The sequence below is a fragment of the Carettochelys insculpta genome, chromosome 8 (assembly GCF_033958435.1).
Source record: "Carettochelys insculpta isolate YL-2023 chromosome 8, ASM3395843v1, whole genome shotgun sequence".
NCBI lineage: Eukaryota > Metazoa > Chordata > Testudines > Carettochelyidae > Carettochelys > Carettochelys insculpta.
In genome coordinates this window covers 56,700,769-56,772,857 of record NC_134144.1, presented here as the reverse complement: position 1 = coordinate 56,772,857, position 72,089 = coordinate 56,700,769, and the positions used below count along the sequence as shown (strand labels likewise).

The 72,089-nt window shown below is 44.1% G+C and overlaps 1 protein-coding gene across 4 annotated transcripts; it reads left to right on the top strand.

The window, feature by feature from the left end:
- The first annotated feature begins 32,739 nt into the window (after positions 1-32,739).
- Positions 32,740-66,589, top strand: HNMT (histamine N-methyltransferase). 4 transcript variants are annotated; one of them, XM_075001000.1, is made up of 8 exons: positions 32,740-32,827; positions 40,133-40,261; positions 41,290-41,470; positions 44,233-44,285; positions 51,990-52,097; positions 56,104-56,234; positions 57,548-57,641; positions 64,224-66,589. In XM_075001000.1, exons 3-8 carry the CDS (start codon positions 41,334-41,336, stop codon positions 64,577-64,579), a joined length of 879 nt encoding a protein of 292 aa, XP_074857101.1. In that variant the 5' UTR covers positions 32,740-32,827; positions 40,133-40,261; positions 41,290-41,333; the 3' UTR covers positions 64,580-66,589. The 4 variants fall into 4 exon arrangements, with proteins under 4 accessions (XP_074857101.1, XP_074857104.1, XP_074857103.1 ...); XM_075001002.1 differs by lacking the exon at positions 32,740-32,827 and adding an exon at positions 38,092-38,123; XM_075001001.1 differs by lacking the exon at positions 32,740-32,827 and adding an exon at positions 39,423-39,441.
- The last annotated feature ends 5,500 nt before the right edge of the window (positions 66,590-72,089 follow it).

Below are 72,089 nucleotides of genomic sequence, written 5' to 3'. Positions count from 1 at the left end.
TGAGTAGCCCATGCATCACACACCCCAGGCCGTTGGGGGCGTGTGCAGATGGAGTGTGCTGTGAGCGTCGCTTGGCTGGCCCAGGCGGGACTATCCACTGTGGTCCCAGCAAGTGGAACCATGTGCAGTGGGAGTGTACGCCACTGGGCATGGGTGGCATCCTGCTGCCAGCCTCACAGGAGGCCAGGTGAGACTCAGGCCCTCCCAGCACTGGCCATGGCTGGAAGTGGGCTAGCCACAAGGGTGCTGGCCCGACCATGGCCAGACAAAGGAGTATGGCACCCAGCACAAGAGCATGCCCACAAGCAGGAGGCATCACGCACTCCCGTGGACAGTGCCACAAGCCACAGGGGCATGTGTGAGGTCTGGGGAGGGTAAAGCTGCTCCTGGATCGCCCGCCACTCGTGAGAGGACCCCTCTGTGGCTGGACATCCCCCATGGCCACTAGCCCGTCAAGTGTGACAGGGACCACAGCACAGCACAGTCCTGGAGGCATTGTGGAGCCCCAGTGCAGCAGAGCCTGCTGTGCAAGCCACACATGGCTCTGCTCCCAGGACATCCCTGTCCCTTGGCCTGGGGGGTGTTGGTGGGGGACATAGCCTCAGGGCTGCATTGCATGAATGACTCACCAACTCTCCTCCTTATCCTCCTTATAGCTCGGCCCACACGGACCAAGGGCCGAGCCACCCCCATGACGCCACTCGACCAAGCAATTATTTATGGTCTTCTGTTCAGAAGTCCCAGGATTAGTATTGTTGTGGTGTAGCCTGTGATTGCTTGTGAGACTCCTCACGAGGTTGGGAGGTTGTCTGCAGGAAAGAACAGGCCTTTCACCTAGGGCCTTCTGGAGTGTGGCCACAATAATACTAATCCTGGAACTTTTCCTTAAAACAAGCCCCGTTGCCAACTTTGTCCACATATCTATTCTGGAGATGCCATCACTGGACCTAACCAAGTTAATGACAGAATAATGGGCACTTTCTCCTGTTCCTCAACTAACATCATATGTGCCATCATGTGCCAACAATGCCCACACACCATGTATATAGGACAGACTGCAAACACCCTTCACCAAAGAATGAATGGACATAGAACAGATGTCAAAAATCCCCAAATACACAAATCTGTCAGCCAACACTTTAACGGAGTGGAACATTCTGTTAAAGACCTGAGAGTTTGTGTTGTACTGAAAAGGGACTTTAAGAACCATCTATAGCGGGAATGCTCAGAATTAACATCCCTCTGCTCTTCTGATTTGCCAACCTTGATAACAATTTTTCTGATTTGTCCACCTTGATAACATTTTTTGGACCTCTGTGCTTTATACGTTGAGTCTGTTCTGATAAGGCTGTGATCTGCAGAACTGGGTCTGTCCCACGAAAGCACATCACCTAATAAATTATTTTGTTAGTCTTTAAAGTGCTACATGACTGCTTTTTTATTTTGATAGAATACAGACTAACGTGGCTCTCTCTGTCATGAAGATACTAATACAAGGTAACAGCAGACACCAGAGGGCAGTATTGCCTTATTAAGCAGTGCAATTATTTGTTTTTTATTTTTCCATTTAACAATAATGAATAAATTTTACAGGTTATGTCTTCTGTTTCAATACATTGAAAGAGCACAGTCTGCACCTTTGAGCTACAGCATCTACTTGGGAGCTGAGTTAATGATTTGGCATATTAATCGGAACTAAAGTTAGTTTGGCCAAAATAACTGCCTCTCAGTCCCTTTGCAAGTTTTTAGATCCAGGCTTCTTAGGGGTGGTATTATTTGATTAAATGTTTCATGCACCTATTATCTCCTCTCAGGGCCTAAATAGATCTAGTGCTTTCTAGTGTTTTCCAGCCACAAAATTGTATCTTTAATGTAAAAGTGTAAATTGTACTGTTGAGCTACGTGTGTGTTAAAGGTTTATAATATAGTAGCACTTGGCATGGGTGTCTATAAGCAATCTATTCCAGTCTATAATCATTAGTCACTCATTTATGAATCCTTTATCAATATCATCTTGAAGTCAAGTATGACTGGGATCAGAGGCAGAAGTACTCAAAGTCATCCAAGGAAATCTGCACTCCAGAGAGTCCTGGCTTCCTTTATTTACAGATTCAAGCAACGCTGGCAACGTCTACACCTACCAGAAGGTTGATGGCTGCTACGAAATTTTTGGTATGCCAATTGCATACCAAAAATCGACTTTGCAGGTGTCAACTTCTGCAGCTGTCTTCACGGCAGGTCAAGGGGAGAGCACCTCCCGTTGACCTTCCTTAATCCTTGTGGCTCGTAAGGAGCTCTGGTGTCAGTGTGGTCTGACCTGAATTGGCATGTCAGAGGGAGATAGGTGTCTAACTCCAGACCAGGGAAGTCATAGAATCATAGGGATGGAAGGGACTTTAGGAGGTCGTCTAGTCCAACCCTCTGCTTCAAGCAGGATCAACCCCAACTAAGTCATCCCAGCCAGGACCTTGTCAAGCCAGGACTTAAAAACCTCCAGGGATGGAGAATCCGACACCTGTCTAGGCAATGCATTCCAGTGCTTCACCACCCTCCTGGTGAAGTAATTTTTCCTAATATCCAACCTACACCTCTCCCTCTTTAACTTCACACCATTGCTCCTTGTTCTGCTATCAGACACCATTGAGAACAATGTCTCACCATCCTCTTTAGAGCTCCCCTTCAGGAAGTTGAAGGCAGCTATTAAATCACCTCTCTTCTGTAAACTAAACAAGCCTGAATCCCTCAGCCTCTTCTCTTAGGTCATGTGCTCCAGCCCTTTAATTATTTTTGTTGCCCTCCACTGAGCCTGCTCCAGCACATCCACATCCTTTTCATACTGGGGGCCCAAAACTGGGCATAGTATTCCAGATGGGGCCTCACCAGTGCTGAACAGAGGGGAACAACCACTTCTCTAGAGCTGCTTGAAATACTCCTCCTAATGCACCCCCAATATGCCATTAGCTTTCTTGGCTACAAGGGCACACTGCTTACTTATATCCACCCTTTTCTCCACCATAAACTCAAGGTCCCCTTCCGCTGAACTGCTGCTTAGCCAATCATCACCTCCTTCCATTTAGGCCTGACCATCATATGCCCTCTCTGCCCTGGTATCAAATGCCTAAGCCAGGGCAGATCCATCTCACACAAAGACACTATAATGGTTCTCTTCCTGCCCTCTTCCCTCCCCACCTAACCCACTGATTAGAGCACTCATCTGAAATGCTTCACTGTTGCTTTAGCTGCCAACACAGTCTCTGGGGATCTTTCTAGCTGCAAGGGAGAATCTTCAAATGGGGTTGGTCCGCAAACCAACCAGAAGGGGCACCAGGACTTGGCCCATGAAAGTAATAGTTCTTTGTACATTCTGTTCACCCAAGATATTCTCCCTTGCATGGGGAAATCTGCACATAGCATAGAGCCATGACGGTGAAGGAGGCATAGCTTGGAGAAATGAGGTGTGGCTGTTATGTCCTTTATGCATTGATGAACTCCTGCATCTAGAAAGATCCCCAGAGACTGTGTTGGCAGCTAAAGCAACACTGAAGCAGCTTTAAGGCTTCTCCTTTTTATGGCAGTGTGGCCTTGCAGGAACTGGCCAGTCCTAGAACTGAGGAGAGGGTAAATGTAAAGGTGGCTTTACACCACTGTTGTCTCCATACTCCCGCAAGAAGTGCCAGGAGCAGCAGGATGGAATTAAGCATCTGGACTGAATACTTTTTTTTCTTATAGTTCTATAAGGGCTATTGTCATTATGTGACATGGCAATATTAAAAAGTCCAAGGAACACTCAGTATCTTGAAACTGGGCCATAAAGTGATAATGGCAGGAAAATGGGAGCAGATGAGGTGTTGTGATTATTTTGAATTATTATCAGAGCATGACTCCACATCTAGGCAGAACAGAGAGAGGTAGGAATTAAATTTTATAGGTTGAAATTCCCTTTGCACGTATACTATCGCTAGAATTTGTAGATTGCTGTAATATTCATCTAGGGCACCCACCACTGCAGGATGTAAGGTGCCTGCATAATCTTACTTGCAAGGCTTTTCATACGCTGGAAAACTGTCAAATGTTTGCAGTGTCTCCTGTGTTGTGTACGCTTCCCATTTCATAGAGTGGAATGGGAGAATATGGTCTCATGAAATAGATGTATTATATCAGAAATTACAAGAGTCAAACAAGCTAGACGAATGCAGGGTTACTATAGTAACTTTTTGATCTCTGGAGATTTGGAATCACATCCTTAATAAGTTTGGTAGCCTTATCTTTGTCCCCAGTGGATACTTATCCACATCATGAAACCACTACACAGTGGGGCATGATTGATAGTCTGTGTTCAGGAGAAGCCTGGAAGTAGCATGGTAGGAATGTGAACTGAGCTGCTTAGCTTGGCAAGCGAGAAGTACTTGCCAGCACTATGCTTTGCTCTAGGCAGTGAGTGCTATTAGTTCTGTATTTCTCTCAATGCCAGTTTCACCTGGCAAAATAAGATGAAACTCCCAGGAGCACACAGAACCTGCACAGACCCACGAAAGCCCTTGACACAGTTTAAGTGCTGCAGACAGCTTTACGTACCAGAGGGATTTTACCTTCTAGCAGAAAGGATGTAAGTACTTGGGCCCAATATGTTGGGGTGGATTTCACCTATGCAGCAGTTCCTGTTGTTTCATTAGCAATACAGTGCTGTAGGGCAGAGATCTGTATTCTGCAAGCTGTGTCATACACTGAGACCTTGGAGTTTGACAGCTAATAAGCTGGACACAACTTGTGTTTCTGAATCCCCCATTGACGCAAAGCCCCCCTGAAATCTGATCTTTTTTCTTCAGGTCCACGCATCCTACTATGCTCATTTTAAGTCACTCCATCATTGTAGCCCTAAAGTTACCGTTATTTCAGAAGCTTGTAGTCCCCTATTACTGATGGAAATAACTTCCATGGGAAATGCAGGATCATAAAACAGAATACAGAAAGTTGTGCAGGCCCAAGGCATGAGTCCCACAGCATTTTAGGTTTCTTGAATGATTCATTTTTGTGCTCACTCATTCTTGCTTCGCTTCAGACTGCCCCCCTTTAGACGAAGTTTAAAAGATTATGAATAGAGTATATTTTTGAAATGGATCCAGAGTTACTGTGGGTCTTGGAAGTTTGTAAGCCATTGTCTCTGGATAGCAAGTAGCACGTAGCCGGCCCTTGAGACACCTGTACTTTTCAGCTTCACTGCCTGAAAAGAAATACTATTTAGATCTCCAATGCTACAGCATTAGATTAAATCAGTCTCAGCCCATTAGTTTAAATAATCAATACCCGTAAGTGCTATGATGCTGGCTCTTACTTCACTACAAAAGCTGAATAGTTACTGGCGTCCACACATAATGATAACATTTGCAAGATTAATTTTGAGGAAAATGAAGCTTAGTGTTAATGACATTTGACGAGCTGTTCTCTCAGCCCTTCTTAGTACAAATACAGACTGGGTCAAAGATCGGAGAATAAAGTGAATTTTTACTTAAAGCTTTTCACTGCCATCTTTATGATAAACCCAGGAAGCATTAAACATATTTCACATGTCACAACTATCTCACTGTAGATGCATAGTGGTCCCTCACACACTCACCAGTGATCATCTCAGATACGGTAGATCCTCGCTTGCACGGACTCGACTTGTGCAGTTTTATATCAATGCGAGTTGCGTCCGGGGGGAGCCATACTTTCTTGTACCCCACCTTGCCCCTTATTTCCATGCTGCTGGCCAGCTCAGGAACTCCTTAGGAGGCAGCTCCTGCCTTGCAGCTGCCCAGCGCTGCAACACTGTGGGGGTGGAGAGGGACAGGCACGGCTGGACCTGCCCAGGGCTCTAGCACCCTGGCTGGAGCTGCTGCCACCCAAGCAGCCCCAGGGCCAAGCTGCACCATGAGTGGGGAGAGTCGGGGTGCCATGGCTGGTCTGCATGGCCGGCAGCTGGAGCAGAAGGCATCTTGCCCTGCCCCAACCCGGCGCCTGCCCACCTGCAGGGGGAGCCAGATCTGCCAGCTGGAGCAGAGGTTCCAGCTGCCTGCTTCCCCCAGCCAGGGGAATTCCAGGGATCTCCTCAGTCCCACCCCCATTTACACAAAATTTGATTGATGTGGAGGTTGCCCAGGGTGCAACCTCCACGTAAATTGAGGGTTTACCGTACCACCTTCTAGCAGAGAGACATGCCGCTGGGTTAGCAGAGGAACAGAAAGCTTCTATTCCTTGCTCAGGGTCGAGCAAAGTCTAAAGACAAGTTAAATACAAACCCAAACCCAGCCCTCTGCTTCTGACCTAATCTGCCTCACTCACATTCCATCATGGTGTCAGTCTGCATGTAAGAGGTCCAGATGTTTGGCTGGGGTCTCCTTAAACCTCATATGAATTAGTGTGTTAAACTAAACGTATTGGCCCAGGGTTTCGAAAATGACTAGTGATTCTGGATGTCTCCATTTGGGCTGGGGGAGGTCCAAATTGAAGTCTCGGGAAATGGGTTTGATTTTCAGTACACACTGAGCATCCATCTGATGGAAATCTTGGCTCTCCGTGTGGGTGTGGGTGTGCGCGCGTGTGTGTGTGTGCGCACATGCCCGTGCAGGTGCGCACATGTGCAACCGCCAACAAATGTTATCAAGAGATAAGAAGGATCTCTTCTAGCACTGTGCTCACTTGGAGGTAGCTCATCAATATCAGTGGATACAGACACTGCATTTAACTGGAATTGTAAAACAAGTGGGAGATGCCAGGTGGTGCAGTTGACGGCAAGGGTGTTACTTGTGAGTATCTGAATACCTAGGAGTGAGCTCCTGAAAGAATGTTTGAGCGGTCAGACCCTCCTTTTACTGTGGCGTAAACAGGAAGTGTGTGAATTGCTTCCCTGGTGCCTGTTCCTGGGATTTAACTTCCTCCTTCCAAGTGATACCCACATTCTGGGTCACAATATCCTGTGCTGTTAGCACCAGTGGGGCCGACAGCCCCTGCAGGCCCAGGGGGCCAGTCCGGCTCCACTTCCTCAGAAGGGGTGGAGCTTCAGGCCAAAGGGCAGGGCCCAGCCTGTTGACCGGGGGGCAAAGGAGGCAGTTGCCCCAGGCCTGGTGTTTCAAAAGGGCCTGGAGTTCTGGCAGTCCTTGTCACTACTTTGGCAGTGGTGGTGACCAGAACTCTGCGCCCCTTTGAAGTGCTCCGGCAGCACTGCTCCAGCTTCATGCAGCTGTGAGGCAGTGGACGGGGGGGAGGGGAGCACTGTGGTCTGGATGGGGCTGAGAGCTGGTTTCTCTTAGCCTCACCCCTTCTGGGCACAAAGCCAGGCCCCCCCTTCCACCCTGCCCCAGGGCCTGCAGTGGCTGTTGGTACCACTGGGTATGGCCAAGGGCAGTCAGCCCTTAGCACTTCCCAGGGCCTGTCACTGCCCAGCCTCAAGCTCTCAGAAGCTGTGTGGAGTGGTGGAGTGATGCTCCTGCAGCGTTTCAAAGAAGCCAAGAGCTCCCAGCTGCTACCACTGCTCCTGTGGCAGCAGCAGTGACTGGGAGCTCTGGGCCCTGTGAAAGTGATGGCTCCCTATGCAGTTGCCCCTTTTGCCCCTGTGGTCAGCCGGCCTGGCTAGCATTGACCTGCTAACAGCCTTGGTACCTATTCTAAAGAATCCAGGGACACCCCACAGCCCAAGGCTTGTCCAGTAACATGATGGATGTATAGCCTGCTGAACAGCAGCCTTAGTGCTGAAATTGTGGCTTCTGTTACCTGGGGAAAGGCCATTCACACCAGAAAAGGATTCTGGTTCTGTCCATCTGTAGGACGCCTTCACACACTGATGAAGTGCTCTTGTAATATAGGAGGTTTTGCTTCTTATCAATCCCATGGTGGAGAGAAAAAAGTTACCATTATCCGAGAGTTCCCAACAAGCCAAAGGTGGGTTTTGCAGGGCTGCAGCCAGGGATGGAATTGCTGGAATGTGCTAATCCCAATCCCCTCTTGCTAGAGCAGCATGTAACCTGGAGAGTGCAGAAGAATTTCTGCACAGTCCCAGTGCACCCTGAAAACCCTGCTGCAGCCAGGCAGGGCTTGCCTGGTACTAGCATTTCCTTCCCTGGTGCAGGCCTGCACAGCTGCCTGCCACCAGGGATTTCCACACAAACACTGTCACTAGGTGACATGCCAGTTGTCAGTAGCTGTACTAATTAATGTTATAATCCATTGTTATCAGTGCAAGAAAAAAGGTTCTATTAACCAGCATTTGTTGTTATCTGAATTGTTGTTAAATGGTACCTACTGTACTTGAAATTCAGATATCCTCTTAACTCCCAAGCATTCATGTAATTAACAACAATATTAACAGGAATAGAACATTTTCTAAAAAGATTTCAGTGGACCTTCTCTTAGCAAATCCTGCGTGGGGAATTCAGTTTTCCAGCTTCTTATGTGGGATCTGAGTATTGGGAGAGGGGAAATTATTCAATATGGATCTTATTCAGACCATAAATGCAAGAGAGGAGATTTTAGCTCCAGAAAAAAAGTTCCCCCCAGAACAAGTACTATATCTTAACAAGGTTATGAGGGGAAGAAGGGACTTAACTGAGCTCTACTCCTCAAATGTATTTAAATCCTGGTGGCCCTCATTCATTTTGTACAAGAACCAGTCATTCTGAGAAAATAAAGCACTCTTAAAGACATCTTCTGAGCCAGAGAACCCACTTGAGACACTTTTCTATGCCCATTATCAAGATGTCTCCAGGGTATGTGTAAACCAAAAACCACTTCCAGCTCGCTAACACTGAAAGGCCTTGTAGCAGAAGACAATTGTGAATGTATCTTATTGCCTGAGATCCAGATCATGTTATAGTGCTCTGTTGCCGGTTTTTTTCATTTACAAGGGAATTAAACCAAGAAATCCTGGATGTAATGATCTTCATAGTCTATGGACTTCTCTCTGTTAGAAGATACATGGGGAATATAGATTTTGCTTCCTTACTAGTCCTTGTAATTTTAATTCACTATAGCTGTAGAGGCTGGAACAATAAGTAGTGCAGCAAAAAAAAAATAGTTATTCAAAGTCCTTATTGAAACAGGTTGGAGCTCTATGCAGTGGAGATGTTCTTGAGACATTGTCCTGATGACTCTGGCAAGCGGAAACGTCGATGGCCTTCTGAGCTGTGCAATCTGTATAAAGTCATAAAGACTGGCTCTGCAAAATGTCAGTGTGCCATGGAACCCTACTGATCAAACAGCTGTGTGTATGGAAGTCATGGAACTAACCAGAAAGTGTAGAATTCATAGAGATGAACTTTCCTCTTCCTATGTGTTAAAGGAATTTAAATAGGATCTTAGATAAATATTAGAATATAGCAGCGTAAGAAGGCTGTTCCCATGCCTTAAAAATATGAGGCAAAGCCATGCAGAGATTGCCAATATACAACATTCAGTGTGCCAACAGCTCAATTCTGGTTAAGTCTATATGTGTGTAGTTAATAGGATTTCTTCAAGTCTAGACAGGACTTTTAGTATATGTAATGGATGGGAAGAACAAATGGCTTTCAAATAGCACCTCATTCATAGCCCAGCAATGCCCACACAATCCTATTGTCTTTAGTCAGCTTCAGGGTAGCTTCCTGGCAATTTTTTCCTTATCCTTTTTCCTTCTTGGTAATTGTACAGCAGTGACACATCCTGATCTTTGCTTGAAATGGCTGATTTAACTTGGAAAACCTCGACCAGATCTCCAGCCTCTTGAAAACCATAGTAATATTCTAAATGCACATTCAGAATATGGGAGCTGAAAACAAAAGGTATTTTGTTTACAATTTGGAAGGTATATACTCACCTTAGTATTTACGATAGCCAGAGACACCATGTGGAATCAGGACCCCGTTGTGCTATGCACTATATAGACATATTGTCACAGGCAGCCTGCTGTTTACTATCTAAACAGCAGACAGAAGGCAAAAGAAGGGTTATTGTTCCCATTTTAAAGATATGAAAACTGAGGCAAAGGGAAATGTAGGTAGTTTGCCTGAATGGGATACTGTGGCAGAGGCAGGAAGCAACTTCAGAGCCCTTGAATCCCAATTCTGTGCATTGACCTCCATATCTCCTTTGCTCCCTCTCCTGTGTGGTGGTGGTTGTGTGGTTACATTTGGTGACAACAGGTGGCCCTCCAATTTGGAATAATTTCCTGGTAACATTAATAGGAGAACAGGCTCCTGAATCGTGGCTGAGGGAGTTAGCTCATGGTGCTTCCTCTTTTTTGTTCTCTGCCCTGTGTTACCAAACATGTTCTTCCACCTTCTCTGAGTGCCTTTGTCTTGGACTTTTGAGCGGGAGACTTGCTCATCCTTTTGATTTTCTTAAGTGAGAGCTGTTCTGAGATGAATCTAACAAGACATTGCCAGAGCTGTTGCTCTTTAAGACATCCATCAACCATAAAGAGCCCAGGGAGAATTCTGAGTATCCTGGATTCATAAGGAGCCAATAGATGATGACAAGATGCCCAGCATGCTGAAACATATTGCATGGCATATACATCAGCTGTGGCAATACTTGCAGCAAGTTATAGAAGATAGTGAAGGTGCTCTGGGTCTGAATTTCAGCTGCCTTGTACTTTGTGTGGTCCCTGCGGAGATGACCATGCTGTCACATTGAGCTCTGCACTCAGGCTGCAGCGCTGAAACTAGCAGGGTAGACATTGCCAGTTGGGCTGGAGCCAGCTCTGAAACTGGCACAGTAGGAAAGTCTCAGAACCTGAGCTCCAGCCGAAGGGGGTATGTTTACTCTGCTATTGTTAGGGCTAGAGCCCTAGTCAAGTAACAGGGACTCTGAGACTCAGTGCAACAGGTTTTTCTTTGCAGTGCAGATATACCTTAAGCATCAATCTGGCCTAGAGTCTGATTATGTCTACAGCATGGCTTATGCCGACTTCATATATGTCACTCAGATATGCATAACCTCCCACCCAAGTGACTTTAGTTACTCTGACATAAATGCTCACCTGCACAGCACTGTGTCACCAGGAGGACTTCTCCCGCTGGCATACCTTCTGCCATTCATGGATGTGGGTGGGTTAGGCTGACAGGAGAGCTTTTCCTCCTTGGAATAGAATGTTTTCACCGACATGCTACAGCAGCATAGCTATACTGGTACAATTGTACCACTGCAGCACTGGATGCACAGACACATTCTTTGTGACCTAACTTAAGCTAATTAAATGCCAGTTAACTAACATGGATAGTGCATGCTAATCTGGACACCACAAAAACATTTGCCCCTCTGGAGTATCTACATTAGAATTGACTATTGGCTTTGTTCCCTGGAAACATGGGTGTAACGGGCCAATACCCATGTCCCCAAAGGTTATAAGTTCATCAACGAAACCCATTTGTCTCAATGGGGCTTGTACCCTTTCTAGCTCATCCTTTGAAGTATATATGCCAGTGCGTGCAACTATGAAGTACAAGTGCAGGGATGTGCCATTGTACATATTCATAGTGAGGCTGGTGTTTGAAAATGCATTCCAAGTGACTTGCCCAAGGTCACACAAGAAGTCTGTTAAGGCACAGGAGCCAGGGAAAGAATCCAGGTCTCTTGCTCCAGGGCTTTAACCCTCAGAAAAATTAGCTCTCTGGGTTTTAAAATACATTCATAATAGTAATGCACTGATTTTTAGTTGTAACTAGCTGCGATGTGGCTGAGATTCCTCTAGGGATCAGACCTTTTCATCTGTCGTATGTAACCAAACACCTACATCCCAGCTGTCCCACCCACCTTTGCCTCTGAGAGTTTGGAAGAAATAATTAGAATTCTAATCGATTTTCCACTAGAAAGGATGTCAGTGCACACAATTACAAAGGGGCCTTTTACCTACTTCAGAAAGGCTCCATTTAGTATATGAGACTGAAAAAATGAGCCTGTTCCCTTTGCAATTCCCAGTGCCTACTAGGCCCCATTTGGGTGGTGAAGGAAAGAGAATAAGCAGCTAATTAAAGATAAGGCAATATGGAGATGCTCAGGGGAAGGGGACTTATATGGCTATAAGGCTTAACCTAAATCAAGGATTATAAAGTGGCTGTTGCTACACCTTCTGGAGGACCATCAGGGCGAGCTGAGGGGGTTTGTGGGTTCTCAGAAGAAAAGGCCATGCTGGGGGGGATACACATTGTGAAGGCTCAAAGCTTTATGAATTGAGAACTTGGGCCCTTTTGCATGGGTCGAATATCTATCAACATTTTGCTTGCGTGGTTCCTAGGGCCCACTTTCATATGGCTTCTAGTGGTTGTGGCTAAAGGAAAATTACTTTTTTGGCCTTTTTTCTCCTTATTAGACAGAGGGTGTCTGATCTGAACACAGTTATCATTTGGTTGATTTGAAGGATTCAGTTGCTGTTTGAAAATGAAAGAATCTCTACTCTTGGGGCAGCTGGAGAAAACAGGAGGGATTCTCTGGTTCATTAATTCTAAAGCCAGAAGAAACCATTGTGATCTCCTGTAAAGAAGGGCACAGAACTTCCCCAAAATAATTCCTAGACCTTATATTTTAGAAAAAAGCCCATCTTGATTAAAAATGACAAGTGGTGGAGAATCATCACAATCTTTGGTAACTTTTTTCAACTGGTTAATTATTCTCCATGTTAAAAAAAATCACACCCTTGTGCCCGGTTGCATTTATTTAGCTTCACCATCCAGCCATGGGATTGTGTCATATCTTTCTCTGCTAGGCTAAAGAGTCCATTATTGAGTATTTGTCCCCCCATGGAGTTACTTATAAACTGCATTCAATTCTCTGCTTAGCCTTCTATTTGTTATGGTCATCTAAATCAATTATTAATCATTCCATTGTACTTGTGGTTCTTCTTTGAACTCTGTCTAGTTTATAAACCTGCCGTGCAAAGAACAGGAATTCTAAGAATGACTGATTGGAAAATATGGATTTCTATAGGTAGCATAGAGGCACTTTCTTATTGTATCATTCACTGGCAGCCAATGTAATAGTTTATAATATGTTCAGACATTCATTTCAGCCCTAATTTCATATGTTCGTAAGTTTCTGAAAAATTCTCCTTTTCAAAGGAAATCATCTGTGCCTGGCCTCAATCCACATCTGTGTGCTTTTAGTTTACTATTTGAGCAAACTCCATTCACACTTTTTGGGTGCTGGTTAAAAAGAAGGAAAAACCAAAATGTTTTTAGCCCCAGAAAAGCTTTTAAGACTTGTCACTGTGTTATTAAGAAATGGGTGAACTTTGCAAATGGGAGCTTTTAAGTTACAGCTAATGTAGCTTCCAGGTTCACTTCCAAATAAAAATATCGGAGTTATATTTAATTAAAAAGCTGTTGTTGTACAATACAGATAAGTTATCATACCACTGATGTATGATCTATGTACATACTAGCAATAAGTGTTAGATATGGAAGTTTGGGTGTGTGCTTATAGTTCACTATGAAATTCCATATTTGTACAGGTGGCGCCTCCCTGGCCTAGCACCCTCGCAACTCAGCAGTGTCAGACAAGGGATTTTACTGGACCTGGGGGAGGTCAATGCCCTCGGGGCTCCCTCCTGGCCACTGGCCACTTTCCAGACTTCCTGCTGGCTTCCCAACTGGCTCCCTGACTCCACAGTTCCCTGGCCATTCCTACCCCATGGCTCCCCAGCTAGCTCTCCAGTGGCTCCCTGGCTTGTGGCTTCCAAGCCCTGCGGCTCCTGGCTGGCTCCCCGGCCCCTCCTCCCTCATATCATTCCCTGTCTACTCCTAGCCCTGAGGTACCCTAGCTGATTCCACAGTGGTGCCCCCAGCCCATGGCTTTCTAACTATGCAGATCCTCTGCTGGCTCCAGGCTCGTGGTTCCCTGGCCAGCTTTCTGCCAGCTCCCTGGCTTCCCAGCCCTGCTGCTCCCTGGCCAGCTCCCCAGCCACCAGAGCCCTGGAGCTCTCCAGACAATGGGGCCTGCTGGCTTCTGCTCCCCAGCTTCTCTCTTCCTCCTCCTGTATGGGCTCAGCGGGGGCTCCGGCAAGGGCTTTGACCCTAGCCCTGAGCTTCAGCAGGGGCTGTACCCTCCTACCTCCCCATTCTGTAGCAGGGCCGGGGGGCTCCAGCTCTGGCCTGGGCCGGACCACTGACCACTGCTGTGGCCCCAGCCCCTGCCCCACTGATGCAGGTCCTGCCCCAGACCTGGGACTCTGGTTCTGCAACATCTGTGGTCATGCTGGACTGTGGATGTTGCCGAACTGGATTTAAGAAGTTGAACCTGTACACTTTTCTATGGAAATACACCATGAAATCAATTGTAAAACTAGTGCTGTAAGGAAATAATTTTACTCTGGCCTTATCAAGGGAATCAATTTAAGCTCTTTAGATGACTGGCCCTAAGTTGAAGATTTATACTTCTGTTATTGTGGAAAATTAAAATCACTGAGGATGACTTTTGCTCTTTTGACAGGAAATTTCACTTTCCGGTGTTTTAGGAGTATGACATCTGAGTTTCTATAAGAATGATCATACTGGATTTGCCAGTGGTCCGTCTAACCCAGTAAACTGTCTTTCAACAGCAACGAAGGGTCCTGTGGCACCTTATAGAGTAACAGAAAAGTTTAGAGCATGAGCTTTCGTGAGTAAACTCACTTCTTCAGATGTTAACTCATGAAAGCTCATGCTCTAAACTTTTCTGTTAGTCTATAAGGTGCCACAGGACCCTTCGTTGCTGCTACAGATCCAGACTAACACAGCTACCCCTCTGATACTTGTCTTTCAACAGTAGCCAATGCCAGGTGTTTTGGAGGGAATGAACAGGAGAGGAAGTCATCACATTTCCATTGTAATATTTGTTTAACATCTGTTCCCTAGATTTTTTTAAAAATTATTTGTGGCAATATTAGTAATGTCAGGATTTTATAGACGCTTATTTTAGTTTGACTCACTAAATATATGCATTTGTTTGCCAATTTAAACACACACATTTTGCTGTGTCCCTTTAAATTTTAATCTATTAAAGTCTGCCATTTGCTTGAGAAGCAGAGGGTTAAATAGATGGCTGCTGTAAGACACGCCAGATGGACAACAGGCTGCTGCAGAGTTTGTGCCATGTGCACCACATCTAGGAGGCGGACCCAGGGGCACTCTCAAGGGCACATTTTGGAGTTCAACTTGGTAAGTCATCTTGCAGTAACTATTATCTTTCTTTTTTCTAGCAATATTAAGTGCATTTAGCTACTCAGAAAACATGTGTAAGTTTAATTGTCTTCTGTTGCCCGTTGCTCATGAAAGATGCTGTCTATACAGCTTACAGTGGTAATTAGGAGAGAAAAGAAGACCTGTGGTATTAAATTTCATTACTATTGAGGTGAGGATATTGGTACTTATATCCAGTTGAATGCTGTGAGACATGGAGCATGAGGAGGGTATGCTACAGAATTATATACATTTTTAACAGCTGATTTGGGATCAATGGGGATTGAGTTAACTAGTTCATAAAAGACAAAGGCTCTTTAAATTTCTGTTCACTGAAAGTACTGACCTTGAATTGGAGCCATGTTTAAGCTTCGGTAGGGGTCCTCCCCATTCATAGCACATTGCCCAGCCTGGAAACAGAAATATGGGAATAGCAATGGTGATCACATGCCTATTTCCAGCCATGTCCAGAAGCAGAGAGGTGGACCTCATAGAAATCTCATAATCTATTCTTGTGGTATGTCTAGCCCAGTTTTGAGACCCTAGCAATCTGGACATATTTCCAGGTATACGCCTGGCTCAATTCTCCTGTCTCACCATTCCAATTCCACTGACGTCAAAGGGAAGAAAATAAAGCCCTTGGATGCTTATCTAAATGTAACCTGATCTCCTAGCCTCCTGGGATTCACTATCTTCAGAGCAGCTCCCCTGGAGTGACTAAAGGTTGGAAAACATGTCTGAGACAAATAAACTCAAGAAGTTCCATCTATTTAATTTATCAAAGAGAAAGCTGTGGACTCATCTGATCACAGTCTGTAAGTACCTACATGGGGAACAGAAATGTGATAACAGAGAGCTCTTCAATCTAGTAGACAAAGGTACAACGCTATCCAGTGGCTGAAAGTTAAAGCTGGCCAAAGTAGGCTAAAAGTCAGGTTCAGTTTTTTAACAGTGAGGTATTTAACCAGTGGAGCACTTTGCCTGGGGCTATCATGGCTTCTTCATCACCGAGCATTTTTATGCCAAGATTGGAAGCTTTTCTGAGTTTGGTCGATGCTAGCCAGGTAAATTGACTGCAGATATGCAATTCTAACTATGGCAATTGTGTAGCTAGAATCGATTTATCTGCAATTGACTTACCTAGCCTTCTATGCAATATCAAGGAGTACAGAGATCAGCTGCTGATCCCAGATAGTTTGATTTTGTGGTTGATCTTCCCCATAGCATAGCTATATGCTCAAAGAGATGCTCTTGTTCCACCAGGAATTAATTCTGGGGAGTCCTGCAGCCTGGGTTGTAGTGGAGGTTGGACTTTACAATCTATGTAAGAATTGAGGGATTTCCTTATCCTCCCCACCCACATGGGAGAAGGGATGGGAGAGCGTGGCAGGATTGAGAGGGCACTAGGACAGGGATCATTCGGCACTATGTTTATGTACTTAAGTTTGTGTAAGTGTGTGAAGGTCTCCAAGAACTTGGCCTTGCCATACTCAGGACTGCTGACTCCCCTCATGTTCTGTGCCTCTCCCTCCCACCACTCTTGGCATATTGCTTTCTGCAGAGGAAAGGAGACAGAATCAGCTTTGTAGGCAGCTGCTGAGGACAGTGAGGTAGACTCAAGCACTTAAAAAGGTACATGTCCTACGGTGAATTCAGTTGAGGGGAGGGGCTAATGCTCAGCAGGTTCCCAATCAATGCCAGCCCTGAAGATAGATCACAAAAGAGTTCCTTGTGTTCAGATACTCAGCAGCTACTATATTTATGGATAGGGGGTCTTTAAGCATCCGACCATAAGAGAATCTCACAGATATGCATGAATTTTCTTCACAGCACTGTCATGAGCTAGCAAAGTAGCATTATCCCCCTTTCACAGATGGGGAACAGTAAGGCAGGGTGGATTACAGGACTAGCCCAAGGTCACAGAGGAAGAGTAGATCTGCTAAGATCTAGTGCAGTGCTTAGCCATATGAATTCAGCACCTTCCTCAGCCTCTTCTAAGTAAAATGAGTGCAGTTGTTCTCTTCCACCAGTGTAAATCAAAGTAACGCCTACTGTCTAAAACCAACATGAGAAGAGATCTGGGCCAAATATTAACTTGCATTTTGCCAGTTTACACGTTATGTTATCACTGTAAAGTGACATACTTTCTAATCCCAGTAGCTTTTTGCCCTTTTTATTCCTGAAAATTTAAAAATAGTTAAGCCATTTATGTCAAGAACAAACTCTCTTCCAGGCTGAGGGAATTTTATATGTTGAGATTCAGCTCTGAGTGAATCGTTATGAATAATTGGCATGCCCTTCATCTATGGTGTTATAGTGACTTTTATGCTCTTAAGTGTACACATGAATGACAATAAGAGAGAAGCCAACACATAACTATATAAGCCACCAGCTAGACCTATAATAACTTCTCCAGTACTAAAGAAGGTACTTATAGAATAAAATACTGCATTTCCAATAAAGAGACTTCGAAGGAGTACAAAATTCCTGTATATCCATTTTAAAAGATGATTTCTAATATGATTTCTACTAATCATATAATCTAACTTGGGGTGTCCAATATTTTTGCCACATGCCACACGTGGAGAATAGGACACCACATTGTGGCAAACATGGCTCTCGGAGCCTTTAAATGTGGCTCGTCTTGAGAGCTGCATGTGAGAAATACCATCCACCTGCACCACTACTTGGTGGGAGAAGCACTTCACAGCTCTGGGGGTGGTCCTGGCAGCTCAGGTAAGTGGCCACCATTGAATTAGAGCAGGGAGAGACCGGGGATGCCTGGGTCTGGAGGGAGGGAATTCGGTTAGAGTCGGGGGTGGGGGAGGGAAATGTGGCAAATTTGAAAGATGACAACCACAAGTGTGGTGATCTTTGAATTCCCGTTGTACACTGCTGATCTAATTAGACAGTAATTAAATGAAGCAATGAAAATTAATAACACTGGCTTTATTGATTGTGAATGTGATTGTGCACATTGGAACTTCAGTGATTTTATGAACCTGAAAGATTTGTTGCAGGCAATGTCTGACACGACAACCTATGAAAGAAAAAGATTTTGACATACATGGCTTTTGGATCTCCCTGGCTTAACACCTCATGTAGTCATGTAAGCCCTGTCAAAGTGAGTGCAAAAGGATGCCATTCTAATCCAGTATACCATCACACTCACGCAGCTGCAGTGCAGCTGACTACCCACCATGCAAGGTGGTGCAGATACACACCTGAGAAGTCAAGGGAAGAGAGTATTTACTGTCTGTAAAAGAATGGAACAGATGTTACCTGCAGACCTTGAGCAAAATAATGTACTTTTGTGGAGTCTGACAATGGCTTGAGGCATCTAGCTGAGAGCTATTAGTGATATGGGCCAGGCACAGTAACAGGACTGTTAACAAATTTAAACAAAAGCATTCAGAATACACATCAAGGGAAATGTTTTAGCATAAATCTTAACACTATCTACTGCATTAAGAGAAAGTGAGTGCATGGCAATGTGGTGGTATAAATTCAGTAATTACATCAATGTGGGAAGGCTGCACAAACTATTCACAGGTGATGAAGTCATACGTGAGTTAGATATGCCAAAAAAAACCCTTGAAACAATTGGGCACTTTCAAGCATTTGGGTAAGATGTCCATTTCACTGCTAAACTGTTGGAACAAGAAAATGCTAATGGCATATTGGGATGCATTAGAAGGTGCATTTCGTGAAGATCTCGAGAAGTTATTGTTCCTCTTTATTTGGCACTGGTGAGGCCACACCTGGGGTACTGCATCCACTTCTGGGTTCCACAGTATAGAGAGGTTGTGGATGCATTAGAGAGGGTCCAGTGAAGGCCAACCAAAATAATTAGAGGGCTAGAGCACATGACCTATGATGAGAACCTGAGGGATTTAGATGTATTTAGTTTGAAAAAGAAAAGAGTGAGGGGTGATTTGACAGCAGCCTTCAACTTCCTGAAGCTCTGAAGTTACAGTGGGGGAGGTCTAGGTTGGATATTAGGAAAAACTGTTTCACCAGGACGGTGGTGAAGCACCAGAATGCATTACCTAGAGAGGTGGTGGAATCTCCATCCCTAGAGGTTTTTAAGTCCCAGCTTGACAAAGTCCTGGCTGAGATGATTTAGTTAGGGTCAGTCCTGCTTCGGGAAGTAGGCTGGATTTGATGACCTCCTGAACTCTCGTCCATCCCTAGGATTCTAGGAACAGTTCAAAAGTATTTAGTGTGCCTGTATTGGTATGCCTGAAACAGTGGCTTTAGTACCATTCAGCTATGCAGGCATCGCAAGAAGAGAATTATACTTTGTAGCAATCTCCTAAAATGAGCCGAACTATTTTTTTCTATGCATAATCTCTGTTACTTTTTTAAGTGTTAGTACTGGGCAGAAATGAAAGTCTTGTGTTACTAGAAAAGAGGGGATATTTCAACTCCAACATTGTTGGTAGAAAGGAGCAGTGTTACCTGTAAGCTGAGCACTTGGGTGGCTGCCCCGCTGATTAGCAGAGCACCCTCAGCCAGCCCCCCGCAGTGGACAGCTCGTGTTTCTATTGGTGGTGCACATCTGCTTAAGTCTTGGTGCATATAACAAAATTTATTCCACCCATGGATGGAAATAAATTGGAGGGGACACTACAAAGGAGCCATTTCTGGTCCTTATGCACCATGAAACAGGCACTGTATACTAAATCCTTTGTGCTCCCCAGTACAGGGTCTAGTTCACCAGAATAAATTAGAGCAGTCTTTAGGCTTAGAGTTGCTTCCTAAGCTGTAGTCTGTGCTCCATAGCTAAGTGAGGTTGCCTGATTCATTATGGCCATAAATTCTGTAAAACAGTAGCATTAAAACCAATCAGGTGTGTATCAATCAAATTCTTCGGAACTTTTCCATAAAGATTTCACTCAGTTCTGTGCATCCGTATACCCTTTAGTTGCCAGTCATATACATCTGTGAAATGTGAAGTTCAGGCTGGAAGCCAGAGTTCAATCGAGACAGAACTTTTGTCTTAATAGTTGTGTCTGCATAGGACGAGGCACTTTGGAAGGTGCTAATGAGGTGCTAACATGAACATGCAGAGCCTCATTAGCATCAGAGCAGACACACATGATTTGAAACTGCTGCCTTTGGAATGCCAGTGCCCGTGTAGATGGGGGCCTTTCGAAAGGACCCCCCCCCCGACTTTAAAAGTCCCTTCTTCCTATTTGGTTTTAGGAAGAAGGGACTTTCAAAGTCAATGGATCCTTTTGAAAGGCCCCTGTCTACGTGGGTGGTGTGGCATTCCAAAAGCAGCACTTTTGAATTGCATGCGGCTGCCATTATGCTAATGAGGCAATGCATAGTTATATTTGGGATCAACGCTTAGTTACAGGTGAAAAAGGAGAGTAATTACAGGCAGACAGAGGCATAATATTGAAGTTCTCTTAGAATTACTCAGTCTTGGACCAGCTCATTGGCCATATTCATCAAGTTAGTGATCCATTCATGGGTAACACACAACGGGATAGAGTGACACATTTATTGAATAAATTGTTCACTATGAAAAAATTAATCAGCTCTGAGTCTGGCCACTTGTCTTTCAGTATATCAGAGTTGGGCTGTCAGAATTGGCAGATTGGAATTCTCTGAAGATAAGCGATATAACTGATCAACTTAAATTTCCCATGACGCAGCATGCTTTTTCACTGCCTATCAAAGCTGCTGGTTGGGAAGCTCGGTGAGCTGTTAAGCAGTTGCTCCTGTTTTTCCTGGAGGTGGCTTTGTTAGAATGGCAGGTGAAATGATGATTTGAGGGTGTGGGAGAGAGACATGTAAAAGATGAGACTATTGCTGTATATTTATTTCACTATTTCAGTGGATCGGAAATCTGCTGAAGTAAATTGAAATCGGAATTCTTTTTTTTTTTACTCCTGTGCTGAGGCCAGCAGCGCTGCCTCCTGATGTCCTCACACTGAGGGAGGCCTCAGCATGTTGCTCAGCAACGTGCTTACTGAGCAACTGCAACAGCAGTGGCAGCTGGGAGGAGTGCAGGAGAGCCTGCTGGTCAACAAGAAGTTGGGGCCCTCCCTCCGTGCTGAGCAGTATAAAAATTAAGAAGCACAAGCCAAGTGCCCCAAATATCCCATATGTTGCTTGGGGAGGGGAGGTGGTACAGTGCATTCTGTAACATTCTGGAAGCCTCCCAAATGAAAGGCATTGCGTAAATGCAAAAGATATATCAGTGGCATTGAAGAGTTGCATAGGAGGTCTGTACTCGGACCAGTCCTGTTCAACATATTCATATATGATCTGGAAAAAGGGGTCAAAGGTGAGATGGCAAAATTTGCAAATTATACAAAAATACACAATATAGTTAAATCCAAAGCAAACTGCAAAGAGTTACAAAGAGATCTCACAAACCTGGGTGACTGGGCAACAATATGGCAGATCAAATTCAAAGTTGATAAATGCAACGTACTGCACAATGGAGAACAGAATCACAACTATACATACAAAATGGTGGGGACTAAATTACTTGTTAAGACGGGGATAGATAGTAAGTCAGAAAACATCATGTTGCCTATATAAATCCATGATGTGCCCATGTCTTGAATACTGAATGCAGGCATGGTTACCGCATCTCAGAAAAAGATATATTGGAATTGGAAAAGTTCAGAAAATGGCAATAAATTATTAGGGGACTAGAACAGCTTCCCTATGAGGAGAGGTTGATAAGATTGAGACATTTCAACTTGGAAGAGCAACAACTAAGGGGGATATGATAGACCTAATATATTATTTTGTTAGTCTTTACAGTGCTACTGATAGATGATATGATGATAGATGATAGAGGTATAGAAATCATGACTATACATGATGGTATAGAAAAAGTAAATAAGGAAAAGTTATTTACTCCTTCTCATAACACAAGAAGTAAGGATCTCCAAGTGCAATTAATAGGCTGCATGTTTAAAACAAAAACAAAAAAAGGAAGTATTTCTTCATGCAGATCACAGTCAGTCTGTGGAACTGTGGAAGACGAGGACTTTTAACAGGATTCAAAAAAGAATGAGATGAAATTCTTGGAGGATAGGTCCATCAATGACTATTTGCCAGGATGGGCAGGGATGGTGTTCCCAACCTCTGTCTGTCAGAAGGTGGAAATGGGCAACAAGGGATGGATCACATTATGGTTGCCTGTTCTGTTCGTTCCCTTTGGGGCACCTGGCATTGGCATACAGGCTAAGTGGACCTTCAGTCTGAGACAGAAAGGCCATTCTCATTTTGTTGTATATCAAACAACACAGTTAAAGATTAATGTGAAACTGTATGGGAATGATTATTTGTGGGTACAACTGAGGCATGTATTTGCACCTACAAAGAACTGTGTCTGCAAAACCACACACAAAATTATTTGTGGGTACCAAAACAATGATACTGAGATTTTTAAAAATTAGCACAGATATCTTTCACGCATAGACTAGAATTGAATACAAGACCACTGCTGACTTGCTCGAGGCCTAACTGTACTAGTCTAAGCAGGGTCTGAATGAGCTCTCCCTGACATCTTATGAGCTGGAGGGGGGAACACTTCAGTAGCAGACCATGCTTGTCTGGACACACCTGGCTCTCTCTAAGTGCACAGCAACTGGGGCTGCATTGCCAAAATGACAAATTTTGGCTGGTTTGCGTTATGCAGCGGACTCTTTGAATGCATGGGTAATAAAAGGTTGTTATCCATATTGAACATGTAAAGGTCAGTGGCAGATTGTGCCTAGGGTGCCCTGACTGAGAGGAGGGTTACAATCAGCTGAACTTCACTTGCTAAGCAAAGCATAGGGATGACGAATCTTAGTGAAGCTGAGAGTGGATGGGGACTGGGGTTCATACCTGGTGACATGGACTCTTCTCAAAGCATCCTAGACACTTTTAGACCTGCCTGCTTCTAGTGTTCAGTGACAGCTGCTTAAATTTCATTGAGAGGCTTTGTTTCTAGGTAGTTCCTAGAGAAATCATTACTACTGAGCACGCCCAGGATCTACGCCTGAGACCTTGTGTGCGGACAGTGAACAGAGAGACTGTGCTGGCTGCGAGCACCCCCACTTTGAGTCTGCTGAAATCACCAAGAGCTGGTTGAAGTGGTAGAACTTCCACGTATGACATCATGGGAGCAGCACGGAAAGGCACCAGCGAGTGGGCAACATCTGCAAGCCAGCTGCAGAGGCATTGCCCAATTGTCCCCTTCCACCCAGGATGGGAAGTGAAACCTGTGACTGCATTTCTGACTGCTGGGTCTTCACTAACCAAAGTGCTACTCAGATGCAGCAGAGAGGGAGGGGAATGAAATTTTTAAGGCCATTCATTCATCGGACTTTCCCTCCACAGGGTGGGAAACTGAGGCAAAGACCATTGCTCGACATCCAAAGGGGGGCTGGTTGACTTATGGTCCCATGCTTTTGAATGTTGTTGGGGCATTTTTCCCAAATTAAGGTTGAGTTCCCTTTTCCTTTTATTCCATCTTCTCGTTTATTATACAGACTCAGTGCTTGTGAGTAGGGAAATACTGCCACTTACAGGTGGCCAAGGGTGGTGATAGGTTCCTTGTGATTGCTGGGTAGGGGCTAGAGCTGGCTCTGTTTTGTATTGTTAGGAAAACAAAAAGCAAGCATGTACCACAAACAAAATAATTTATTAGGTCATGAGCTTTCGTGGGACAGACCCACTTCTTGTTAGGAGGAAGCCTGAATTACTGAACCTGGCCTTTGTTGCTGCCAAATCTCCCTGGCCTAAGGGTTATGCTAAATACTGAATTTATCTTGGACTTATTCAGTAAACGCTCTTCTAAATATAACAGGAGGACCGATTTAATAAATGAACTTCTGGAATAAGAGATGACAGTCACGGCCTTCTGAGAGCGTGTGTGCATTTGTATGTGCAATCTTGGGAAATTTCCATTTTAATAAAAAGAAGCATGAACAATAACCTGCTTGTTCTTTGCAATGGACAGTTCAGTTGTCCTGTAAAATGAGATTTTGCTAGCCTCATACAGAACTCTTGTTATCAAGTGGGGCTTACATCAGTGGGCTTTATTACACAACAGCAGAAGTAATTTTGTAAACATTACATTACTTTCTCCTTTTATCATACTGACAGAATAAGATTAAATCAGATTTGGAGGGAAGTCAAATAAACTGATATAACTGTGGCCTCATCTATGAATGCTTTTGAGTTTGGCAACAGGCTAGAAATATCCATGTCTGGGCTTTGTGATAAAGCCCTCCCCACAAACATCCTCTCTTCGAAGATCTTCATTCTAACGTAATGTCTGCCCAGAACTTTTTGTGTTCTTGGCCTTATCAGTGTGCTCAAAACATTGCATAAGATATCTTCTTCCTGTTTCCATTGGTCAAGCTTTTCTCTGAGGCAATTCAGACCTCAGTTCTGCATGGATGGGACATTTCTCTGCATGAGAAGCATGACTTAAAGTTGATGTATATGGCCAATGAGCTGGTCCAAGACTGAGTAATTTCAAGAGAACTTCAATATTATGCCTCTGTCTGCCTGTAATTACTCTTCTTTTTCACATGTAACTAATGGGTGATCCCAACTGTCCTGTTTGTACTCTGGCTTTTTGTAAACCATGCTCAATGCTTAGGTAGCACTTTTCCTCTCCAAAGCACTTTACAATATTAACTAATTAATCAATCCCCAGAACACTCCTAAAAGGATGGTATATAAATGTGTGCTATTGTCTCCATTTTACAAATGGGGGTAGGAAGGCAGGGCAGTTAATGACAGGTCTAGGTATCAGAGAGGCTCATCTTTAGAGCTGTGAGTACAATCAGCAGCTCTATGCTCCAGCCACTACTATACTGTCTTAGAGTATGTGACTGGATAGACACCGTCCCTTACTTTAGGCCAGGTGTGCCAACCCGTGGGCCGCGGCCTGCATGCGGCCCTGGACAGCTAGTAATGCAGCCTCACAAGATCGTAAACTTTTAACATTATTATGTGATTTATATACATTAACTATATTATATATTTTATATGCGGCCGAAGACAATTCCTCTTCACTCAATGCGGCCCAGGCAAGCCAAAAGGTTGGACACCCATGCTTTAGGCTCTAAAGCAAGGCAGTTCTAACGTTGTGGAAAGAAAGAGGTTCAATAATACCCTCTTCGAGGCTGACTCTTCAGCTTGTGCAGCTCAGTATTGATCCACTGACTGACCTGGAACTAAGTAGATTTACATCAGTGCTGGATGATAGCCCACAGAATGCAATGTACACCTTTAACTGGAGCAGGAAGTGCATGCAGCTGAGGCAGAGGGGTGAATGGTGTAATCAGAGGTTCTTGGGCATCTGCTGGAAGAATTGTACAGAATGACTTGCAACCTGGCTCATCCCAAGACAGGGCAATCCACTGCATTCCAGACACCCTCTGGGAACAGGGACCATGTACAGGGGACTCAGCCAGGAATGGAGGACAGAGATTGTTGGGAAGGGGAATTACTACAGGTAAAACAAATTCAGTTTGTGTGATTTGCAGCAAAAGTCAACATGGCACAGACGGGAGCAAGCTGATCACAGAATCATATAATAGAATCATAGAATGCTAGGACTGGAAGGGACCTTGAGAGGTCATTGTGTCCAGCCCTCTGCCCTCATGGTGGGACCAAGTACTGTCTAGACGATCCCTGACAGACATTTATCTAAACTGTTCTTAAATATCTGCAGAGATGGAGATTCCACAACCTCCTTAGGCAATTTATTCCAGACAGTAAGGAACTTTTTCCTAGTCCAACCTAAACCTCCCTTGCTGCAGTTTAAGCCCATTGCTTCTTGTTCTATCCTCAGAGGCCAAGAAGAACAAGTTTTCTCCCTCCTCCTTATGACACCCTTTTAGATACCTGAAAACAGCTATCATGCCCCCCCTTAATCTTCTTTTTTTCAAACTAAACAAGCCTAATTCTTTCAGCCTTTCTTCATAATTCATGTTCTCTAGACCTTTGATCATTCTTGTTGCTCATTTCTGGACCCTTTCCAATTTCTCCACATCTTTCTTGAAATGCGGCGCCCAGAACTGGACACAATACTGCAAAGGAGGCCTAACCAGCGCAGAGTAGAGTGGAAAAATGACTTCTTGTGTCTTGTTCACAACACACCTGTTAATGCACCCCAGACTTATGTTTGCTTTTTTTGCAACAGCATCACACTGTTGACTCATATTTAACTTGTGGTCCACGATAACCCCTAGGTCCCTTTCTGCCATTCTCCTTCCTATACAGTCGCTTCCCATTCTGTATGTGTGAAACTGATGTGTGGAGCACTTTGCATTTGTCTTTATTAAACTTCATCCTGTTTACTTCAGACCATTTCTCCAATTTGTCCAGATCATTTTGAATTTTGAACCTATCCTCCAAAGCAGTTGCAACCCTTCCTAGCTTGGTATCATCTGCAAACTTAATAAGCGTACTGTCTATGCCAATATCTAAATCGTTGATGAAGATGTTGAACAGAACCGTTCCAATACAGACCCCTGCAGAACCCCATTTGTTTTACCTTTCCAACAGGATTGAGAAACATTAATAACTACTCTCTGAGTACAGTTCTCCAGCCAGTTTTGCACCCACCTTATAGTAGCCCCATCTAAGTTGTATTTGCCTGGTTTATTGATAAGAATATCATGATGTTGGCTTCTTTCTAATTGTGCCCTGCCCAGCAACCCTCTCCCTACCCAGTAACCTTTCCCCATCCACTTGTTTGAGGGCAGCTCTGTCCTCACCTTGCTCATCACTGCATTGAGCAGCAAAAAAGCAGCATTTAGCTCTTGATTATTTTCAGTACTTACTGTAGCACTAGGTATCATCCAAGTTATAGTGAATATTCTGTACACTACAAATATTGTTCAAATGTTCACGCTGTTGAAGGCTAGATTAAACTAGACCACTGGAATGGAACATGGGTGAAGTCTAAGCACTGAGAGTTAAGTGATGCAGTCAGATATGGGGAAGTCTAAGCACATTTTTTGTAGACATCTCAGACTCTCTGACACAGTTGTTGCCAAATGTGTTAAACATAATGTCAACACTGGGCCTGAGCCAGCAAAGCACTTAACCTTGTGCTTAACTTTTTTATAATTGAGTAGACAGACAAGGTTAAAGTTGAAGTTCAGTCTGTGCTTAAATGTTTTGGTGGCTCAGGGCAATAAGGGTTTCAGTTTAACAGAAGGGAAGTTGCTGCCTTTTTACACAGAATCATAGACTCACAGGACCTCAGGAGGTTATCAAGTCCAACCCTCTGCTCAAAGCAGAATCAATCCCACCTAAGTCATCCCAGTCAGGGCTTTTTCAAGCTGGGGCTTAAAAACCTCTAGGTAATGTCTTCCAGTGCTTCAGCACCATCCTGGTGAAACAGCTTTCCCTAATACCCAACCTAAACCTCTCCCACTGAAACTTGAGACCATTGCTCCTCATTCTGCCATCTGTCACCACTGACAACAGCCTCTCTCTGTCCTCTTTGTAATCTCCCTTCAGGTCACTGAAGGCTGCGATTGAATCTACCCCTTCACTTTTCTCTTTTGTAGACTAAATAGGCCTAAGTCCCTGAGCCTCTCCTCATGAGTCATGTGCTCCAGTCCACAAAACATTTTTGTTGCCCTCCCCTGAAATCTCCCTGATACATCCTTTCTGTAACGGAGGGTGGTGTTGGACATTGCATCACAACTGCAAAAAGGAAATGTCACTGTGCAGCATTACCAAGCAAACTCTATGAGGAACAGTTGAGAAACCAGTTTAGACAGAGGTGAGAGGAGATGAGGTAGCTGACAGCTACGCTGTGGCCAGCCCTGAAAATCTCTGAACTTCAGCAGACGCCTCCCTCTGGAATGAAGGTCAGGGGGCAGAAGGAGGTCCCATTAATGGCCAGTGACTTTGGGCCTGACATGGCTCTCAGACTGGTTGTCCCAAAACCCATGCAGCATTTTCAGGATGTGCATGTGGATATTTGCAAGTCTAAGTAATTGCAACTTTCTGAGCCCTTGAGAAGAGTCCAGCTGTAGGCAGAAAGCTGGTCTAACCCTGAACTGTAGCAGACCTGGCAGTCTGCTGTAATCGGAATTTGGGTGATTATGGGAGCAGAGACAGGTGAAAGTGCGGGGGGTGGGGAGAGAAGTGACCAATTCATGGCCCTTACCTTAACCAACAATCTCTGTCCTCCATTCCTGGCTGAGCCCCCGGGATGGACCTGCATCACCTGATACTGTGTCATCCTAAGGCAACACATGGGTGGGCACACAAGGTCACCTCCCCACCCTATGTCTACCTGAGTCAACACCAGGCTGTGGGTAACTGTAGCCTTTCGGCCTCTGCATGCGGGATAGGAAGGGCGCTGCTTTCAGTTGTGGTGGAGGAAGTTGCGAGGAGGCATGTGGGGCTTTGGTGAAGGATGACCTGACCTGTACCTTTCCCAAGCTTGTCTCGACTCCTCTCCTTCATCCCTGCTCCCCACCCAAAACTAGAAGCAGCTTGTTCCTTCCTCTCCACAGCATGGTAAAAGGTATCTAACTCCTCCAGGCTGCTGCTGGCCACTGACGTAACCCAGCTGCCTTCTGTCTCCTTGCTTATAGCATGGGCAAGAAGGAATTAAGCCCTAAGGTTGCATTGTGCAGTAGACCCCACAGAATTGGACTCGAGGGGCTTCAGCAAACCCGGCAAGAGAGGTGACACAGTGTGGGGCGCATTGGGGATGCTCATGGGCATACTCCCTGAGAGCAGGACCCAGGGCAGGGACTGGAGGGGTTGAAGAGGGTGCTAAGGCCCTGCCCCATGGGCTATTGAGCAGCCTCCTGGTTTGTCATGTGAATAGGCTGGAAATTGCTCCACTCAAGCCCCCACCACTTTAGAGCTCAGCTGAGGGGTGAAGAGGCTTCCCTGGGCCAGTGCTGTGCAGGGTTGTGGCACAAGCCTGTCTCAGCACCTCCTGGACATGCCCTGAGACCCAGAGGGCCTTGGGCTTTCCCAGGGTGCCTGCCAAGCCAGAGGCCATAGGGGAAGGAAGGCATTTGCTGTCCAGGCTGCCAGTGAGCTGAGTGCTCCGGCTAGGGGCTGGTTGTCTGCACAAGGCTGGGCATGGGATGTATGCACCAGCAAGGTGTGTGTGTGGGGGTGGGGATAAGGAGGAGCAGCGGGGCTGGGAGAGCAAAGGGACAAAGCAGAGAGAGGACAGGGCCGGGGGCTTGGACAGGTCCAACGAGTGGGCAACAGGCCACTGCCTGGCACCTGGTCACACTCACCAGCCACCACAGCACACAGCTCATGGCAGACAGAAAACTAGCACACAGCCAGGAATGTGTTGACAGAGCAGCAGGGGAGCAGCCAGCCCCCTCATGCTGCATCTGCTTCCCATCATCAGCCTTGCACACCCCCCACAGTAGCCATGGGACCCCTTCAATCACCACAGCTGGTGGGAGGACAGCTGGTCAGCAGGGACCTGGCCAGCAGCAGGACCTGCCAGTACTGCTGGGGGAGAGATAAGGGCCAATTTGCATGTTTTTAGCAAGCAGAGGGAACTGGTGAGAGGGGATCCTGGGGCTGCCAGCCAAGTGGTCCTCTTAATCCAAGGAAAGGACCAAGACAAGACCCCTCTGCCTCAGGCTCCACCCCTCTAAGCCTCTGTTCCACTTCCTCCCACCGTCTCTTTATTGTCCCCTCCCACCTCTTCTCCCAACCGAAGTGGCCCTGGGAATTAGCGGGGCAGGAGGGGGCGTATCAGCTGCAGGGGTCTGCGCCCCACCCTGCACTCAACACAGCAGCAAGAGAAGCAGAGTAAGGTGGCCACAGCTCACACAGCTCTCCAGCCACTCCTCTTCTTGACGGGGAATGCAGGAGTGGCACAGCGGGAGAGCTGGGTGAACTGGGGCCGTCCGCCTTGCTGCACTTTCCCTGCTGCTGCTTGTGAGTGTGATGGTAGGAGCGGGCAGGGAGAGGAGAGCAAACTCCTGCTGCTGGCATCCCCCCCTGCTCCCCACCAGCCCTGCTAGTGCTGCTGCTGGCTGCTGGCTGGCCCCTTCCATTCATGGAGTTTGAGGCCGTGTGCTCCCCCCACAGCCCTTCAGCTCCCGCAACCTTTCACATTGGTCCTGCCTGCAAGAGGGCTTCAGACAAGACTGTCACTTTAAAAACAGTCCCTCTGGTCACCCTGTGCTGTGCAGACAATTCGTTAAGTGTGTTGAGACTTCAAAAGGTATTGCCAGGAAGTTGTATAAACATCACAGGGTTTTGCCTGACAGAGCACTTGAGCCCATCAGTGTCCTATGGCTTTAGTCCTGTGGGGGGAGGGGTGCACACTGTACAACCAGCTCTGGTCCCCACCCCTACCACATGTGCTACTGGAGCTGAGCCAGGGCTGGGGGGGGCGGGGTTGAGTGGGAGATGTGGGGTGGGGTGAACTGGGGCTTCAGTGGGGTTGGATCTATGGCCTGGGTGCCTTTTTTACAGAAGTGTCTAGTCAGTGGTTCTCATTACAGCCAGGGTCCTGGACCCCTTAGGGGAGGTGGGGGACATGGGCAAGTTTCAGGGGAGTCTGCCAAGAAGGGCCAGAGTTAGACTTGTTGGGGCTCAAGGCCAAAAGCCAAAGCCACACCCCAACATGCTGAGTGCTGGGGCTTTGGGCCACCGTCACCTGGCTGGAAGTTGAATCCTTAGCAACTTAGCTTTTCAAGGCTCCAGTGCTCTGGGGCCCCAGGGTTTGCCACCTTGTCGTGCTGACCCAGGCAGAAAAACGTTTATTGTGGCTGAGGTGAGCTATGGAGATTTTATAGCATATTGAGGGGCTCAGAAGGAAAAAGGTTCAGAACCCCTGGACTAAATCACTTACAAGCCTAATGTCAATGAAACTGGTGACTTAGACACTTTGAAAATGTTACACTGTTTATAACCTTAAACCAGCATGTGCTATAATATTGGAAAGAAATGCTAGATGGTCACCATTACTACAATGGGCTTTATATAAGCAAAAGGTAAACAATGTTGCATGGGACTATGAGCATACACGACAAATATCACAGCAAACTGCTTTTAATTTCCCTGGGGCAATATTTCATATATTGTCACAAGCAGGTTTCTTCTGTTTTTCATCTGACCTTTTAGTCGCACACTGCTAGATGGCTCTGTCTAACTGCACCTGCTGCGGTAGTGGGTTTTGTGTGCAATACCTTGTCCAGCTTGGCAGACAACATGTACATAGTAAATTGAGGGGGTGAGGGGAAATGGATTGTACAGTGTGCAAATGGAACCCACACGCTTAAGTGTAGCTCACTCTCCCATGAAGTGACACCTAGACCACCTACACAGAGAAAGAATGAGTCTCCTATAAAGCCTTTGCTGAGAACCAGCTGCCTTTTCGCTCACACTGTGTAGATGCTCCTGCACTAAGCTTCAGAGGTCCCAGTTCGAGTCTGCTTGTGGGCGGTTACACATACAGATTTGGAACTGCTATGGGGTTGTGAGCTGATGCCCATGCTGTGTCCCTAGTGAATTCATCTGACTATTTAAAGCACACCCACACCTGAGGACTTTGGCAGTTGGGATGACTTTGGGGGTCCATAGATGGTGGGTGAACTTAGGGCTGGCGGGAGTCAAGCCCTCAGCTGCACCCTTCTGCGAGAGCCCCAGCCCCTCATGCCCAGGAGCCTCTGGGAGCTAAGCCCCACCACTGCCCACAGACACTGTAGTAGTAGTAGGCGGTGTTATATGCTGAGGAGTCTGCATGACACCCAGAGAAGGTAGTAACAGAGAGTAAGCCGTGCTAGTCTAGACACTATCAAAACAAAAAGCAGTCAAGTAGCACTTTAAAGACTAGCAAAATGGTTTATTAGGTGAGCTTTCGTGGGACAGACCCACTTCTGAAAGCTCATCCAGAGAAGGTAGGTGGATGCACAGCAGGTTCCAATACTCAAGCAAGGGTCTTCACTCCAGGAGAGTGCCTGGGGACCCCATTTGGACTCCAGAAGCACCACATGCTCAAGGGACTGAGGGCACAGAGGCTAGGATTCTTCTCAGAGCATCCTGGCATGGGGCCATGAAGAGGCACTATGAGAGGGGTCTCTGGCAGCAGTGTGTAAACAATGGGCATGGTTCAAACCCTGATATCCTAATGCGATTTTTGCCAATACTCATGCAGGCAGATCTGTGAGGAAGTGAACAAGAATTTAAGTATGATTGACTAAGGCTCTGCAGATAGAGTCCTAGAAGGTGTCAGTGGCTCTCATGTGGTTTGACTACTTAATATTCTGCTATGCTGAATATGTGCCATGTTCTCACAGAGATAAAATACAGCATTCTGTTTGAAAAGCAGACGCAGTCTCTGAAAACGCCCGCTCTTAATTAAATGTCTGTTTAAAGAATATGGATCAGATTCTACAGTTACACTAATAGAAATCTGAATTACTCAGATTTCTGGTGGTGAAACTGAGCAGAATTTGATCTGCTGTTGTAAACCACAATAAAATTTGTGTTGCTTCTTTGCTGATCAGGAAAACTGCAATGGCTTTGTGCCAAAACATGATTCTCTGGGTAGGGATATAATTGGCCTCTAACAAACAAGCTGATTTGATTCAGAGTCCATTTCCTGAAATTGTAGCAACACTCAGAGAAACTGAAAGGAGCTGGCTTCTTAAGGAACGGACCTTATAAGTGTAAGTACAAGTACTTTCAGGAGGGGCACAGATTTCAAGTATAGTTCATTAAAGTGCTCAGAAGGGCAAGGTAATGTCTTCCACATTTTTGGAGCATTCAGCAAAGAGAATTAACCTTGTAGCAATAACGCTTTTCTGCATTTTACAATTGTTTGAAGAGTGCTCACTTTGCTTTCTGAATTAATTTGAAGAGTTTAAAGGGTTTTGTTGTATGGCTCAGTGAGGGTCTACTTCACGCCTGTGTAAATCCAGAGTAACATAAGTTACAATAGTGTCAAAAGAGACTCAGGACCAGAGTTTACAAAAAAAACCAAATCAAAACAAAAACAATTAACATGTTCAGGATAATATGTATTACCAGTTAGGGTGACTTGTCTAAATGTGCATAACTGCCATTAGTGGTCTGTTTGTAGAACTGATTTCTTCTTCCTCTTTCCCTACTTCTAAGCTAAGTGATTGCAGATCAAATTGCAATTGGTCAGTCAAAGGAACAAGAAAAATTCCTTAAGCTGCATCTAATGTGAAATGAATTTATTCTGTTCTTATCACTGTGGTTGTACAAAATTAATAATATGCAAATAAAATCACAGCAACTAGTAGTTATTATGCAAACAAAAAACCTCGACTATCTAGCGCCTAAGCTGGAAAAAGACTAACAGCTGTGAAATATTTTTAAAGAGTTAAAGGTTGTAAAATGTTTAAATACCAAATGATGTGAGCCTCTGTTACTCCAGCTACTCTAAAGAATAGGCTGTTGGACTGAGTAAAGGAATGTGTAAACATGGACTGTACCACTCTTTCTAATGGGTGATATACAGTATGTTTCATAACCTCTGGACAATCAACTATGCCTTATATTTCTTACTAACCAGTACAATTCTAGCAACATTTTAATTCCTCTATTTTGAAACCTTCCCTAGTGCTCTGATTTGGTTGGAGGATTTCAATGTTAAGCTTCTAAGAAAGAAAATAACTGCCAGTGAAACTGATCCAGTATGTCCGGATATGTGGTGCTGGGAATGGTTTTGTAGTCCCCAGTGCATAGCTGTATTGTGTCCTGTGTTTATTTCCTGCAAATTTCACTTGAGTGCACCAAATGCATACTGAATTGTTGGCCTGAGGGCTGGTAATTCATGTAGTAGAGTCAATTTAGCTGCAATTTGTTAGTCTGTCTTTCTAATACATAGGCAAGATTATGGCTCTTATCTAACAAAAACAGGCTCATTAAAACAATCGCTAGTAACAATGAACAGAGAGTAGGTGCTTCACAGCTGCCAGAGCCTATGTAACTTTATTATGTGAGGGTCAGATCTTGGAGCCTCTGTTTTCACGGATGACCCCTTAAACACATGATCAGACCTTTTGTTTTCTGAGAGACTGCTTGCCTGAATAAGTGCTTACTGGGGTGAGTAAGAGCTCCACAGTATTGCCCTTAATATACTTAGTTAATGTTTTTTCTCTAAGTGCTTTTATGTGGTACTTAAAAAATTCAAGAGCCACTTCAGATGGATTGAGCAATTTGTCTTGTCTCTAGGTAACTTCCATGGGCAGAGCCAAATTCTGATCACTTTGATCCTGATCCTCCATTATTTTCTGTAGTTTCTGATCTAACTGAGGTCAGAATCTAGCACACAATATCTTACCCGTCTAGGTATGCTGAAGTGTAGACGAGCTGGAAGAGTTGGACTAGCTCCTATACCACCGACAGAATTCATGGAATCATAGAATCATAGAAGAGTAGGACTGGAAGGGACCTCGGGAGGCCATCGAGTCCAGCCCCCTGCCCTCATGGCAGGACCAAGCACATTCTAGAACATCCCTGAAAGCCATCTATCTAACCTCTTCTTAAATATCTGCAGTGATGGAGATTCTACCACCTCCCTTGGCAATTCGTTCCAGTGTTTGGTCACCCTGACAGTTAGGAACTTTTTCCTAATGTCCAACCTGAACGTCCCCTGCTACAATTTAAGTCCATTGCCTCTTGCTCTATCCTCAGAGGCAAGGAAGAACAAGTTCCCTCCCTCTGCCTTATGACACCCTTTTAAATACCTGAAAACTGCTATCATGTCCCCCCTCAATCTTCTCTTTTCCAAACTAAACAAGCCCAATTCTTTCAGCCTTCCTTCATAGGTCATGTTCTCTAGACCTCTGATCATTCTCGTTGCTCTCCTCTGGACCCTCTCCAATTCCTTCACATCCTTCCTGAACTGCGGTGCCCAGAACTGGACACAATACTCCAGCTGAGGCCTAACCAGCGCAGAGTAGAGCGGGAGAATGACTTCTCGTGTCTTGTTCACAACACACCTGTTAATGCATCCTAGAATCATGTTTGCTTTTTTTGCAACAGCATCACACTGTTGACTCATATTTAGCTTGTGGTCCACTATAACCCCTAGATCCCTTTCTGCTGTACTCATTCCTAGGCAGTCCTTTCCCATTCTGTATGTGTGACACTGATTGTTCCTTCCTAAGTGGAGCACTTTGCATTTGTCCTTATTAAACTTCATCCTGTTTACCTCAGCCCATTTCTCCAGTTTATCCAGATCCTTTTGAATTATGACTCTATCCTCCAAAGAAGTTGCAACCCCTCCCAGCTTGGTATCGTCTGCAAACTTAATAAGTGTACTTTCTATGTCAATATCTAAATCGTTAATGAAGATATAGAACAGAACCGGTCCTAAAACAGACCCCTGCGGAACCCCACTAGTTATACTTCTCCAGCATGATTGAAAACCATTAATAACTACTCTCTGGGTACGGTTATCCAGCCAGTTGTTCACCCACCTTATAGTAGCCCCATCTAAGTTGTATTTGTGTAGTTTATTGATAAGTATATTATGTGAGACCGTGTCAAATGCTTTACTGAAGTCTAGGTATACCACATCCACCGCTTCTCCCTTATCCACAAGGCTTGTTATTCTATCAAAGAAAGCTATTAGATTGATTTGACATGATCTGTTTTTAACAAAACCATGCTGGCTGTTCCTTATCACCTTACCACCTTCCAAATGCTTGCAGATGATTTCTTTAATTACCTGCTCCATTATCTTTCCTGGCACAGAAGTTAAGCTGACTGACCTGTAGTTTCCTGGGTTATTCTTGTTCCCCTTTTTATAAATGGGTACTATATTTGCCCTTTTCCAGTCTTCTGGAATCTCTCCCGTCTCCCACGATTTTCCAAAATGATTGCTAAAGGCTCAGATACCTCTTCTATCAGCTCCTTGAGGATTCTAGGATGCATTTCATCAGGCCCTGGTGATTTGCAGACATCTAATTTTTCTAAGTAAATTTTAATTTGTTCTTTTCTTATTTCAACTTCTAAACCTACCCCTTTTTCACTAGCATTCTCTATGTCAGGCATTCCTTCAGATTTCTCAGTGAAGACCGAAACAAAGAAGTCATTAAACATCTCTGCCATTTCCAAATTTCCTGTTACTGTTTCTCCCTCCTCACTGACCAATGGCCCTACCCTCTCCTTGGTCTTCCTCTTGTTACCAATGTATTTATAAAAAGCCTTCTTGTTTCCCTTTATCCTTGTAGCTAGCTTGAGCTCATTTTGTGCCTTAGCCTTTCTAATCTTGCTCCTGCATGCTCGTGTTGTTTGCCTATATTCGTCCTTTGTAATTTGTCCTAGTTTCCATTTCTTATACTATTGCTTTTTTATTTTGAGATCATGCAAGATCTCCTGGTTAAGCCAAGGCAGTCTTTTGCCATGTTTTCCATCTTTCCTATGCAGCGGGATAGCTTGCTTTTGGGCCCTTAATAATGTCCCTTTGAAAAACTGCCAACTCTCCTCAGCCGTTTTTCCCCTCAGTTTAGCTTCCCATGGGACCTTACCTACCAGCTTTCTGAGTTTACCAAAATCTGCCTTCCTGAAATCCATTATCTCTATTGTACTGTTTTCCCTTCTACCCTTCCTTAGAATTGTGAACTCTATGATTTCATGATCACTTTCACCCAAGCATCCTTCCACTTTCAAATTCTCAATAATTTCCTCCCTATTTGTTAAAATTACATCTAGAACAGCTTCCCCCCGGTAGCTTTTTCAACCTTTTGGAATAAAAAGTTGTCTGCAATGCAATCCAAGAATTTATTGGTCAGTCTGTCCCCTGCTGTATTAGTTTCCCAACATATACCTGGATAGTTGAAGTCCCCCATCACCACCAAATTCTGGGCCCTGGATGATTTTGTTAGCTGTTTAAAGAAAGCCTCATCCACCTCTTCCACCTGGCTAGGGGGCCTGTAGTAGACTCCTAGTAGGACCTCATCCTTGTTTTTTACTCCTCTGAGTCTAACCCAGAGACTTTCAACCCGTCCATCTCCTACGTCCATCTCCACCTCTGTCCAAGTGTGTACATTTTTAATATACAAGGCACCACCTCCTCCCTTCTTCCCCTGTCTGTCCTTCCTAAGCAGGCTGTACCCTTCAATACCAACATTCCAATCATGAGTATTATCCCACCAAGTTTCTGTGATGCCAACGATATCATAGTTGTATTCATTTATTAGTACTTCCAATTCTTCTTGTTTATTTCCCATACTTCTTGCATTTGTACATAGGCATCTCAGACATTGATTTGGTCTTGCCTCCCAGTTTTGCCCTGGCCCTCTTTTTACTCTCCCAGTGTAGGCCATACTCCCTCCCATTTCAAGTTCATCTCCCAGGTATCCATGCTCTCCACTTACCTGCAGGCTTTGCTCCCCTGCCCCTGTCGAACCTAGTTTAAAGCCCTCCTCACTAGGTTAGCCAGCCTGTGTCCGAATATGGTCTTCCCCCTCCTCGAAAGGTGAATGCCATCTCTGCCTAGCAGTCCTTCCTGGAAAAGGATCCCGTGGTCAAAGAAATCAAAGCCTTCCTGGCGACACCATCTACGCAACCAAGCATTCACCTCTAGGATACACCTGTCTCTGCCTGGGCCCCTACCTCTTACAGGCAGGATTGAAGAGAATACCACCTGCACCCCAAATGCCCTGACCCGTGCCCCCAGAGCCCTGAAGTCACTCTTGACCTGCTCAGCGTCACACCTTGCAGTATCATTAGTGCCCACATGGATGAGAAGCATGGGATAGTAGTCAGAGGGCCGGATAATCCTCGACAATGCCTGCGTAACGTCTCGGATACGGCCCCCTGGCAGGCAGCACACCTCCCTAGATGAAATGCCAGGGCGACAGATGGGCGCCTCTGTCCCCCTCAGAAGAGAGTCTCCAACCACCACTTCTCTACGTTTCCTTCTTGCAGGGGTGGCAGTAGACTTCCCAGCCTTGGGGGTACGAGGCTTCTCCTCTTCTGCACGGGGTAATTCTTGGTCTCCTGTATCGAGTACAGCATAACGGTTTTCCAGTACCACGGTGGGAGGGTTCTGAGCAGGGGTGGGACACTGCCCGCCGCGAGAAGTAACCAGCTGCCAGTGTCTACCCTGGTCCACCTCCTCCAGTGGTTTATCAGCCGTCCTGTGCACTGGGACAGTCACCTCCACAGTCTCCACCTGAATACTATCCAGGAACTGCTCATGGACTTGGATACTCCTTAACCTGGCCACCTCCTCCTGTAACTCCCCCACCTGCTGCCTGAGAGATTCCACCAGCAGGCACCTTTCACACTGAATATTCCCCTCAGCCTGGGTATCAGTAAGTGGGAACGGCAAGCCACAGTCCTTGCAGAACCACACCAGGATCTGGGTAGAAACATCCATGGTCATGCAGTCTGTCTGGCTACAGGCACAAGTGGAGGAGACAGCAGTAGTGCTGGCTTGAGGAATATAATTTTCCTCTGGACTTTCCCCCATGACTTCAAAATGCCCCAGAAATTACATAATGATCATTAATTAAAACTGTTTAAGCTAATGAGCCCTAGGTGTTTGGGGACTTGTTAACCATCCTTTTGTTTGAGCTGTGTGCCTGAATGCTTATAGGGTGGGGCCAAGTAAATGGCTGAATGGGCCTTGCAGTTTAAGTAGCTTAAATACTGGTCGTGTAGTTCGTCTCTACAGTACTTAGTGCTTAGCCTACTGCTATCTCAGAAAAGGGTGCCTGTCCCAGAACACTCCAGCAACCCCACTGGTGCTACCCAGTCAGGACCTTTGCTGCTTCCTCCATGGTTTGCTAGGGACGGTCAGTAAGTACAGTCTATGGTGATGGTCTTCACAGTGTAGGCTACTGCTCTTGGGGACTGACGTGAGACCATTAAACCCATTTCACCTCAGCCACCTAGCAGCAGTAATAGATCTAAAAGTATAGTGAAGCCACAGGACAGCCCACTGTCTGGGGAGCTGGAAGATTTGAGGCTACCTGGTGAACTTCATATTTTTAAAAGAAACGCCATTGTCTGTGGCAGTTGCTGGTTTACCAATGAAACAACAATTTACTGTTCCAAGAAAAATTTGGATACATTTAAAAAACTGTCTTTTACCTTTGCAGATGGACTAGAAATATGCACAGAATGAGGCCTGAGAGGGTGACATGGCAATCCCTGAAAGCAAGTCACAAAGAGAGCAGCAGGAAGAGAGTCTGACCCTCCCACTCTGGTGGGATACCAAGGCTGTGCAGGCCCTACAAAGGGCCAGAAACAATTGTCCAGTGCATTCACAGTCCAGTGCCACTATAAACATCAAGAGGTGCAGCACAGAAACAGACCCATGGTCTTTTGGGAACAAGGGAGTGGAGAGAAACCTGCCCCATAAATCCCACTGGGGCAAGTTTGGGAGAGGGGTTGTTGGTACACTCCCCCATTCTTGGGTGATGCCAACAGACCCAGGTTGCCAGCCCCGGGGATAGAGCCTGCAAGCATAGGGTCTAAAGCTCTGCACTCTGTCACATGAGCTAAAGGCCAGCTGGCTCTCAGCTGAGGCTATAGAGCAAAGACTTCAGTCACTCCAGATGGTTTCTGTTAGCTGATGGCCAGGTGAGATGCCACTTATGCCCTTGTCTATGGCAGAGCCCACCAGTGACCAGGCTGAGAGCAGCTGCGTTCTTTGCTTTGTGTTTGGTTTGCACAGTAACAGGAGGAGTCAGATTACCACTTAATCAATTACTTTGTTTATTTATCTAACAAGTTAATCTTTTAGTGTTACAATGTTTGTTTGTTTACCTCGCGAGTTAAGCTCTTGTGGTTACAATTGCTACAAGAGCTTATACTTTTGTAAGGGGCACCCAAATTGAAAAGACATCCCCATTTCATAGCACATGGGCTAACTGAAACTCTTGATCCAACAAAGAATCACATAATAATACAAATTCTGCTACCAGCCTGCAGACAGCCAGGCCCAACACACAGCCTCATTTTATATTTTTCCCCTTTGTGCTCAGTGGAGGTAACAGAGCAGAGTTGGAGCCCATGGGCTGCTATAGTGGTTGCACGGCAACCAAGTCCAGGAAATACGGCACTGTAGCTCTCTATTCATCTGGCTCCTCTCATTCCAGAGCTCATCAGACAAGGTAGGTTTACTGATTTGACTCTGTTTCCCGTATTCTTTGTGGGGGTTCAGCTCAGAGGATTGGAGGAGGGTTTAAACAATATTTAGGCAAATGTCTTCACATAGAGATAATGGAACAAATAACTACAGGTTGCTTGGGAAAAGGGACCAAGCATCTATTCAGTTCCATTTGTCCATAGACATAACCTCTTCATACAGTGTATTTTGCCACAATATTTCCCAACACACACAGGAGGCAAAAAGGAGAGAGAAAGCTGTATTTGTTGGTTAGAGCACAGGTTCTGGGCTGTGGTTTCAAATCCTAGCTTTCCCACTGATTTTCTGTGAGACTTTGCCATGTCTAGTTTCTATGTGCCTCAGTCTGTCCATCTGGAAAATGGGGTTAAAACTACTGCTCTACTAGTAGCTTACATGATTTTGTGAAACTTAATTAATGCTGGTGAAGTATTTTAATCTTCTCAGATAAAAGGTGCTATGTAAATAAAATATTGTTAATTAGATTGTTATTAGTTTTCACCAGACTACGTACAAAAATACTCCGACCCAGAGGCCTCTATAAAAACACCAAAAGGCTAGAAGCAAGAAATAACACCTCACTCCTCTGGGAGTTCATACCTAGCTTCCTTTCAACTCCTGCATTCATGTACTACTGTCTAGTTTTAGATACCTATCCATGCATGCTAATAACCTGTGTTGATTTTGATTGAATCCTAAATCACCACCATGATAAAATGTTGACATTTTGTCCCTGGAGATTATATGTGATATTTAACTGTTACTCAAATCTGAACTAGGGCTATTATTATAGAATAGTGGCATCCACTTTATAAGAGACACTCCTGCCAGCTATTTCTAATCAAAAGCAACAGGCCAAGGTCTCAGAACAAAGTTCAGCAATAAAGTACGTATGCCAATAACACACACACATTGTCAGCGTTCAGACTAGTTAGAGCACCGGTATGGTATTGTGAAGCAGTCAGACATTGGGGAACTTTTAACTGTAGTCTCTGTGTGTTTGTTTATTACTAGTCTGAAGAAAGTGGAAAAACAGGGAGGGAATAACCTACCCAAACATGGCATCTTCGATGAGGAGCTTGCTCTCAGACCACAGCCGATATGTCGAATCTTTTCGGCTGTTCCTTGAGAATTCGACAGAGCACCAATGCATGCTGGAATTCATCGAGATGAAGCTGCCGGACATAATATCAAGGTAGCAGAGTCAGATGTTCTATCAAAAGAACAAACATTTGTTACAATTCCGCACAAGTGATGAATGTATGCTTCTGACTGCAGGAGCCTGGGCTTTCAGAGGCTGCCTGAGAGTTATAGATGGCCCTTCTTCTCCTCCTCCAGCTCTGAAGAGCTTTGATGGTGATTTTGTTAGAGATTTCATTTAGACACTCCACTGGAAGGCCTCTCTTTGTGATGAAATCTGACAAACAGGAAATAGATTTAATTGTTTCTTTTAGGCAAATATAACTTAATTTATCTTTCAGGCATTAGGGTTTATTAAATCTAGCAAATTGAATAGCTTTTTTACAATTTTATTTAATGTTTTATGCTTTAAAAAACAGCATTTTAACTGAGATTTAACATTTCGTCTGGCTTTCACACAATCCATTTAGTAATTAAATAAGCCTGCAGACTACCTTCCTTTTTTTGGATGGAGTAATTGCCATCCTGTTTGGATAGATAAGCATTTACTGGAGCAGGGGTCTGGACATCAGACGACCTGGGGTAAAATCCTGGATACATGGAAATTAGTGGGAGTGGGAGTTCACCCCTGGTTTTTGTTCCCAACTTGGCTTTGTAACTTGATCTTGAGCAAATTACTTCATTTCTTTCAGTACTTCAGTTTCCCTACCTGTAAAATACACATACTTTTTCAAAACACTTTAAAAAACTAAAAAGGGCTTTTATATTATGCATGCAAAATACAGCTGGTTGAAATTTTTCCAACAGAAGTTTTCAGTTCTGTTGAATCAGCATTTTCCAGTGGAAATAGTACACAGGAATATGTTGATTCCCTGAACTTTCCTGCCAGTCTGCTTAATTTCCTACCTCCATGGATACCTGCCTGGCACCGGGGGGCGGGGGTGCATATCCAGGCTTGCCAGCAGGCTGGCATCCCTGCTGCACAAGCAAGCTGGGGAGCTGGACAGCCCAGCCACCCACATAGTGGGCCCCTGGCAAGTTCAGGAAGTGAGAATGTTTTGTTGTTTCCAAAACATTTCATTTGGAATTTCAGTCCCATGAAAAATATACTCATCCCAGGCTGGAAGTTTCATTTCCTGGCCAGGCTCTGACTCTCAAAATTCATTCTCCTGCAGACAGAGGGAATTGCAGGGGTCGTGCTTCAGGATGTATTTTGGTTGTTTGTAAGCACTCTGGCCTGTAGCCTAAAAGAGCAGACGTGTGATGGTTTTCAGGATGCAAGGGTCTGTGACTCACCTTCTTACCCCCTGGAAGGGAGCCTTGCCTGTGCTGAGCTCAGTGACAGCTTCCTAACGCTGCCACTGCAGTGCTCTCCTCTGGGCTATGCCTGCCCTTGCTTTGCCTTGCAGGGTAACCATAGGTGCACCCCAGTCCCAGAGCTCCTTTAAAGCATCCCCTTGTACTATCCAGCCCGTTAACTGGCTACTCACAGAAATACCCAGGTCTGCTGTCCCCAGGTGAGCTCCGTACACACCAGGCTGTAAGATTCAGTTCTGGTACAGTGCTTTTAATGCCACAGCAGTTAGGTATAGTTGCAGTAAACACAAGAATAATTTTATTATCAAAGATTCAAGTGATAATGAGTAAAGTATTAGAAATAAAAGTGTATAGGTAAAATAATCACAATGTGCTTTCTAGATACTGAACTAACAAGTTAAACTCACCCTGGGTCTTTTGCAGATTTATAACTCAGATTTTGATGAAATCAGTTTTTCAGGAATGTGAACACAATGCCTGTTTACTTCCAGCTCCTTGCATAGTGTCTGTTCCTACATTTGACAATGACCAGCATGACCAGGCTTTGATATCAGACATCACTGATATTTGCATGATAGGATCAATATATTCCTACGACTCCCTGACCAGGTGTCACATCTGGTCACACTTCCCTGCTTACAATGCAGAAGGATCAGCCACAGCTTTCTAAAAAGAGGTAAAATCCTGGTCCCACAGAGGTCAATGCAAGCTTTACCAGAGAAAGGATTTCACCCCTAGTCATTAATGACCTCCTCCTAACTAATATAAAGATGTGATGTTTTAGTCCTCTACAACTTGTTGCAGCATTTACCACAGCAGATCATTCTGTGCTCTGCTTTCGTTTCCCGTGGCATCTCTGATTCTTCTAGTTTCCTGTGCTGCAGTTTCTCCATCTGAAAAATAAGCACAATCCTGTCCTTCTTCCTAAAGGGCTTAGAAAGCTAGAGATAAAAAATGCTGTTCAAGATTTTGGCGTTAACATTTTTTGTTTAATGGAGTAGTTCAGGATTTACACCAGTATGAATGAAAGCAAAACTATAAAACAATAAAACAAAGTCCATGTTCTGAGTAGCTCATAAACCAGAGTCATGATCTGATGCAATCAAGTGAAATTCAAACATATCCATAAACACATATTCTGATATCCATATTATATTTTATATACATATATAAAGAAAATGTTGCACACACCTGATGATACTACCTTTAAAGCACAAAGATGGAAGAAAACATATGGTCATCCCAATTTGTATTCAGCCCTGAATGCCCATGGATTGCCTAAGCAGTAACTGATTAAACACAGGGCATGAATCCTTAGCCTGGCTCTAGGCTGGCCATGTACATTTGTGGTTCTGTATTAACATAAAGATACACATATCTGTGTGTGCAGTCTTAGTTGTGAGGCATGCATGTCTTTTCCTAAGGGTCTTACATTTTTGCACTAATAAAAACATCATTGAATATCTAGCCTAAAATATGCAAACCTAATTTTTTTTTCAGTATTGGAAAAGGAAAGTCTGCAATCAATATTCTAAGTGTAGGTGGTGGTTCAGGTACAGTAAAACCTTGAAGCTTTGTGTGTGTGTGTGTGTGTGTGTGTGTGTGTATATATATATATATATATATATATTTCCTATGGGAATATTGCATGGCAAATCACAAATGAGAATCAACACCTCTGTGGGCCTGGTAGGGTGGCTCATTAATTGGTTCAAATCTGCATTTAGCTCTAGTAGAAAAAAGGCTGATGATATTGGCCACTGTCCACCAAGCAAAAGCCCCGTTCTGTGCTCAGACTAAACCCATGGGAACTGCAGAGCACACTAACAGGCTTATTAGAATTATCTTCATAAAGCAATTGACAGCAACAGGCTGATTACTCAGATCAAAGACTAGTCTATTGCATGTCACTACTTGGAGACCTGCTCACCTTTACTCATTTGAACAATGGTTTGTCTGTTTGAGCGACTTGGAAATCCACTGAAGCCCAACTTCACACACACACACACTCTTTATCTTCACACAGCCCTGCAGAGACTCTGTGAGGCTGAGGAGTGAAGGGAGAGTATGTTGCAGATGAAGGAGTCTCTGCACTCCGCAAATTCTAAGGGCCTGACCTCACCGCTCAGTGTTGTATAAGGCAGAACTCTTGTTGATTACCTGAGTAAGCAGTGAATACAAAGCAAGCAAGGGTTTGGAATTTAGCTCTGTGCTTTCTGTACACAACTATGGTTCTGGCAGGTACTGATTATTACCTTTAGATAAGCAGAGAAGAAATGATAGAAACTAATTCTGTAAATTTGCTTAATCTTCCATATTGCACCTACCATCCCGGACACTGTGCCTGAACCTAGTATGTGTGTCCATCTCTAGTACAGGTTACATCTCTCCAGTCTGGAACCCTGGGGACCTGACTGGTGTCAAACCAGAGAATTTGCTGTACCATGGGAGGTCAGTGTTGTCTAGCAGCATTGCCAACACTTCCACTGCCTACAGAGCTCTTAGAAGACATTTAGGGGTAAATTACAGCTAAATGACAGCACATAAGACTGAGAGCCAAGACTGGTGGCTGTAAACAAACATTATACCCTTGATAAATAGGCATCTGTCTAACTAAAATCCTGCTGGACCATGGATTTTCCAGACCAGAGAGTGTCTATTTAGAAAGGTTCAACTTGTATCTGTGTCCAGCAACATACAAGGAACCGCCTACAGCCCCCTTCCCCTTGTGTACCCCTCAAAATAAATCTCTCCCCAAGCTCTCCCTGTGACACTATCCTCTACTCAGGTCTGTGCCTCACTGGCTGAAGTTAGCCTACAGTGTTCATTCTCCAAAATCATTTCTCAGGGTTGTCCTATCTACCTTGTTTTTATCTTACCAAGCTAATAAAATCCATTGCAACTGCACATAAATCCAGCTCGCCTGTAACTTGTTCCGTTTTACTGTACTTCTGTACATTACCTACACATAACTCATACCTTCTGGATTTTTAGGTGATAGGGACTGAGCAGGTTGCAAGTAAAAGTAAAAAAAAAAAAAAAAAAAAAAAAAGTCCCTCCATGTGCTTGAACACCTCACTACATGAACCCTAAAAATCTCTTTGTTCCTGATATCACATTTCAAGGTTGTAGGAATAGTCACCGACCACAGTTACCACAAAGGTCTCCACACCCACTACATCTGCAAGAGATGCAGCAAGGACTGTCACTCTCATGTGGGTCTTCATAGTCACAACAGACGCTGTAAATGAAGTCCTCAATTGAAACTTTAAAGGGCGCGATCCATAGTCTATGCAGACTGAAGGATGCCTACCACTCCTAGAGCCATTATTGGTTCCCAAAAATCCCTTTGCATTAGAGAGTTATAACTGCATCTACATGTATCTCTGAATTTCCTAATGGGATATTGTTCAGGAGCTAGGCAACTTGAGCTGGATCACACAAGACTTTTTCCTTTCAATATCCCTACTCTTCTCACCAGTTCAGGACCTCTAGTGGCAGTGAAGCTAGAGGTAGACAAGGTACTGATAGCCACCATCTTTTCAGCCAGTGTGGTGTCTGCATGTACTGAGTGCTGTTGAAAAGGTACATACATACCTACATAAATAGTATCAAAGAAATAGAGAGCGACCTCCCTGCACAATATAAGACCTTACTAATACTGTTTACTGTTTCCCCCAGCCCCCACTTAATACCCGTCTCCCCTAGTTGTAGCCTGCCCATTAAACTTTATTAGATCGACAGGTTTATAGTACGCCTTAATGTAATTTTAATGCTTTAGTCATGTCATCTCTGCAGCGGAGGCCAACAGCTGCCACAGGTCGCAAGGCAAGGTGGGAGGGAGGCCCAGTTCCACGCTCTGGAATGGGCAGGGCCAAGGATAGAAGGGTCAAGGCCCAGGACAGTCAGCGACATGATGGTGGCCACACTCCCTGCCACAGCTTCATGCAGCTCTGGGACCCTTTGAAACACCAACCCCGAGTGCAGCTGCCCCTGCTGCCTCCCCATCAGCGAGCCTGCATCTCTCAAGGCTAATTTCAATTTTGTCAATCTTTCTGAATAAGGAAGAAATAGCTATGTGTAAACATCAGGTTATTAGTTATTAACTAGTCAGTGAGCCAGAGTAGAGGCCTTTATTCTAAAAAAAGGGGACCATTTTCTGCCAAAAAAGTGTTGTTTTTGGGACTAAAGCACTGTGGGATAGGTACCCACAATGCACTGCTCATACTGTTGAACTTGCATAGGGCAATGGGGACCTAGAACCTCGACACGGAAAAACAATGGGTCGAATTTCAAGAAGGTCTGTGGACACACAAATTTGAAATAATAAGAGCGAGGTTAAAAATCAAATTTATTAAAAATTGAATTTATTGCATAGTATAGAGGTAGCCTAGAGGGCAGGATTATTTGCGCTAGTGAGTGGGGCATTTAAGTGTCTCATCAGGGAGATGCAGCTTAGTACAGGTGACATGGATTCAGTAAAGTGGCAATTGCTCATTTTAACCAGAACTGAAAAGCTTGGAAATGGATTAAAGTCATACGCTGCACTCAGGAAAGCTCATTTACTCAGCTACAGATGTACTTTAAGAATAACGTTTTTTGTTTGGTTTGTTTTGATTTCTCCCCCACCCTGAGTGTTTGTAAGTCAATGAGGGAAGTTCAGCTGTTTGTTGTTTTAATGGGTTTGCACCATTTGCATTTAGAGCCTTAGGCTACCTCTGTACTATGCGATAAATTCAATTTTTAATAAATTTGATTTTTAACCTTGCTCTTATTATTTCAAATTTGTGTGTCCACAGACCTTCTTGAAATTCGACCTATTGTTTTTCTGTGTCGAGGTTCTAGGTCCCCATTGCCTTATGCAAGTTCAACAGCATGAGCAGTGCATTGTGGGTACCTATCCCACAGTGCTTTAGTCCCAATTGCTTGTGGGGGTTTCATGTTAGAATCCCAGAATGCAAAGCATTCAGTAACAGAATTCAGACCTCCCCCAAACCTACCTGAGTTCCCTCTGCCATGCCCCCTTTGTGGACGTTGGCTTAACAGCAGGCAGCTGTACTCTTAGCCCTGTCCATCCCCCACCTGGTTCCGTCAGCCACATGTCCACCGTGGACATTGGCATAGCAGCAGGCAGCTGTGCCTTCAGCCCTCCCACAAACCTGCGTGGGTTCTCTGTGCTGCACGTTCTCTGTGGCCGTTGGCATTGTGGTGGGCAGCTGTGTTATCAGTCCTGTCCACCCAGTCCGGTTCTGTCAGTTGTAAGTGCGGCCCTTTATATTCGCAGGCCTGGGCACTGCAGAATTCAAATTCTAATTCAATCAAAAATTTAGAGGCTTCCTGTGACCTTCTTCCTGTGTGCCTGGATGGAGAGCAGGGGAGAAGGAAGTGGCCCTACCTGGAGGCTCACCGCCTAGCTTTGTGGACTACGTGCAAGACACTTCTGGAAGCTCATAAATTTGAATTAAAGACATGGCACTTTCACACTAGCCTTCAGTTGAACTTCTAAATTTGAAATTAATGCTCGACCCATCCTGTAATATCGACATTTTGTTATCGGTACTAGGGCTCACTAATTTGAGCTACTGGTATTTACAGTGAAGACAGTGAGGTTTTAATATCAAGCTAACGCCTTTAAATTCAATTTTATCTTGTAGTATACATGCAGCCTTAGTCGCAGTCCATACTAAGGCCTTTATGAGTCTGTAACTCAGGACAGCTTGTGCTTCCTGAGGACCCACCCCTCCCTGAGATCTCTAGCATGCAGAGGAGCATGAATTGTCGCTGGTCTTTTATTCAGAGTACAGGTGGTGGATGGTTCCATGCACTCATCCTGTTTCTGTCATCTCCAGTGCACTCACGCAAAGCCCAAGCACAATCTGGCCATTCAGGGTAGCTGTTTGGGTCCCTTATACCAGATGATCAAGATAATCTGCAGTTGACTACAGCTTGTGCCTTATTAAGTTTCCAGTTCAGTGCACAGCATCCTAATGTTGCTGTACCTGTAAAAAACATAAAATTCATCAACTGTGCTGTAAACTATCCCTTTATTTAAATTTTTTAATTAGAAACTTGATGGTGAACATTGTGATAGCCTGTAAAAGGTAATTGTATTAGAGAGTTTCAATACTTCCAATAGACTAATTGCCAAACTGTTGATAATGCAAGCTGCTACATATTTGACTATAAAATGCCTCAGGACACCTGTTTGTGTATAAAAGACCTAACGGAAGTTAATTAAGGTTGTAGATTAAGTCATAGCTTAATTTTTTTGTTTGTTTCAAAACAATGTAAGGCCAGTGTGGCCATCGCTGAGTGCAAATGAATGTATTAACTAATCCGCATACGGAAAGGTAAAATGCAGATTTTTTTTTTTACTGAGACTTGCATGGCCTTGCCAAGGGTGTAATTCATTGTACAGAAGCTTGATACAGAAAATGGATTCTGTAGTAGTTAACAATTCCATGTTCCCAGATTTTCCCCCAGCAGACGGTGAACAAATTAATTTGCTTTGATTTTCAATAAAAAGCAACTTTTGTGATGACAGCAAAACCACAGCTATTTGTTACTTCTGAAATTCAATTTCAATTCAATTTCCCATTCTTGAAAGAACATGCGTACATGAATGCCATGTAAACATTCATTTTTACAAAGCTAGTGGGCTCTGAAAAGAAACCCTACCTCATGTTTCTGTGTACCTTTAATAGGGCCATATTCACACACAGATAATAGTGGAGGACTTGAACCTTTTAGTTGCAATGTGTAGCTACAAACTGTAACAACCTCTGGTAGAACTGGAAGCAAGGTGTGTCTGCAGTGATATGAGAAGAAAAGGGGTGTTCTAATGGTCAGAAAGCAGGTGGCCTGAATTCAATTGCCTAACCTTTTACTAATTTCCTGTGTGACCTTGGACAACTGTATGACTCAGATCCCCATCTGTAAAATGGGCATAATAGTACTTCATCTCATAATGCATTGTGAGGCTAAATAAAGTAAAGACTGTAGGCTACTAAAATAATGTGAGTCATAACTACAGGCTGAACTTCTCTAATCTGGAACTCTCTCAACTGACAACATCCGTAATCCAGCATGATTTTATTTAGCTGGATGGCCACTTATCATGGGTGTGGCCACGTTTCCTGTGGTCCTATAAAGTTTGTTTCCAGCTGTCAGTCCTGGGTGTCAGTGTTCTGTGCTGTTATTTAGCGCTAACATCATCCTAAATGTCTTCAAAGAGCCCAGTGAGCAGTGAAAGTGTTGGTAATGCTGCTAGATTAAAAAATGACCTCCCACAGTCCAGCAAATTCTCTTGTATGGCACTGGTCAGGCACTGAGGGTGCTGAATTCTTAAAAGGTCCCACTAAACCAAGCTGGTGGGGAGAAAGGGAAGGGGAATGAGCACGTGAAAACTTGCTTGTTTGCCTCCAGAAAGTCAGTCAGACACATCCGTGTTTCTTCAGTTTACCAGATTCACCCCAGTTATCCATTGTTGCCTAAGTACATTAATACTGTTTGCCTACACCTGCTTGGCTGGAAGTCCACTGCAACTATTCACCATCTCTCCTTAAATTCTTCTTGTATCCTGTTCCTGTAATCTTAAATTTCACCTCATAGTTCTGCTCGTGATCATCAAAAATCTTACACTTTAACATTGTTTAAATGCTTCACTCTTGTCACTCTTCACATCTAAGTTGAGCTGCTCTGTGTAACTAAGGCCCTCTGTTCAACTGTTCAGTATAGTTGCTCTCCATTATCACTTTCTTTGCTTTAACTGAACATTTTGATAAATAAGTTGAGCAACACTGGCACTAAAACTATACAGCCAGTGCAGTCCAAACAATGGCTTTATAAAGTATTACAGCAGCTACAGGAAGAGGCAGAGCCTGGCAGGAAGTGGCTGGGCTGAGAGCAGTCAGGCCCTAGTGCTGACTGGAGCATGGCCTCAGATCACCTGCTGCAGTGCAGTGTTCTAGGTTTCCTTCATCACGCAACCCAACATCTTATCTGCTTGCTTTCTGAATGCTACATGTTGAACTAGGAATTTAAATGTTGTGCCTAACAAAATATTCATCAATAAAATCACTGTGGTGGATTTGACCTCTCCCTTGTGCACAGAGGAAAAGCAGTCAGTACTGTTACACTTGCTTTATGCTGTTTACACAGACACACAATAGTCAGCTTAGTCACAGAATGAGCAAAGCACTTTAGGTACCAAAGGGAAAAACTGAGATATGTTCAGCTTTGAAATTAAGTTTCTTTTTTCTTCCTTCTTTATGTGTCTCATTAGCCAATAAGCCTTTTGGGACAAAGACCCCCTCAGTTCACACTCAAAAAATAAAACATGAAAGACTCCCCAAATGGCCTTGTAAAATGCAAATGGGGGAATATTAAGATGGCTCTGGGACTTGCTAATAGACATACAGGTTTTTTACTTCTGGTTCATCTGTTCCGCTCCAGCCTCAATTGGCATTGACTAGAAATGCCCTAGATCTGCAGTGTGGATATAGAGTTATACTTCACCGAAAATTGGGGGTGACTATATACTGGATTTTGGTATTAACTACTCTCTAATACTGGTTAAAACCAGACAACAGCTAGTTAGTGGGTTTGTGTGAAACAAAATAGTAATCTAGCGTAAGTAATCATCAATCTTTAGAGACAGATCTGCCAGGATTGGGTTGACAGCAGTATGTGGAAACCTATATTGTGCAAACCTGTCTGATATTTGTCTAGAACATACATAGTCAGCAGGGCCAATAGCCACTGTGGGCTCAGGAAAAAGATGTGTGGGGAGGGGGCTGTCTTGCCCCTGCAAAGGGCAGAGCCTCAGGTGGAAGGGGAGGGGCTGAGGGCAGTCAGCCTTCTATGCTGACCAGAGCATAGCTCTGGGCCCTCCCACCAGCACTCAGAGTCATACTGAGCAGCAGTGGTCTCAGATGAACTGCCATGACAACTAAATCCACTATTTACAGGCCTTCCAAGTGGGAGAGCCAGGGACACAACTAAACAGTCCCAGTGTTTCCACAGGGCATAGGGCTCCAGCCACTACCACTGCTGCAGCCCGGAGCTTCGGGCGCCTTTGAAACACCAGGCCTCTGTGCTATTGCCCCTCTTGCTGCTGTAAATAGTGGGCTTAGTCACCATGGCAGTTGATCTGAGACCTACATTTTAAGAAAAAGGGGGATTTGGGGAGGAATGATAGTTTGCCTCACATTTATCCTCGATCTGGTCTTTTTACACTGTTTATATTTGTTTCCTAGGTGAAATTGACCTTCAGATTCTCTCAAAAGTACAGGCTAAATATCCAGGAGTTGCCATTAACAATGAGGTGATAGAACCAAGCAGTGAACAAATCCTCAGCTATAAAGGTATCTCAGCTAGCTAATGCATTTAATAAGTTGACCACTAGCTAACATGTCATCTTCATCAGGTGTTTTGTTCCAGTTTCACCTTGAACTTAAGAGTGCTTTTTATGGCACAGTGTTTATCAGTATGTACAGCGTTATACTGTTATCTGGAGTCATGTCACCTTGCATTATGAGTTGGTCAGATTTTGCACACTAGAAAGAGTCCAGTGACGGGATGGGAGACCTTTCAGTGAAACCTTGATGTTCGGGGATCTGGTGTTTGTGATTCAATGGTGTGGTGTCTTTCCAAAGATGGTATTGACTTGGTGTCCCATAATGGCACTGAAGGGGCGGCTTGAGGTAGTGTTTAACGAGAATGCCAAGAATTATTTAAGTGGTTTACAAATATTACCGAACTAATCCTTATAATACCCTATTGAATTAGGTATAGTCCTCACAAATTAGGTGACTGAGTCATAAATTAGCTTGCCCAAGACACAGAGTTTTAATGGCATTCATGGTGGCATTCAAAAGATCTTTGTAGGATATGTCTTTCTCCATAATCCTGAGAACTTCATGGATTTACCCTTTGAGGAGACCTTTAAAAATGCAGTATATTCCTAATGTGAAAGGACTTGGAGAGAGAGAGAGGATGGGTGAGATAACTTTTATTGAACCAACTTCTGTTGGTGAGAGAGACTGACAGCAAGTGACCCGATGAAGCACTCAGGGCAAGCTCCAAAAGCTTGTCTCTCTCGACAGCAGAAGCTGATCCAATAATCTCATTCACATGGGCTCTGTTATCTTGGGACCAACACAGCTACAACAATGCTGCATTCACAGACTTGCACAGTCTGAGATGTTCTCCAGGAAGTCCTAGAGAAAACACCAGTTTCCTCCAGTAAATAAGTTAAAAACCTGTGGGAACTTCAGGGCACTTGAGGAGGCAAACAATTTTTCATTAACAGCCTCTACCTTCCACAGCTTTCTGTTAATTTTAAAAGGCAGGACATAGATTACATGAGGAGATGAGCACAAACGGGGATTCATGGGCAAGCACTAATAAAAAAATTATCTGCTCAGAGCTGTGGCACAAGCATCCCCAGTAACTTATAGATTGCCCCAGATTTAGGCTGTTTCTACACTCTAACTCTCCCATTGGAGGTGGCATGGTAATGAGGCAATTCAAAGCAAGCTAAGGAGGCACTAACATGCATATTCAGCACCTCATTAGCATAATGGCAGCCACGCAATTTCGAAGTGCAGACTACGAAATTGCAGGTTGACAGTGAAGATGCAGGCAGCTTCGAAATAAGCGCCTCCCTTCGACATTCCCTTACTCCCACAGAACGAGATCGGAGTAAGAGAATGTCTTAGTGGGGTGCTTATTTCGAAGCTGCACCATCAACACTGTCAATATGCAATTCAAAGTCTGCACTTCGAAATTAATTCAGCTGCCATTATGCTAATCAGGCACTGAATATGCATGTTAGTGCCTCGTTAGTCTGCTTTGAATTGCCTCATTACCATGCCCCCTCTGACGGGAGAGTGAGAGTGTAGAAGCAGCCTTAGACTCATGATGGTTGAACAGTGAAAGGTTTGGCGGTTTGCTTTGGGAATGCATCTAGCAGGTCTGGTCCTTCTGTAAAGTTTCTTTCAGAAACGTCCGAATTTATGGGAGAGGCACACCACACAAGAAAAGGATCTCTTGTAATCTTTTCATGCTTTGTGACTACCTCTTATCTTTAGTCTGTTAATTGCCTGTATAGTCCTGTTTGGGGCATTCTTTTCAGGAAAGGTAAAAAGGACAAATTGAGTTGTGACCCTTATTTTAAGAATTCTTAAACTGAAATGTAAAGACTAAACTAAATTTTTAATTATAGTTCTGTTGGTTTGTAAGTAATAAACATTCAAAAGTATCAACCTAGATTTTCAGATTCAATTCCTCTTCCTGGAGAACTGGAAATGCAGATCTGTTTGGTAATTCAGAAATTAAGTTCTCATCCTCTTCTGCTACTCACTTTCTGGTTAGGACAAACTCTAAACTGAGTACATCAGTCCAGTACCCTAAATGACCTTGTGTCTGCACTGTGAGTCCAAAACAAGTCTCCATCTAGATTGAAATGACTGACATTAACCAGGTGAATAGTAACAGAGACTTGACCAGTTGGATGAAATCTAGACTGGCCACCCTGTGACTTACCTGGCCAGCAGAATATTCTCTGTTATACAACCATGATGTCTGATTGTCATTGGTACATTAAAGCAGGGGTGAGCAAACTTTGTACATCAGGCCCCACTTTTCATCCCTGCAATTAGCAGGGCCACCCAACCTGTCCAATGTAATCCAAACTGATGGAAATTTTGGTTACTTTCAGATGAAAAAAAACCCTTTTGCATGTATAAGAAAGCAAGTATGTAGCATGTGAAAACTTTATTGATCTAGCTATAATTGTAAATACACACATACAACCAGTAACATATTTCAACATTTTTAAGGAGATGGATGAGCCTGAGACCAGCAGCCAATCATGCTGTGCCCCTTTATGAAATTTCACACTGCCCCCCTGGGGGGATTCCCTGCACTTTGCTCACCCCAGCATTCAACTACATTTGTACTGCTCAGAAGCTGGTATTTCCAGTTTCAGTTCAAGCCACAAGAATATTTATTTCTTTGAAACCAGGAAAAGCACTCTGGCAAGCAGCACTGCTGTGAAAATCTGGGGTAAACCTGGGAGAGAACCAGTGCTTTTTTTGTGCCGGTACTTTCCAGTACCGACTACTGGCACCTTGGCAGCCCCAGACATAGGACTGGCTGTGGGTAGCGGATGGGGAGCTGGCTGAGTACTTGCTCCTCCTTTTTTTTACAAATAAGGCACTGAAGAGAGCTAAAAGAACTCTGTAGATCTTCTAACGGGAAAGTTTGGGGTTCAGATGAATTATTAGGCGGAGACGCCTATTTTCTCCAAACCAGTCTGCCTTGTCTGGGTTCTGACATAAAGGACCTTCACCGTCTCTGTTGACCAATGATATGCTTTTCTTTTTAATGTCTCCTCATGGTGTGCCTAGCAATGAAATGGAACCAGGTTGTACCAGGTTAACTGTGATGGTGATATGGGCTGCTGTTGAATGGTGGCTGAGTTTAAAACAGCAAATTAAATTTGAACTGTGGGTATAGAAGCCGGTGATTGGTAAATGGAAGAGAAAGGAGTAACAGCAGCAGCATCCAAAAACGATGGCCTGCTTCACTAGTAAAGGAAAAGAATATAAGCACTGATGGAGCGTTTCTTATGTATTCTATGGGGATATGTCATTATCAAAGCTGTAAAAGAGAAACACTTTGATTAGCAGTGCTAACTGTGCTGGTTCTAAGAAAGCATGCTATTCTGAACATTTGTACATCTTAGGGTGAATTTACAACTGTGACACTGCTGTCTTATGTTGATATAACTACTCCAGGCAATGTAGTTCCACTACCATAAAACAGAAGTAATGCAGTGGTGATCCTTGAGTCAGAGTGAGGCCCCTTAAAACACATTTCCCTCTTCCTAATATTCGGTCTTTGACTACACATTAAAATGTTGCTCCAAATATTTCTCTTATCACTCTTCTGTAATTAGTCTCTCTCTAAAATACCCTCCCTTTCTTTTACTGGGAAATATAAGGCCCTGAACAAAGTGCCTCATTCTGAACACATTTAAAGTTTGAAGGAGTTGGGATGAGGACCTAAATGTTGCTCCTTACTGTAATGGACCAGACTAAAGCATATTAAAGAATAGCTATTTCGGAATGGATTATTTCAAAATAACACTGCTGTGTAGATGTAGCCTCACAGAGCTGGGCCCAGTGATACTATTTAATACCTTTATTTGTTCAGGCTTCATTTTTAAGTTTTTGACATTACATTAACAGGATACCAATGTGTCATTTTCAATATGTGACTTTTGGCTATATTACAATTCTGAATGGAAATTGTTTCCATATTCGCAATTGAGATAGATTAGACATCGTCTTCTCTGTATTTTAGAATGTGTCACTAAGACAGCAAACCTCGAGGATATTAAGTTTACCTGGCACAAGGAGACATCAGCTGAATATGAAAGCCGAACGAAGGAGAAAAAAGAGTTTAAGAAATGGGACTTCATTCACATGATACAGGTAAAAGTTATGCATAGAAAATGTTGAAGGTCTGGCTCTAAGGAATACGCCTCTATGGCAGTGCTTCCCAATTTTATTTGGCCTGAGTTAGCCCCTCCCATACTTCATCCAACATGGAGGATAAACCTACCTTAGCCATTCTAGTCCCAAGGGCCCAACTTTAAACTAGAAAGAATTTTGTGGCACCCGTAAGAACAGTTTGACTTCAATGGGAGGAATCCAAAGTGTTTTGGAGCCTACTTGTTTTTCTAAGTATGGGGGTCATTAGATAAGCGAGATGGAAAAAGTGGCCCCTGTAAGTGGTCAGTGCTTGTCCACTGATGCCCTAGCAGGCATACTCAGAACAAGATGACCAACAGTTTGCTTACAGAAGAGTAAATTCTCCACTTCTGTGATGGAGCTCTCCCAAGTGAGCAGAAGTCCTAGAGTACTCATTAAGTCTGATCCAGGGGTTACTCTGTGTATTGTACATAACTGATATTTCGCTAGATCCATCCAACTTTTATTGGCTAGAAATGGAATCACCAGAAAAATTTCAACAATTACATCAAAGTTCTTGTTTTGTTTTTTAAAGGTATCCAATGCAAAGCTGAAGAAAAAACTTAGGACAGGCTCACTACTTGCCCTACCCCCTAGGCAAGGTGGAAGAGGTCATAAGACACTCCCTCCCTCCTCTGTGCAGGAGGGGAAGTGGGAAGTTTACACATTGCCCTCCCCCACAGCATGTCAGTCCTCATAGCTGAGCTGGAGCAGATAACTTCCTTTTCTTCACCCAGTCAAGAGCTGTGGCAACTTACTTACTTACTGGAGCAAAGGCACAGGGACCAAAATGTGGTTCTAATTACTACCTGATGCCTGTTACTCAGAGATTGTTGTAAATCCACTTCTGGTATTGAGGAGCTGACCCTGAGGGTAGCCGACAGTCCCTTATTTTAAGGGAGATCTCTTTTTTGTTTTGCTTTTTTTTCATGTCTGTACAAAAAGACCAGGAGTTACTGACAGCTGCTTCTGCCAACATGGCTACTTTGGCTTGCAGGGGCTGGAGTAAGTAAACCGACAGAGCTCTCTTCTTTCCACTTAGAGAGGCTACAGTGGCAGCTTTACAGCCATGCTGCTGCATTGGTGCTGTAAGCTCTCTAGTGTAACAGTAGCACAGCTTCCTCTCTGGGGCGCCCTCCCACAGCTGCTTCCACTGTCTGCTCATGGTCTTCCTTCTTTCTCGCCATACACAGGAGCTGCCCACACCCCAGCAGTTGCCATTAATCTCCAAGGCTTGGAGGGTTTACTTGAAAATATTTCTTTTTCACTTCCAGATGCTTTACTATGTAAAAGATATCCGAGCTACTATTCAATACTTTCACAGTCTCCTGGAAGCTAACACAAAGCTCCTCATTATTCTCGTTTCAGGTAGGTGACATGCAGTGGGCTCTTTCCACACGCAGTCCAGTTCTGAAGGTGAACCTGAGTTCATCACCAACCAGTTCTTACTTACTTTCTGTACTATTAGAGCTCAGGCTCCTAGTTAGTGAACTATCAGCCAACCAGACATCGTGTGTGTGCCTGAGGCCTGTTTGTGTGTTCTCTACAGCAGACTGTGCACGTCAAAGCTCGCAATACAAAAAACAGTGCTGTGAAATTCACAACTCAAAATCTTGCCAACTTCACTGCTTAAAAAAAATTGTTCCCTGACACAGCAATGTCTCTCTTTGCAATGCATTCCAAAGGACTACTGCAAAAACAGGGACTGTGTTAAACTCATAATAGACAGACCACAAACCAAAGCCACATGATCCTGGCACCGTACTCAAGTAAGGAGTGCCACTGACATCAGTGCAGCTGTTCATACATTAGGATCAGGCACAAAGACTTGCATCTCCTAGACACATGTGGCATTAAGTAAACAGCAGTAATGGTGCTCTGTTGTGCCATACAACAGGTGTTGGTGGACATATGGTCTATTTTCCCCTTTAACTGCCCATTACCTTAATATCATCTTTCTTGTGGGAAAATCTCATCTGCAGAATTAGATTGGCTATGTCACATATGAAATGCTGTATGACTGATTTGGTGGCAAAATGGAAAACCAGATTAAGTTAAGTATCGGAGGGGTAGCCGTGTTAGTCTGGATCTGCAACAGCAACAAAGAGTCCTGTGGCACCTTATAGACTAACAGAAAAGTTTTGAGCATGAGCTTTCGTGAGCACAGACTCACTTCATCAGATTCTGGTCATGGAAATCTGCAGGGCCAGGTATAAATAAGGCAGAGCAAGGCTGGGGATAACAAGGTTAGCTCAGTCAGCAAGGGTGAGGCTTACTACCAGCAGTTGATCTGGAGGTGTGAACACCAAGGGAGGGGAAGCTGCTTTTGTATTTAGCCAGCCATTCACAGTCTTTGTTTAATCCTGAGCTGAGGGTATCGAATTTGCAGATGAATCGTAGCTCAGCAATTTCTCTTTGGAGTCTGGTCTTGAAATTTTTTTGCTGTAGGATAGCTACTTTTAAGTCTGTTACTGTGTGGCCCAGGAGATTGAAGTGCTCTCCTACGGATTTTTGTATATTGCCATTTCTGACATCTGATTTGTGTGCGTTTATTCTTTTATGTAAAGACTGTCCAGTTTGTCCGATGTATATAGCAGAGGGGCATTGCTGGCACATGATGGCATAAATTATATGGGTAGATGTGCAGCTGAATGAACCCACGATGGTGTGGCTGATCTGGTTAAGTCCTGTAATGGTGTTGCTGGTGTAGATATGTGGGCAGAGCTGGCAACGAGGTTTGTTGCATGGATGGGTCCCTGAGTTAGAGTGACTGTGGTGCACTGTATAGTTGCTGGTTAGGATTTGCTTCAGGTTGGCAGGTTGTCTGTGGGCAAGAACTTGTCTGCCTCCCAAGGCTTGCGAAAGTGGGGGATCATTGTCCAGGATGGGTTCTAAATCCCTGATGATGCGCTGTAGAGGTTTTAGCTGAGGACTGTAGGTGATGGCTAGTGGTGTTCTGTTGGTTTCTCTCTTGGGCTTGTCCTGTAGTAAGAGGCTTCGTGGCACACGTCTGGCTCTGTTGATCTGTTTTTTCACTTCCTCAGGTGGGTATTGCAGTTTCAAGAATGCTTGGTAGAGATCCTGTAGGTGTTTGTCTCTGTTGGAGGGGTTGGAGCAAATGTGGTTATATCTTAGTGCTTGGCTGTAGACAATGGACCATGTGGTGTGTCTGGGATGGAAGCTAGAGGCATGAAGGTAGGCGTAGCGGTCAATGGGTTTATGGTAAAGGGTGGTATTGATGTGGCCATCACGTATTAGCACCGTGGTGTCCAGGAAGTGGATCTCATGTGTAGACTGTTCTAGGCTGAGGTTGATGTTGGGGTGAAAGTTGTTGAAGTCCTGGTGGAATTCCTGCAGAGTCTCCTTCCCATGGGTCCAGATGATGAAGATGTCATCAATGTAGCGTAAGTAGAGACGGGGTGTTAGTGGACGAGAGCTAAGGAAGCGCTGTTCCAGGTCAGCCATGAAAATATTGGCATATTGAGGGGCCATGCGGGTACCCATGGAGACTCTGGAGAAATTCCACTGGGACTTCAACATCTCTGCTATATACATCGGACAAACTGGACAGTCTCTACATAAAAGAATAAACGCACACAAATCAGATATCAGAAATGGCAATATACAAAAATCCGTAGGAGAGCACTTCAATCTCCCGGGCCACACAGTAACAGACTTAAAAGTAGCTATCCTACAGCAAAAAAATTTCAAGACCAGACTCCAAAGAGAAATTGCTGAGCTACGATTCATCTGCAAATTCGATACCCTCAGCTCAGGATTAAACAAAGACTGTGAATGGCTAGCTAAATACAAAAGCAGCTTCCCCTCCCTTGGTGTTCACACCTCCAGATCAACTGCTGGTAGTAAGCCTCATCCTTCCTGACTGAGCTAACCTTGTTATCCCCAGCCTTGCTCTGCCTTATTTATACCTGGCCCTGCAGATTTCCATGACCAGCATCTGATGAAATGAGTCTGTGCTCACGAAAGCTCATGCTCAAAACTTTTCTGTTAGTCTATAAGGTGCCATAGGACCCTTCATTGCTGTTACAGATTAAGTTAGGATTCTACAGTACTGTGATATCAGATGATTATGCATACATTAACATTACCAAGACTGGAATTCAACATAACTGTGTGGAAAATGTCCCACACAGTGACATGAGGTTTTATGATGTTAGGATATAGTAAAATGTAATGATTGCTAAGACTTGTAAACATTCATTTATGATTGTTTCAGCAGGGCCCTTAGACAGCTAAATATCTTTGAGGAAGTAGACCTCATTACTTAAAGTTTTGTTTTATTAGATTTGAGCCAACTTGTAATATATATTTTAAATAAGGATGTTTACCCTTTTTTGTTTTGCAAACAATTAGAAATTTGCTGTTCAAAATGTTTTGTGAGTCATTTGGGGTTGGTAACATGGTAGCAAGCTGTTCTGTGTAAGTATGCCATATTTAAAATTACAGGAGTTTTGATTTGACACACAGGTAACAAGTTTCAGTTTATTGATTCCATGAGTACAGCTCTGGTAATCAATTTCCTAGCAGATACCCACAAACCTGAATTTGAAATTTCTTGTCCATGAATATTCTGGATATTCACCTGACTTCTTTCAAGCTGCCAGGAAGCCGTTCACTGTCATATTCATAGGAGGCAAACATGAAAAGGGGAATGGACACAGTCAAAAGGAACTTTTACAAATTTGAACAAATTGCAGAAAATACTTGTAGTAACTCACACTTCACAAGTGCATCGGTCAAGCCACATCTACAGCTAGGACTGTTAGGTCTGGTCTACACTATCATAGTAAATCACTCTGACTAACATAACTTCAGTTACATAAATAATCTCAATGCAGCGCACTGTATTTACTGCAGGAAGTAGAGCTAAGGATGTTGACTTCAATTACATTATTCATGTAACTAAAGTCAATTTCCTTAGATCAACTTCCTGCCATAACTACACTTCACTGTGTTGACAGAAGAATGTCTCTTGTGGACTTCATTATACTTCTCTGAGAAGTGGAGCACACAAATGGAAGGGAGAGTGTTCTCCCATTGATTTAGCATGTCTTCACTGCAAACGTTAAATCAACAGTTGCTTCATCGATTGCAGGGGACTGGACTTGATGGCCTCTCAAGGTCCCTTCCAGTTCTGTGATTCTATGATTTGATGGCAATTGTAGACATATTCACAGAAAACATGTCCCCAGTAACGATTGCTGTTTGCACAAGTTTGAGTTATGTGGTACAAGTTTTCCTAGGCCAGTCTTCCAGCCTAGGGTTACCATATTTGAACTTTCAAAAAAGAGGAGACCCCTTAGAGGGAGTGCATCTGTATGAGTATCTCCCAACTCACATTGTATTAACGTGTCATAGTATATATAAAACACATTAATATAACATGAGTTGGTATATAGTGATACAGATACACTCCTTCTCTGGGGTGTCTTTTTTTTGAGAGTTTAAATATGGTAACATTACTCCAGCCTTAGTCAGAACAAGAGTCTCAAGGGTAGGATTTCCAACCCGGACTGGCTTTGAACCTGCAGAGAGTTGGACTGGTGACAAGGAAAGCAGAAACAGAGAAGAGCAGAAAGCAATGGAACCAGCACAGAAAAGAAAAAGGTGAATCAGATGCAGCATAGAATAGCAGAGAGTTTAAAAAATATAACTAATGAAGGAGGGAAAGAAAGAAAGGCAGAGAGTTAAAGAGAGGAAGCAGGAAGGGAATGGTGAGATGGGAAAGTTGGAGGACAATAAAGAGGTAAAAGCATTTCAAAAAATAAACCTAGGGACTCCAAGAGAAGAACTGATAAGGATACATAGTCAGTCTATGAAGGTTTCAGTAGCTCCCACCTTCTATGTTCTGAGAGGCCGGGGAGCTACATGAGTTAAGTTGTAATGTTTTAATCACAAATAAAAAAAAAACCATTCCATTTACATCACCTTGGAAATAAAAGTAGTGCCAGATGTTGTGCCTACAGAGAGTTGTTATAATAACACTTCACTCAGATAGGGCATAATTTCTCAGCTCAGAAATGGCACCAACTCACTGAACACTGAAACCAGCAACTTTTCTGCAATTAGTACTCAGCATTCATGTTCAACCTGGTGAAAAGAAAATATCATCAGCGTCTCCTCTAAACCACTGAAGTATTTATTATACAGAAGGTAACTGCTCACTGGCAAGGCCAGTTTTGAAGAATGGTTTATTAGTTAAGGGAATTTAGAGTCCTGTCTCTCAGCAGGTCTTCAATTAGGCCTGGATTTACTTCCAGCCCACCCACCCAGGGCTGTATCATCCTTTTTATAAACGATTTACACTAGAAATGCTGGATCATGGACCTGAGATTAGAGAGATGAAAGAAATCAATCCTGCATTGTCTTACGCTGCATTGTCTTCAGCTTTCCTGACTGTTCTTTTTGTATTGTTTGCTGCCGTGATACCTTGTTAATTCAAAATATGTCTCTGCTGTGAAAACATACATGTGAGCAAACTTCTGATCACTGCGGGCCAGACTGTGGCTGGTCCTTACATGCAGGTGCAGAATTGGGGAAGGCTCATGGGAACCTTTCCGCTCACCCCACCCGTAACCCTCCCACATTGTATAGCCTAAATAAGAGCCAGCCAAAATTGTAAGCTCTGCTTGCTCTCCAGAGAGGGAGGGCTCCGCTTTACAGAGGGGAAATGGGCAAGGACCAGACTTTGTCCCCCAACCAGCCTGTGCAGTGGGACTGAAAGGACATGTTCCCTGTAAATTGTGAACTTTTGCAGCCACTCAGAAGAGGTTCAAATGCTGCCAAACTGATTAGCAAAGCACCCACAGCTCGGTTTTGTTTTTACTGGTGGTGCATGTTTGCACGTCTTGCTGCATTAAAACAATTTATTCCACACGTGGGTGCAAAGAATAGCAGGACCATTGCTGAAGGGGTGTAGCTGCAGTCATGCTCACTCTATCCCCAAAACAACTCTGAGGAAGAATTTTGCCTGAGCCTTAAGTGGTGTGGGCTGTGCACCATCCTTTACTCTGGGCTCTAGGCGACTTAGCTAGAAATATTAGATACGTGTACATCTATGCAACTGTAGCTGTAAATATTAGATACATGTACATCTATGCAACTGTATCTGTAAATATTAGAGACAACCAAATGATTAAGCTCTTAAAACGTGAACACTGGTGAACAATCCCTGTATTCTTTCAGACACAAGGCTTCCATTAAGAAACCCCATCCTGCATCAGTAGGATTTCTGTCATGGACAGCAGTGGCTACAGGATTTGGCCTTTAACAAATTTTGCATAAGGGGGTTCCTCAGTGAAGGGGTGGATCTGGAGTGGATTTCTCCATGAGGCCACTACCGCTGTGTGAGCTGCCTTGTGAGTGGGGATTTGGTGGTGAGCCCATCCTAGCCTTTCCTCCAAACCAGTGTTCCCTCTGATTTTTTTCCATCCCTAGATTAATTAAATTGTGTTATGTGCCCCAAGGCACACATAGATGGGCACCACCAATAGAAACACCTGGTGCCCACTATGGATGGCTCAGGGGGCTCTGTTAATCATCTGGGCAGCACCTGAATCTTTCCTGAGTGGCTGCCCAAGTGCTCATCTTACACTGCACTAAAGCTCACTGTGCATTGGTTAAAGGGAAGCAGAAGCAGCGGGTGTGGCTCAGTTGTGCAGACTCTGTGTATCCTGCCTTTTCCTCGCCACACCAGACTGTACTGGTTGCACTGTGGGATGGCCCTTTTGCTTTCTGGGGTTTTACCCAGTTGGTTAGCAATTATTTTGCCTATATCCTCTGAGCTGCCATGATAGGGAGTGTATCTCCCAGTCTGTGCCTCTGCACCGTTCCACTCAGAGCTGGAGCCATAGTGCTTAGAACAATCCATCTGAAACATGGTCTCAATGTTCATCCTTTTAAGAGATTTTATTATAATTTATTTGGCAGGAACCAGTGGCTGGGCGAGGCTGTGGAAGAAATATGGACCTCGCTTACCTCTGAACGATCTTTGCTTATATGTTTCATCTGCTGACATCAAAGAGCAACTTGATACAATAGGGCTGAAGTATCAGGTCTATGAGCTTCCGTCCACTATGGACATAACTGATTGTTTTATCACAGGAAACAAAGATGGGGAGCAGCTGCTGGATTTTTTGACAGAATGCTGCAATTTTAGTGAAACTGCTCCGCTTGATCTGAAAAAGGAAATCATGGAAGAACTAAGAAAGCCTGAATGCAGTGAAGAGAAAGACGGAAGGGTTTTCTTTAATAACAACTTGAGTGCAATAGTGATTGAGCCATGACTAATTTCTCCTGGATTTCTCAGTCCAAAACCAAATGTTCCCATACAAACAGTTAATCACTTAGATAGCTATATGTGTTTAAGACTCTACAAATGACGTTTACTAAAGTATGTCTTAGGAAGTTTAGAGACTGTTAGGAAGTTATTAATAGCTACAAAACACATTAACACATTACTAATTCTTCAAAAATATATTACTCAGCAAGTTATACTTTAGTATATGCCAGTACTCTAATCAGCATATATGTAACTGGCACCATTAATCAAAGCCCCTCAGATACAAAACAGTCCAGTTCTGATGGATAGGTAAGAAGTAATAATGACCTAGAATAGCTTTTTTTATGATTGAATTATGCTATCCAACCAAAATATTTATTTTAAGATGGAAAGTACATTTGGAACTTGGTAACTCTTCAACCTAGCTTACAACACTCTCCCACCATAATTACTGACCTTTGGGTTGGTGCCTCTACTACTGGTGAGGTTTTGAGGTGATTGTGACCCTGCCTTCAAAACAACATCTGGTTATCTTTGGCAGGCACTAGTCACATGGGTCTGCTGCCCTACTAATCACCATCTCATAGCACTGCTCTTCTGTTCAAGAATTTCCAAATTTGTTTTATTTTTACTTGCAGCTTCCCTTCCCTATGTCTCTGATTCACACGTACAATGGATTCTGCAGAGATAAAGCAATAGCTCTCATAGTCCATTTCTCAAACTGAAGAAGCTCCTGGGGCAATAGCTGTCGTAACTTCCATGCATGCAACATGTACAGTATCGGCTCATTATCTTAGATGCCTAGATCTCTGAAGCAATGGATTAGAGAATAAGGTAGCCTGAACAGTCTTAACAAGGATGATTTGCTGCTGATCTTTTAAACCAAAACCTTGTCTCATGTTTTCAATTTCACTTAGCGAATATGTGTTTTCTCTTATTTGTCGTACTTCTTGTGTAACAAGGGCTACATGTTCATGGTGGCCTTCATAATATACAGACTGTAAAAATAAAACTTAAAGGCCCAAACAGCTCTGGCATCAGTGGGGACAATCTTGCTTTCAACAGAATTACACCAGAACTGGCTCTGGCCCAATGGCAGCTATATTATAAGCTATTCAGCAAGAATGATCTTTTCAGAAGTTTTCTAGACACACTGAACTCTTTCTATCTTAGAGTGCATCTGTGTGGAAGCTAAGAAACTGCTTCGCTGTAAATTCAGCAATAGATATATATGCATTATCTCTGCTCAAGCCAGCAGGCTAAAAGTAGCTGTGTAGCTGTGGTTCAGGCCCAGCGGCTGACTATGTATCTTGCAGGTTAGACAAACTACTGCCTGGGCTATCCTGAGCTATACTGCTATTCAGGACCACTGATGGGGAGGAGGCCAAAATGGGCAGCTGTTCCCAGGCCCTTTAATTTCCTGTGCGAGTCCTACAAAGCATGGACTGGGCAGCATAGAGTGGCTGGCTGGGTGAGGGTAGTCCCTCGAGTCTTGTCCCTTCAGGGTGCCCAGAGCCGTCAGCCCCCTCACACACACCATGCTCAGTGCCTCAATTCTGTTAGGAGCCCTGCTTTTTTTTTTTTTTTTTTTTAATGCTAGCTCAAACACATTCCTGACTGTAGTGTAGACAAAGCCTGGAGGTCTTTCTCATGCTTCTCAATGTAGATGAAATGACTTCATCCTAAATCCACCCCCAAAACATCACTGTCTTCATTTCAATGTTGATTAATTCGTTTTGCTAAACGATTTCATGGTTTCAGTAGCTACCATGCACTGTGCAAGGCGTAGCACTTAGTGGAATACACTATATATTTGCATGAGTGAATTTAATAGCTTGAATACTCAGTTCATTCAGTGAGGCAGGTGAACTTGATTCAATATTGAAATGGTTTGCTGTAGCTAATGCTTCAGCTGCAAGAAGGGATCTTTAATTTTGTATATAAAGCCAATTGAATATAGCTGTATTAAATATTTGAGGTGATGGGTGATTTAGTTGGAAGTGTACCAGGCATTAAAAGCTATTTATAGTCATGCTGGTGTGAATTGTTTTACATATCTACGTGTAGTGATCAAATATTAATCCCTGTGTACTTTAGAATGTACCTACAATATTTCTCAGCTGCTCCACTGAACAGAAACTACCACCATTTTTGTACGGCAGCATGTGCAGTTTCAGGTGTTAGCAGACCTAAATATAGCCTGTAACACTATGACAAATGCTAAAAAGCAGAGGCAAGGCAATCTCCCCTTCAAACACAATGCTGTGTGTATCTGTAATGTACAACAGATGAATGATTTCGGCCAGTTGTCATCCATTATTGGTGGCATGGCCACCTCAGTGGTACATTAGCAGGAACTCTTGTGTGAAGAAGTTCTTCCTGTTGTTTGTTTTAAACCTGCTGCCTATTAATTTCATTAGTTAGCCTCTAGTTTTTGGGTTATGTGCAGGAGTAACTAACACCTCCCTATTCACTTCCTCCTCACTGGTCCAGATTTGATTCTCTCTTTCATAGCCCTCCTTAGTTGTTCTTTCTGTAAGCTGAACTGTCCTTCTTCATCTCGTCTGTTCCATCCCCCTCACCATTTGCATTGCCCTTCTTTGCAGGAATTTTTGTAAACACAATACTGAAGCTGATGAGAAGGGAATGAAAGAGAAGATGTGTACTTGAAAGAGAGAGCTAAGACAAAGCAGAGGAGAAAGAGAGAGAGCGAGAGAGAGAGAACTTAATTAACTAGGTTCTCTCTTGCTTCAGGGAGTACTCTGGAGGCCTTTTCCTGGTTTTTTGTTTGTTTGGTTGGTTGGTTGGTTTTGTTGGAGTACTTCAAGGAGAACCCTGTGTATAAACTGATCTGTCAGCCCAGAGCTGTACAGAGACATCAGCTCTGAAATCTGTTGCGTATGTGCCAGCATGGTGGGACAGTTAAGGCTTTCTGATCTCTTATCTATTTTCTTTTACTGACATGATAACAAGCCTTAGAGATGGGGGAAGGAGTAGGATTCTAATTTGCCCTGTGCCCAGTCCATCCCCACCCACAAGCCTGTCGCACCTCTTCCTGCCCCTACACTACCCCGACCCCCACCTCTTCCCACCCTTTCCACCAAGGCCCCATCCTCACCCCACTTCTTCCCAACCCTGCTAGACCCCCATTGCCCCTCTTTCCCACCTCATCTCACTCCCTCCCCTGAGTCCACCCCATCCCATCTCTTCTCCTTCCCTCCAGCGCCCCCTGAACAGCTGTTTTGCAGTGATGAGGAGACATGGGGAAGAGTGGATTGGCAGGGCCCATTAGAAGGTGGGAGTGGGGTTGGAAGGGAGCATGGCTCTTGGTATGCTGAGCACCCACAATTTTTCTTCTTCAAGTGGCCCAGCACCCACGGATTTGGCACCTATGTTATACTTTGACTTGTTAGCCTTTTGATGCAGTCTCACATGACTATCTCATAAAGAATGGACTATACCACTTAGATAGTGCTACTACAAGGAAAGCACGTAATTTGTTGCAAACCATTCCCAGAGAATATTTATCAGTGCTTCAGAGCCAAGCTGAAAGGGCACATTGACTAGGGTCCCACAGGGATAGTTCTGGGTCCAGTTCTATTCAATATATTCAGCAGTGATTTAGACAATTGTATAGAGAGTACACTTACACAGTTTGTGAATGATATGCTGGGAGTGGTTGTGTGTTATTTGGAGGATGGGATCAAAATGATCTGGAGAAATGGTCTGAAGTAAATAGTGCAAAATAAATTATAAATATTGTTGTACACATACAAAATGGGAAGTGACTGCCTAGGAAAGAGCACCGTGGAAAGGGATCTGGTGGTCATAGTGGATCACAAACTAAATTTGAGTCAGTAGTGTAATGCTGCACATATCATTCTGGGATGTATTAGCAGGAGTTTTGTAAGCAGGACACGAGAAGAAATTCTGCTCACTCTGCATCAAATTTCAGCAAAGATGTGAACAAACTGAAGAAAGTCCAGAGGGGAGCCACAAAAAATGATTGAAAAACTAGACATGTAAGGGAAAATCGAAAAATCTGGGCTTGTTTAATCTGTTTAATCTGGGTTTGTTTAATCTGACAGGGGAAATGATAATATGTTCAAGTACATAAAAAGTTGTTACAGGGATGGCAAAAATGTGCTTTCTTTAACCTCTCAGGAGAGGAGAAGCAGCAATGGATTTAAATTAAAGCAAGGAAGGATTAGGTTGGCCCTTAACAAAATCTTCCGATCTCTCAGGGTAGTTAAGGACTAGATTACATTGTCTAGGGAGAATGTGAAATCTCCTTCACTGGAGACTTTTAACAGCAGGTTAGACCAACACTTGTCAGGACATAAGAACATAAGAACGGTCATACTGGGTCAGACCAAAGGTCCATCCAGCCCCGTAGCCTGTCTGCCAACAGTGGCCAGTGCCAGGTACCCCAGAAGGGGTGAACTGAAGACAATGATGAAGCGATTTGTTTCCTGCCATCCATCTCCAGTCTGACAATCAGAGGTCTGGGACACCATTCTTACCCTTGGCTAATAGCCTTTTATGGACCTAATGTTCATGAATTTATCTAGCTCTTTTTTAATTTCTGTTATAGCCCTAGACTTCACAGTCTCCTCTGGCAAGGAGTTCCACAGGTGAACTATGCGCTGAGTGATGAAGAACTTTCTTTTATTAGTTTTAAACCTGCTACCCATTAATTTCCTTTGTTGTCCTCTAGTTTTTGAATTATGGGCACAAGTAAATAACTTCTCCTTATTCACCCCCTCCACACCTGTCATAATTTTGTATCCCTCTATCTTGTCGTCCCTCAGTCTCCTCTTTTCTAAACTGAAAATTCCCAATCTTTTTAGCCTCTTTTCATACAGGACCTGTTCCAAGCCCCTAATCATTCTAGTTGCTCTTTTCTGAACCTTTTCCAGTGCCAGGATACCTTTTATTAGGTGAGGAGACCACATCTGTACACAGTATTCAAGATGTGGACATACCATAGATTTATATAGGGGCAGTAAGGTGCTCCTTGTCTTATTTTCTATCAATTTTTTAATAATACCTAACATCCTATTTGCCTTTTTGACTGCCTCTGCACACTGCGGCTGTGTTCAAGGAATTAGCCACAATAATTCCAAGATCTCTTTCCTGATTAGTTATAGCTACATTAGCCCCCATCATACTGTAAGTATAGTTGGGGGTTATTTTTTCCAGTGTGCATTACCTTACACTTATCCACATTAAATTTCATGTGCCATTTTGTTGCCCAATCACTCAGTCTGATGAGATCTTTTTGAAGTTCTTCACAGGCTGCCTTTGTCCTGACCACCTTGAGGAGTTTAGTGTCATCTGCAAACTTTGCCACCTCACTGCTTACCCCCTTGTCCACATCATTTATGAATAAATTGAACAGGATTGGTCCTAGGACTGACCCTTTGGGGACACCACTAGATACCCCTCTCCATTCAGAAAATTTACCATTCATGCCTACCCTCTGTTTCCTGTCTGTCAACCAGTTCTCAATCCATGAAAAGCCCTTCCCTCTTATTCCATGACAACTTAATTTACATAAGAGCCTTTGACGAGGTACCTTGTCAAAGGCTTTCTGGAAATCAGGAGTGGTCTAGATAACCCTTAGTTCTGCCATGAGTGCAAGGGACTGGTCTAGAGGACCTCTCCATGTCCCTTGCTGTGAAACTGACAGATTTGTTGAAACAGAACAGAATAAACCCTTTGACAGGCACTATGGATTTCCATCTCTCCCACCCAGAGCTGCAGAAGTACTCAGGCTCAGTGGTCTCTGTAAGCTGTGCACTTGGCTGGCCACCCAGGAGAACTTCAAATGCCACCCAGCTGAGAAGCACAGCATCCACAGCCACCCACAGCCAGCAGCATGTTTTCCTATTGATGGCACACATCTGCACCTGCCTTAGTGCACCAAACAAAATTTATTCCACATATTACAGTGGTCACGGATGGCAGAACACGGAACAATGGTCTCAAGTTGCAGGTGCGAAGGTCCAGGTTGAATATTAGGAAAAACTTTTTCACTAGGAGTGTGGTGAAGCATTGGAATGGTCTACCCAGGGAAGTAGTGGAGTCTCCATCCCTGGAGGTGTTTAAGTCTCGCCTTGACAAAGCCCTGGCTGGGCTGATCTGGTGGTTTTGGTCCTGCCTAGGGCAGGGGGCTGGACTTGATGGCTTTTTTAGGTCTCTTCCAGCTTTATTGTTCTATGATTCTATGATATGGGTGGAAAAAATTAGAGGGAACATTGGGTCATGCTGCCTTTTCCCCGCCCAACCACCCTGCTTGCTCCTCTCTGCCCCTTTTCCCTTCACTCACCCTGATGGCCAGTAAAAAGTGAGAGGCCAAAACACGGCCCCCTTCATTTCCAGCATCCTGCCCTCCAGCTCAGTTCTCATTTCTTTAACAGTGAAGGAAGAAGTCTGCTTTATGCAGCTTATCGGCTTTCAGGGGTTCCTTACTTAAACATAGAATTTGCTCAAAAAGAAAGGACTCCCTCATTCTGGCCCCAGACGTTCAGGATGAGTAAAATAACTCCTTGGAAACTAAGGAAGAGAGGAAATTCTAGCTTGTTCCATTTATGAGTGAGGAGACCTGTTTTCTTAACATAGAGTATACTAAACGGGTAAACTTCCAGACTCTGTTAAGAGAGACAAGTGAGAATTAGATCAACAGAGCATTACAGGCAGGATCTGACCCACGAAGCCTTTTAATCTGGCCTGTCCCTGTGCATGGAGCGGCACCGCTGTGGCCGGCTGCACTGTGGATGAGGGGGTGTGGAGAAGCCATGCCAGTTTCTGACGAATAGGAGCTGTGAGATTTTGCTGAGGATGGGCAGCATGTGAAGACTCCCCTGCAGCACAGAGAGCGACGTGGAGTGGTCTAAGGCTGCCAACAGGCCTGGAAGCTTGCCTGAGAGTGCTGGTCCATGCCAGCATCATCCCCTGCATCCATACCCCCTGCCAGAGCTTGCACACCAGCTTCTTGCCTCAGGTTACCTTCCAACCCTGTGTACCCTCTTCTTCCCAGGTTAAAGCTCGCTCCCAGACTCTGTGCCCCCACCTACTGCCCTTCCCCAGCCCAGAATGCTCTCCTCAACACACATACCCCTCCCATGCCCTGCGCCCCAACCCCCTGCCCCAGGTCACAACTTCCCCCAAACTGCCTCTCAGACTCCCCCACTTTCTCCTACTCTAAGCTCCCTTCTGCACCCAGCCTCCATCCAAGACCCCATACCCACCTATAGAAAAGTGCAGCCCTGGACCACTTACCAAAATCTTGGTGTGCCCCTACCTCCCCCATCAGAATTATTGCTCGCACATTACTCAGCTTTAAATTGGACCTTCCATTTCCAGGAAGGAAGCATTACAAATCCTGCTGGGGGAGAAAGGAAACTCGTCTGGGGCTTGCTGTTTCACTGAAGTTGTAAGAGACTTTTCATGCCTCTCAAAACACATCCCATTTCTGCCTCATGGCAGGCAAGTGGAGCCATTAACTGAGC

What these genes read in the sequence shown, in the direction of transcription:
- HNMT (XM_075001000.1), top strand. Translation starts at nt 41,334, where the DNA reads ATGGCATCTTCGATGAGGAGCTTGCTCTCAGACCACAGCCGATATGTC. An exon ending in ACAAATCCTCAGCTATAAAG is followed by an intron (nt 52,098 to 56,103) that starts GTATCTCAGCTA and finishes TCTGTATTTTAG; the next exon opens with AATGTGTCACTAAGACAGCA. An exon ending in ACTTCATTCACATGATACAG is followed by an intron (nt 56,235 to 57,547) that starts GTAAAAGTTATG and finishes TTTCACTTCCAG; the next exon opens with ATGCTTTACTATGTAAAAGA.